Genomic DNA, 72,089 nt, shown 5'->3' on the forward strand with positions numbered 1-72,089 from the left:
TTGGGCATGTGTGGGTTTGGATTGGGCATGTGTGGGTTTGGATTGGGCATGTGTGGGTTTGGATTGGGCATGTGTGAGTTTGGATTGGGCATGTGTGAGTTTGGATTGGGCATGTGTGAGTTTGGATTGGGCATGTGTGGGTTTGGATTGGGCATGTGTGAGTTTGGATTGGGCATGTGTGGGTTTGGATTGGGCATGTGTGGGTTTGGATTGGGCATGTGTGGGTTTGGATTGGGCATGTGTGGGTTTGGATTGGGCATGTGTGGGTTTGGATTGGGCATGTGTGAGTTTGGATTGGGCATGTGTGAGTTTGGATTGGGCATGTGTGAGTTTGGATTGGGCATGTGTGGGTTTGGATTGGGCATGTGTGGGTTTGGATTGGGCATGTGTGGGTTTGGATTGGGCATGTGTGGGTTTGGATTGGGCATGTGTGAGTTTGGATTGGGCATGTGTGGGTTTGGATTGGGCATGTGTGGGTTTGGATTGGGCATGTGTGGGTTTGGATTGGGCATGTGTGGGTTTGGATTGGGCATGTGTGGGTTTGGATTGGGCATGTGTGGGTTTGGATTGGGCATGTGTGGGTTTGGATTGGGCATGTGTGAGTTTGGATTGGGCATGTGTGAGTTTGGATTGGGCATGTGTGAGTTTGGATTGGGCATGTGTGGGTTTGGATTGGGCATGTGTGAGTTTGGATTGGGCATGTGTGGGTTTGGATTGGGCATGTGTGGGTTTGGATTGGGCATGTGTGAGTTTGGATTGGGCATGTGTGGGTTTGGATTGGGCATGTGTGGGTTTGGATTGGGCATGTGTGGGTTTGGATTGGGCATGTGTGGGTTTGGATTGGGCATGTGTGAGTTTGGATTGGGCATGTGTGGGTTTGGATTGGGCATGTGTGAGTTTGGATTGGGCATGTGTGGGTTTGGATTGGGCATGTGTGGGTTTGGATTGGGCATGTGTGAGTTTGGATTGGGCATGTGTGAGTTTGGATTGGGCATGTGTGGGTTTGGATTGGGCATGTGTGGGTTTGGATTGGGCATGTGTGGGTTTGGATTGGGCATGTGTGGGTTTGGATTGGGCATGTGTGGGTTTGGATTGGGCATGTGTGGGTTTGGATTGGGCATGTGTGGGTTTGGATTGGGCATGTGTGAGTTTGGATTGGGCATGTGTGAGTTTGGATTGGGCATGTGTGGGTTTGGATTGGGCATGTGTGAGTTTGGATTGGGCATGTGTGGGTTTGGATTGGGCATGTGTGGGTTTGGATTGGGCATGTGTGAGTTTGGATTGGGCATGTGTGGGTTTGGATTGGGCATGTGTGAGTTTGGATTGGGCATGTGTGGGTTTGGATTGGGCATGTGTGGGTTTGGATTGGGCATGTGTGGGTTTGGATTGGGCATGTGTGGGTTTGGATTGGGCATGTGTGGGTTTGGATTGGGCATGTGTGGGTTTGGATTGGGCATGTGTGGGTTTGGATTGGGCATGTGTGGGTTTGGATTGGGCATGTGTGGGTTTGGATTGGGCATGTGTGAGTTTGGATTGGGCATGTGTGGGTTTGGATTGGGCATGTGTGGGTTTGGATTGGGCATGTGTGGGTTTGGATTGGGCATGTGTGGGTTTGGATTGGGCATGTGTGGGTTTGCATGTAAGATACGAGATGGCTGACAACAGAGCTGTAATGAAACAAAAGCAGAGGGCTGCATTACAAATGGCCCTGGCAGAAATTAATGTTCAAGTAGCAAGAAAGGGATGAAAGGAAAATAAGAGAGTGTGAGAGAGAGAGAAAGAGAGAGACAGAGAGAGAGAGAGAGAGAGAGAGAGAAAGTGAGAGAGAGAAAGTGAGAGAGAGAGTGAGAGAGAAATATATATATAGAGAGAGAGAAAGAGAGAGAGAGAAATATATATATAGAGAGAGAAAGAAAAATAAAAAGAGAGAGAGAGAGAGAGAGAGAGAGTGTGTGTGTGTGGTGAGGGGCAAGAAGTTCCAGCGCATCAATCCTTTCAGCCAGCTGTCCAAGGTGACATTTCATTAGTACAATTTGTCAATAGAGAAATCGTCCGGAGAGAGGAGAGGAGAAGGGAGGGAGTGAGAGGACGAGAAGAAGAGAGGGAGGATATAGAGACAGGGAGAGGTTCGTGTGGAAGTAAAAAAAAAAAAAAAGTGCAGTCTTTTTTCATTAGAACCATCCAGCCTACGGAGTTGACCAACAGCAGGTCAAATGAGAGGAGAGGGAGCCCCTCTCCCATCTTTAAACTCTATTAATCATTAATCCTCTCATCCTCTCGCTTTCCCTGCATGTCTCTTTCGTCCCCACGCCGCCACGTCTCTGCCCAGGTTTTGAATTCCAACCTGCCTTTCCATTGTTTCCTCTTCTTCTAGAGCTGCGTGACGGATGCATTTCAAGGAAAATCAGGGCCATAACGACTCCTGACATTTCCCATATCGTCCGCATCCATTAATGAACAAGTTTACAATAAGTGGGGAGATGGATATGGCAGAATAAGGCTGGACTGAGCTCCGAGATGATTCACTCAGGGGAGTCGGTGGGGTTTTCGGTTGCCACGGCGACTCCTGTCCTCCTCGACCTGTGTAGAACTGGCAGTGAGGACAGGAGTGGGCGGAGGCATGCAGCGATTCTTCTTGGAATGTTCCAGAACACTTGAGTTACAAGAGGGAACAACAACTGCAAGTACAGTGTCTTCAGAAAGCATTCACACCCCTTGATGTTTTCCACATTCTGTTGTGTTACAGCCTGCATTTAAAAATGGATTCAATTTAGATTTTGGCTCACTGACCTACACACAATACCCCCCCATTATGTCAAAATGGAATTCTGTTTTTAGAAATGTTTGTTAAATGAAAGTCTGAAATGTCTTCAGTCAATAAGTATGCCACCCCTTTGTTATGGTAAGCCTAAATAAGTTCATAAGTACATTTGCTTAACAAGCTACATAATAAGATTCATGGTCTCACTCTGTGTGCAATAATAGTGTTTAATATTATTTTTGAATGACTACCTCATCTCTGTACCCCACACATAAGGTCCCTCAGTCGAGCAGTGAATTTCAAACACAGATTCAACCACAAAGACCAGGGAGGTTTTCCAATGTCTCACAAAGAAGAGCACCTTTGGTAGATGGGTACATGGTGAAGTTATTAATTACACTGTGGATGGTGTATCAATACACCCAGTCACTACAAATATACAGGCGTCCTTCTTAACTCAGTTGCCGGAGAGGAAGGAAACCGCTCAGGGATTTCACCATGAGGCCAATGGTGACTTTCAATGGGTGTGATAGGAGAAAACTGAGGATGGATCAACAACATTGTAGTTACTCCACAATACTAACCTAAATGACAGAGTGAAAAGAAGGAAGCCTGTACAGAATAAAATATTCAGAAACATGCATCCTGTTTGCAATGAGGCACTAAAGTAAAACTGCAAACATTTTGAAAATGAAATTAACTTTATGTCCGGAATATAAAGTATTACGTTTGGGGCCAATCCAACACATCACTGAGTACCACTCTTCATATTGTCAAGCAAGGTGGTGGCTGCATCATGTTATGGGTATGCTTGTCATCGGCAAGGACTAAGGAGTTTTTTAGGATAAAAGGAAACAGAATAGAGTTAAGCACAAGCAAAATCATAGAGGATTGTGTCTGCTTTCCAACAGACACTGGGAGACAAATTCACGTTTCAGCAGGACAATAACCTAAAACACAAGGCCAAGTCTACATTGTAGTTGCTTACCAACATGACATTGAATGTTACTGAGTGGCCTAGTTACAGTTTGACTTAAATTGGCTTGGAAATCTATGGCAGGCAAGACTTGAAAAGGGCTGTCTAGCGATGTTCAACAACCAACTTGACAGATCTTGAAGAATAATGTAGAACTATTGTATAATCTATGTGTGCAATGCTCTTAGAGACATACCCAGAAAGACTCACAGCTGTAATCGTTGCCAAAGGTGATTCTAACACACGTTGACTCAGGGGGTGAGAATACTTCTGTAAATGAGATATTTCAGTATTTAATTTTCAATAAATTAGCACGTTTTCACGTTGTCATTATGGGGTATTGTGTGTAAATGGGTGAGAGAAAAACATATATTTAAGAAATGTTGAATTCAGGCTGTGACAAAACTAAATGTGGAAGAAGGCATGGAGTGTGAATACTTGCTGAAGGAACTATACATAACATTTGAGCTCAGCGATATGTTGAGGGAACAAGATGTTGCACAAGGGGTCAACACATATCATATTGTTGATGTGTAAGGATTTTCCTGTGGTGAAGGAGAGGCGGACCAAAATTCAGCGTGGTGGTTATTCATGTTTTTAATAAAGACAACTATACATGAATAGACTAAACAAAACAAGAAAAGTGAAAAACCTAAACAGTCCTATCTGGTGCAAACACAGAGACAGGAACAATCACCCACAAACACACAGTGAAACCCAGGCTACCTAAATAGGGTTCCCAATCAGAGACAATGACTAACACCTGCCTCTGATTGAGAACCCTATCAGGCCAGACATAGAAATAGACAAACAAGACATCCAACATAGAATGCCCACTCAGATCACACCCTGACCAACCAAAACATAGAAACATACAAAGCAAACTGTGGTCAGGGTGTGACGTGATGGTTGTTTATTATGGATGTGCAAGATAATGCCTCTACTGAAACAATGGTAGAACATTCCAAGTAACTTATTTTCTGGAGATGACGATCTTCTTGAATGTTACCCCTTCAAGTAAAGCTTCCCCTTTTACTTTACATATCTGCTATTTTATCACCGTTTAACACATTTCATATTAATCTGAGACATTAGCGTTTCCTATATAATCACATCTTATTCTTTCTGACTTGAGTTATCATTAGTGGTCTAATTGCCTAGGTTTGGCATGAATCCATAACCATCTAGCATGCTCATAAATGGCCACTCTCAGTCTGATTTCATTTCCTAACTTTTCACCCTTAACTGTCCTCAGCAACCCAGAGCCCATTTAGCCCTAATCCCACTTCCTCCTCAATCCAAGCTCAATGGCGTTCAATGGTGCTCTCCATTGACTGCATTTAAAAACCGCTAGTGAGTGCTATGAATCCAGCTAGATGCACTAAACTGCTAGCGTTGTGAATCCATTTAGAGCCACATCAGAGGAGGCAAGAGGGATAAACTGTGGTTCTTTTCCAAGTGTGGGAATGGAATGCCTCACAATGCTGTGTTGAGAAAAGATACTTTTTTCCTGCCTTTCATGTCGCTCCAAGATGGTTCTTTTCTCCACTTGGTGATCATGCCCAATAGGAGCCTCTCATCGCTGAGATCAATGGGAGCCTCTCGCCGCTGAGATCAATGGGAGCCTCTCGCCGCTGAGCTCAATGGGAGCCTCTCGCCGCTGAGACCAATGAGAGCATCTCACTGCTGAGACCAATGGGAGCCTCTCACCGCTGAGACCAATGGGATCCTCTCACTGCTGAGACCAATGGGAGCCTCTCACTGCTGAGACCAATGAGAGCCTCTCATTGCTGAGACCAATGGGAACATCTCCTCGCTGAGATCAGGCCTTTATTACCAGATAAAAATGCCAAACGAAACAGACCCAGCCTTTTGGGCAGTTTTTGTCCTAAATTGATTAAGGTACGGGAAAAGCTGAAAGTCCTTTTGGGGTAATTAGTATTTTTGGGGTAAACAAACACGGCACTCTAACTTGCTATTTTGGAGCGGTCACCACTGTATATTGTGCACATTTTGCATCACTTGACTGTGGCTAAATTATAATTAAATGGTGATGATCAAAATTAGTGTGCAAGATTTTCACCTTCCTGAGTAGAACCCTCACCTTTAAGTATTAATGAACATTGACAATTATGAGGAAAGCAAAAGCTCTTCAATCATGCTTTGTTTATGAGCGATGGAAAGTGTTTGGAGTGGACCCCATAATATTGAGACAAAAAGAAAGAGAGAGAGAGAGAGAGGCAAGTTATTGGTGTTTTTGTGGGTGAGACAGACAGACAGAGAGAGACGGACAGAGAGAGACGGACAGAGAGAGAGACAGACAGAGAGACGGACAGAGAGAGACGGACAGAGAGAGACGGACAGAGCGAGACAGAGAGCGAGACAGAGAGAGAGAGACAGTAAGAAACAGACAGAGAGAGAGAGACAGAGAGACGGACAGAGCGAGACGGACAGAGAGAGACGGACAGAGAGAGACGGACAGAGAGACAGAGAGAGAGAGAGAGAGAGGGAGAGAGAGGCAGGTGATTGGTGTTTGTGTGGGTGAGACAGACAGACAGACAGACAGACAGACAGACAGACAGACAGACAGACAGACAGACAGACAGACAGACAGACAGACAGACAGAGCGAGACAGAGAGCGAGACAGAGAGAGAGAGACAGTAAGAAACAGACAGAGAGAGAGAGACAGAGAGAAACAGAGAGAGACAGACAGAGAGAGAAAGAGACAGACAGAGAGAGACAGAGAGCGAGACAGACAGAGAGAGACAGAGAGACAGACAGACAGAGAGACAGACAAAGAGACAGACAGACAGACAAAGAGACAGACAGAGAGAGAGACAGCACCATAGACCATTTACCATGATTTTCTGAACTTGGAAACAAAATGTAAAAAAGTGTTATATTTTCAATGCAGTTCTGCACGTACATGCTTGACAGAGATCTATTTTAAACAGTGTTGGCACACGGGCTAAATTCTTGATTTTAATCCAATTAGACTATATTTATTTAAAATATGCAAATAATTTGGTTGAGAAGCTAATCAACTAATCAGCACTATGCCACAACGCCACATAACACAAGAAACCATTTAATAACCTAATAATATTACATATCAAATGCAGAATGTCTGTCAAGACTATCATCATTATGTTACAACCATTAAAAAAACAACTGTTATTCTACTTGAAGTAATACATCTTTACCATTAAGATGGGTTTCATGGGTTTCATTGTTATGAAATGTTCCAAGAAACCTCATTGAATGTCACATGCATTGAGTTATCCATGTATTTTATACAGACTGTCACCTTAATTTGATCACCTGTTACAGGATAACTTTCCGGCAACTTGTAGTGTTTAAAAAAAGCTTCTCCACTTTGACATTCCAGACTGCATTTTGTTATGGTGTTATTTACTAATTTAACATGTTGTGGTGTTAGCTACTAATTTAACATGTTGTGGTGTTAGCTGCACTCTGTTATGGTGTTATTTACTAATTTAACATGTTGTGGTGTTAGCTACTAATTTAACATGTTGTGGTGTTAGCTACTAATTTAACATGTTGTGGTGTTAGCTACTAATTTAACATGTTGTGGTGTTATCTACTAATTTAACATGTTGTGGTGTTAGCTACTAATTTAACATGTTGTGGTGTTAGCTACTAATTTAACATGTTGTGGTGTTATCTACTAATTTAACATGTTGTGGTGTTATCTACTAATTTAACATGTTGTGGTGTTATCTACTAATTTAACATGTTCTGGTGTTATCTACTAATTTAACATGTTGTGGTGTTATCTACTAATTTAACATGTTGTGGTGTTAGCTACTAATTTAACATGTTGTGGTGTTATCTACTAATTTAACATGTTGTGGTGTTATCTACTAATTTAACATGTTCTGGTGTTATCTACTAATTTAACATGTTGTGGTGTTATCTACTAATTTAACATGTTGTGGTGTTAGCTACTAATTTAACATTATGGTGTTAGCTACTAATTTAACATGTTGTGGTGTTAGCTACTAATTTAACATGTTGTGGTGTTATCTACTAATTTAACATGTTGTGGTGTTATCTACTAATTTAACATGTTGTGGTGTTAGCTACTAATTTAACATGTTGTGGTGTTAGCTACTAATTTAACATGTTGTGGTGTTATCTACTAATTTAACATGTTGTGGTGTTATCTACTGATTTAACATGTTGTGGTGTTATCTACTGATTTAACATGTTGTGGTGTTAGCTACTCATTTAACATTATGGTGTTATCTACTAATTTAACATGTTGTGGTGTTATCTACTGATTTAACATGTTGTGGTGTTAGCTACTGATTTAACATGTTGTGGTGTTAGCTACTAATTTAACATGTTGTGGTGTTATCTACTAATTTAACATGTTGTGGTGTTATCTACTAATTTAACATGTTGTGGTGTTAGCTACTAATTTAACATGTTGTGGTGTTATCTACTAATTTAACATGTTGTGGTGTTATCTACTAATTTAACATGTTGTGGTGTTATCTACTAATTTAACATGTTGTGGTGTTATCTACTAATTTAACATGTTGTGGTGTTATCTACTAATTTAACATGTTGTGGTGTTATCTACTAATTTAACATGTTGTGGTGTTAGCTACTAATTTAACATGTTGTGGTGTTATCTACTGATTTAACATGTTGTGGTGTTAGCTACTCATTTAACATTATGGTGTTATCTACTAATTTAACATGTTGTGGTGTTAGCTACTGATTTAACATGTTGTGGTGTTAGCTACTCATTTAACATTATGGTGTTAGCTACTAATTTAACATGTTGTGGTGTTAGCTACTGATTTAACATGTTGTGGTGTTAGCTACTCATTTAACATTATGGTGTGTCTACAGCATCTTTCCACATATTATTATTTTTTTTTTTTAATTCTTAATTTGAAATGTTGCAGATGTGAATTAGAGGGGGGGAGACAGATCTGGTGAGAGACAGATTGGAAGGTCCCAGTGTGGGTATCAAACCCATGCCCAAAGGGCCAATGTGTGCTGAGGAGTTGGCAGCACTACCACTGGCGCCGACAAAACACAGTGTATTCATACACAAGCTATGAATTCTGCATTAGTGATGTTTGGTTGTTGTTGTATTGAAGAGGGATTATCGATTGAAAAATCCCATTGTTTGAGAAATCCTTGATGATCCTCGAAACAACACGATCTTTGTCCAGACCAGGAAAAAAAGATGAACTTCAGAGATTTCCTAACAATAATAAATAGTGACTTGTAGCTCTTCCTTCTTTTAAACTGTATCGATGCGCGTGTGAAGCATACCACTCAAACGTACTGAATAGTCTGCAGTTCCTTTTGTTTCAAAAATGTCCTGTAGGTAAAAGTGTTTGTGCCTTTCAGACGGTGTTTTTAGTGATTTCCGACGATGATCCTCAAGGTTTCCTATCCTGTGACTTTCACTCTAGCCGCTGTGTGACCTTTTGAGATACACGTGTGACGCGGTCTAGTGGAGCAATTTACCCATGATGCCGGTGTGATTACAGCGAAACGCCGCTCAACGAAGCCATCCGTATCCATCTCAACCTGACACAAAAGACCCCGATGATCCCAAAGCCTTCTCGAAGGCCCCGAAGATTCACTGTGCATTGCCAAATTATGTCGATTTCATTTTGCTTTTGTGGATTGTCTGGTTATCTGCTCATCTTATTATCTGGTTATCTGTGTCAAAATATATGAGCATGAAAATAATGTCATCCACTTGTGTGGACACGAGTCGTGGTGATCAATTGCAAAATGCCTTAGTCTGTCTGTTAGGCAAATTGCCATTTCAGTTTCCTCAGTTGCAAATTTGGAGAAAATGGCCAGTCTTGGTGAAGCAGAAACCACGGTTTTCTACAACATAACTATCAACTGCCGTATTTACAGGTAACACATTTGTGGCCGTTGTAAAAAAGTGACAGTTGGAAGTTGGAAGTTATTCAGAATAGTACTTACTCGGTGTGTTTTATGTAGAGCAACATTGATATTACAATTGAAGGAGGGAAAATCGGGTTACCGATAAGAGTAAATAACCCTGTCACTTTTCGATGGGTATCAGGGCTGCATTTTGCTGTGACTGGCGTTGTAAAAGCTCACTTTAGTGCTGGTGACAAGGTGTTGCTATGGATACCTGTAAGTGAGCAGCCTTTCAGCATATCCATGTACAGTTCACACAAAGACTGAAATATATTCTTTCCCTTTTTCCACAGAATAACAAAGTCATAGAGACACGGTTGAGAACAACGTTTTTTATTATTACCTTGTCTGCATGATAATACCATACGATTAAAATGACCATAAATGCATGATGTTATCATACCTGCACGATATTGCCATACCATTTTGATATTGTGATACCTCCATGGTGCTTCCATTCCTGCACGATACTCCATTGAATGTATCACAGTACTAAATCAACAACTTTCGATGCACGTATATCTCCCACTATATAAATACAGTTGTTTGATATATCGTACCAGTCCAAAGTTTGGACACACCTACTCATTCCAGGGTTTTTCTTTATTTGTACTATTTTCTACATTGTAGAATAATAGTGAAGACATCTAAACTATGAAATAACAGATATGGAATCATGTAGTAACCCAAAAAGTGTCAAAGAAATCAACATTTATTTTCTATGTTACATTCTTCAAAGTAGCCACCCTTTTCCTTGATGACAGCTTTGAACACTTTTGACATTCTCTCAACCAGCTTCACCTGGAATGCTTTTCCAACCGTCTTGAAGGAGTTCCCATATATGCTGAGCACTTGTTGGCTGCTTTTCCTTCACTCTGCGGTCCAACTCATCCCAAACCATCTCTATTGGGTTGAGGTCGAGTGATTGTGGAGGCCAGGTCATCTGATGCAGCACTCCATCTCCTTCTTGGTCAAATAGCCCTTACAAAGCCTGGAGGTGTTTTGGGTAATTGTCTTGTTGAAAAACAAATGATAGTCCCAATAAGCGCAAACCAGATAGGATGGCTTGTCGCTGCAGAATGCTGTGGTAGCCATGCTGGTTATGTGTGCCTTGAATTCTAAATACATCACCAACAGTGTCACCAGCAAAGCACCCCCACACCATCACACCTCCTCCATGCTTCACGGTGGGTACCACACATGCGGACATCATCCGTTCACCTACTCTGCGTCTCACAAAGCCACGGCGGTTGGAAACAAAAATCTCAAATTTGGACCAGGCCAATGGACCAAAGGATAGATTTCCGCTGGTCTCATGTCCATTGCTTGTGCTTCTTGGCCCAAGCAAGTCTATTCTTCTTGTTGGTGTCCTTTAGTAGTGGTTTCTTAGCAGCAATTCAACCATGAATTGTTCCTAGGCCGTCATTGAAAATAAGAATTTGTTCTTATTTGATTAACGCAGTCTCCTGATTAACGCAGTCTCCTGTGAACAGTTCTGTTCACATTATGGCAAGTTCTGTTCTTGCCATAATATGGACAGTACGGCTCACTTCTGTATACCGCCCACTCACAACACAACTGATTGGCTCAAATGCTTTAAGAAGGAAAGAAATCCCACAAATTAACTTTTAACAAGGCACACCTGTTAATTGATATGTATTCCAGGTGATTACCTCATGAACATGGTTGAGAGAATACCAAGAGTGTACAAAGCTGTCATCAAGGCAAAAGGTGACTACTTTGAAGAATTTCAATTATAAAATATAAAACACTTTTTTTTTGGTTAGTACATTATTCCATATGTGTAATTTCATAGTTTTGATGATCTTAACTATTATTCTACACGTCACGAAAACATTTAGTAAAAACAAAGAAAAACCCTTGAATGAGCAGGTGTGTCCAAACTTTCGACTGCTACTGTACTATATAATCGGAAAACATGTCACTCGACACCCACGTCATAAAGTGAAAGTTCACTTAAAAATAAAGTTTTGTCAGACATTTGTCAGACTTCACACACGTGGTCTAATACGTCACACAGCACTGTATGTAGGTCCACATGTCAAACTCTTTGCCCTCTTTGCTTCAATGTAATAAAGTACTTAAAAACAACATATTACCTTCACATTGTTCATAATCAGGTCAAATGCAAAGTCACAATAAACTATGTTTATGTTTATCACACACCTTCAAATGATTGGCTTTGGCTATTTCACACTTGTTGCTGACAGGTGTGATGATGCTTTAGAAGCCGGAGTTTGCAGGATATATTTGCGGCAAACCGTGCAAATGTATCCTCGAAATACCGGCTTCGAGGGCATTATCACTTTTATACAACGGGTTAACGACATATTCAAATAATGATTGACATATTTTTATTAAAAACTTTATCTTGATACATTTATTAAGACTATTTCATCCTTCCACAAGATATAGTTCTGACACAAATCTAGGGTGGCTACCCTTATCCATTGCTCGCTAGCTAGCCAACTACAGCTAACTTACAGTCACGTCAAACAGGGCAGCCAGAATAACAATGAAGTAGCTCCATTTGCATTTTGTTTAAGCGGTTTTCTATTGACATTTATTTGGACACATCCATAACAATTAGCGAATGATGCACGATTTCTCCTGGTGTAGAAAAAAGGGTATCACTTGTCAGGACACTGTTGTTGAAGAGCTAGTCAACAACACAGCTAACATAATCACTTCACACTGAAGCTAGAAAGACCTCAAACTAGCTTCATTTCATTTGACCTGTTTTCTACTGATAGTTCGATTTATATCTCCATAAAAATTATGTTGATTCATGATGTCGACTGGCTGTGAAAAGCTGCCTGCTCTGTCTGTCTCGTTCCGACTCCCGGCATTATCACTATGGGACAGTCGAAACAATGTTGCAAATGTCGGAGAGACAGACAACAAGGTTTATACAAATCACTGCTGTTGAAAACGAAAGGTTCATTCAAAAAGAAATGTGAGATAACGTCTAGATGCTTTTTATAGCGGAGATCAAGTTTATAAATTGCCTGGCTGGGCTGATGAGACAGTGAATAGAATGCGGTTTTAACCAATCAACGTTCAGGATTAGACCCACCTGTTGTATAAAATCGAGCACACAGACATGCAATATCCTTAGCCAAACATTGGCAGTAGAATGGCCCATACTAAAGAGCTCAGTGACTTTCAATGTGGCATCAAATGTCTGCCTTGCTAGAGCTGCCCTTGTCAACTGTAAGTGCTGTTATTGTGAAGTGTAAACGTCTAGGAGCAACAACGGCTGAGCCGAGAAGTGGTAGGCCACACAAGCTTACATAAATCGACTGTTCGTTGGTATCTTAATGAAACGGTTTTCCATGGCCGAGAAGCTGCACACAAGCATATGATCACCATGCTCAGTGACAAGCATCGGCTGGAGTGGTGTAAAGCTTACCGTCATTGGACTCTGGAGCAATGGGTGAATCACGCTTCACCATCTGGCAGTCTGACGGACAAATCTGGGTTTGGAGGATTTCAGGAGAACGCTACTTGCCCGAATGCATAGTACCAATTGTAAAGTTTGGTGGAGGAAGGAATAATGGTCTTGGGCTATTTTTCATGGTTCGGGCTAGGTCCCTTAGTTCCAGTGAAGGGAAATATTAACACTACAGCATAAAATGACATTCTAGATGATTCTGTGCTTCCAACTGTGTGGCAACAGTTTGGGGAAGGCCTTTTTCTGCTTCAACATGACAATGCCCCCGTGCACAAAGCGAGGTCCATACAGAAATGGTTTGTCGAGATCAGTGTGGAAGAACTTAACTGGCCTGCACAGAGCCCGGACCGCAACCCCATCGGAACCTTTGGGATGAATTGCAACGCTGACTGCGAGCCAGGCCTAATCTCCCAACATCAGTGGCCGACCTCACTAATGCTCTTGTAGCTGAAGGGAAGCAAGTCCCCGCAGCAATGTTCCTGCATCTAGTGGAAAGCCTTCCCAGAAGAGTGGAGGCTGTTATAGCAGCAATGTTCCAACATCTAGTGGAAAGCCTTCCCAGAAGAGTGGAGGCTGTTATAGCAGCAATGTTCCAACATCTAGTGGAAAGCCTTCCCAGAAGAGTGGAGGCTGTTATAGCAGCAAATAGGGGACCCAACTCCATATTAATGCCCATGATTTTGGAATGAGATGTTACTTAAAAATAAAAACAGAAATACCTTATTTACATAAGTATTCAGACCGTTTGCATCATGTTTCCATTGATCATCCTTGAGATGTTTCTACAACTTGATTGGAGTCCACCTATGGTAAAGTCAATTGATTGGACATTATTTGGAAAGGCACACACATGTCTATATAAGGTCCCAGAGCAAAAACCAATCCATGAAGTCAAAGGAACTGTCCGTAGAACTCCGAGACAGGATTGTGTCTGGAGAAGGGTACCAAAACATGTCTGCAGCATTGAAGGCCCCATGAACACAGTGGCTTCCATCATTCTCAAACGGAAGAAGTTTGGAACCTCCAAGACTCTTCCTAGAGCTGGCTGCCCGTCCAAACTGAGCAATCAGGTGAGAAGTGCCTTGGTCAGGCAGGTGACCAAGAACCAGATGGCCACTCTGACAGAGCTCCAGAGATCCTCTGTGGAGATGGGAGAATCTCTGGAGCTCTGCAGCTCTGAAGGACAACCATCTCTGCAGCACTCCACCAATCAGGCCTTTATGGTAGAGTGGCCAGACAGAAGCCACTCCTCAGTAAAAGGCACATGACAGCCCGGCTTGGATTTTGCCAAAAGGCACCTAAAGGACTTAGACTATGAGAAACAAGATTCTCTGATCTGATAAAACCAAGATTGAACTATTTGGCCTGAATGTCAAGCATAGTGGTGGCAGCATCATGCTGTGGGGATGTTTTTCAGCAGCAGGGACTGGGAGACTAGTCAGGATCGAGGGAAAGATGAACGGAGTAAAGTACAGAGAGATCCTTGATGAAAACCTGCTCCAGAGCGCTCAGGTCTTCAGACTGGGGTGAAGATGCACCTTCCAACATGACAACAACCCTAAGCACACAGGCAAGACAACGCAAAAGTGACTTCAGGACAAGTCTCTGAATGTCCTTGAATGGCCTAGCCAGAGCTCGGACTTGAATCCAATTGAACATCTATGGAGAGACCTGACAATAGCTGTGCAGCGACGCTCCCCATCCAACCTGACAGAGTTTGAAAGGATCTGCAGAGAAGAATGGTAGAAACTCCCCAAATACAGGTGTGTCTAGCTTGTATCGTCATACCCAAAAATACTTGTGGCTGTAATCGCTGCCAAAAGTGCTTCAACAAAGTACTGAGTAAAGGGTCTGAATGCTTATGTAAATGTGATATTTCAGTATTCTTTTTTTTTTTTTTTTTTACTATTTTTGCTCTGTCATTATGGGGTATTGTGATGTCATTATGGGGTATTGTGATGTCATTATGGGGTATTGTGATGTCATTATGGGGTATTGTGATGTCATTATGGGGTATTGTGATGTCATTATGGGGTATTGTGATGTCATTATGGGGTATCGTATGCAGATGGATATGGTGAAAAAAAAACAATTTAAGCAATTTTTGAATAAGGCTGTAACGTAACAAAATGAGGAAAAAGTCAAGGGGTCTGAATACTTTCCGAATGCACTGTATGTCCTTGGTCCACCATGTTACCGGTTTACCCTGTCTTTCAGAACAAAATAGTTGTTTAAACAATCATTACTCTCTCTGCTCTGAGCGGTCGAATGTGAGTGGCAGTCTAATTGAATTTCAAATCTGTATTTCATGGGAAAGTGTCCCTGAATCTTATTTCTTAAGTTTTTTTCCTGAGTCCACCCCTATGCGTTAACCCCAGAGAAAGAAGGACGGCACTGTATGTGACACATATATCAAATCGCCTCGGGAGACGAGATGGGGCACTTTACTTTGGAGCTGCAGTTTTCAATGCCATAACCTGCTTTAGGTTTTCCAGAAGCAAACCAAGTGATTACACGGCACGGTGTAACATTCATGTACACAGAAACTCCTCCGAAGAATTACTCGTGATAAATTATAGAGGTTTAACAAAAGAACAAGGATGTTTGGAATACTGTTCAGCATTATCTCCATTTTCTGATCTGACCACGTAATAAACCTGGAAATGGCATAATCCTATAAACTAAATTAAATAAACGAACTCAACTAAATAAGCAAATCACCTTTATTATTATGCGTTGCTGAAGTTCGGACGACTAGATGGAGCTTGGATTTTGTAACATACGTATGGTCATTCTGGGTTCTGTACTTTCTCAGTTTCCAAGTTATAGAAGAACTGCTGAGACGCGCGCACACACACACACGCACACGCACACGCACACGCACGCACGCACACACACACATGAACACACACTCACACACACACACACACATTTTGTTCTAAGTCTCACCTCTTTATTTTGACATTAACATTCAGAAATATGAATTAGCAAATTACCTCTGCCAAGATGTTTCACTTAATGAGCTTGCTGCTCTGTTCTCTTTAGACAATCCCGAATGCTTTGTGTCACATTGTGCCTGGCCACAGCATGGAAATACCAGTGAAGCCTGTGGAATAATCAAGTCATTAAAAAAAACTGAAATGCCAAGCTCACTTACGTGTCCCTAACATCTTTCTTAATGGTATCGTCACACAGAATGAATTTGGTAGATTAGGTATAAACCTTATCAAAGGCAAGCAGAGGGTATTATAAATGTTTATTTTACTCTGATCGCACACAGAGGTTGATTGTGACAGTGAGTGATATTTCCGCACATTTGCCCGGCCTAATTTTAATTACGTTTGAGATGAATAGTGACACACCTGATACACAGCAGTTTAACTTATAAACGGGTGACACTTCAGATGAAATGGATCCACCCAATCAGATTCTCAATGGCAAAGGGACATTTATATATTTCGTACACCTCATAATCAAGGGCATATATTCATTGGATGATACAAAATGTGTTGGCATCATGCGACCAATGATATAAAAATAATGTTCAATTGTAAAAAAATAAAATAAAAAAAAAAACACAAAAACGAATCCTTTCACAAATTATTTTTTGTTTTTATAATGTAGAGTTGCTGCACGCACTTTTTTTCCCGTCCAGCACTAACATATCTGTGTCAGATAATCAACTTAACGTGGTCTTTAATCTGGACCGTGATAAACTGAGTTTGAACAAAATAAACCCACACAGCTCTCCAGGAGTTGTAAAACCTTGACCTTTGCTATGCTTATGATTAATTATAGAGGATTGACTTTTTATAAACAGTTCTGTTCATTGTCTCATTCCACCTGTGCTTGACAGGTGTATATATATATATAAAAAATACCTTTCTAAGATCAAGTTTACCATCTCTCTAAAACGCTGATGGTTTGTTTCACTCCAGAGAGAGAGAGAGAACAAACCCCTGGAACAAACCAGGAACACAATGACAACACAGTCGGTGCAAGACTGTGTGCTGCTTGAAGAGCATACGCAGCTATACGTTTCCACTGCCTCTTAAGTCAAACTAAAAATAAACTGAAATCTCGTCCAGCGAAGGTCAGAATGGATTAGAGAGTGGTGCAGTCCCCTGTGGAAACACGTTGTTTGTTTGTTCCACCCAATGATATAGATATAGAATCAGGAGGAAAAGTGCTTCCCTCAGCAGGCTGAGGCTCCCATCAACGATAATCCAATAGAAGGCCTGATGCGGGGCAGTCCGGACATGGGCAATGTAGAGAAGATTGGAATAGGGTGCACAGTGTACACGGTTTAGAACTGTGTACAGACCGATTATGTTTGTTGTAAAAAAAATCAGTATTGCTTACGTTAAGAGGTCTTAAAGTATACAGGGCCTGGTGACACTGGTTTGACATTAACACGAACACAGAGAAGTTTTCCACCCGATACAATCCATTTAGTAATTTCAGATAGAAAACGCTGCTTGCTTGGTTTCAGTCAATATATATTTCAATTCCACAAGGATGAAAGGTGAATGGAAGTATTGTTCCCTTTTAAATGGAATGACCATGATGCAGCTTTAAACCAGAAATCACTGTTCCCTGTGTAGTGCTGGGACTGAGATCGCTGTCTGGTGCAGAAAAGGAATTGATGTTCCCTGTGTGGTGCTGGAACTGAGATCGTTAGCTGGTGCTGAAAATGAATTGGCTGAATGGGAGATCTGCACTGAATGGATGAATGGCTGAGTGGGTGAATGGCTGAGTGGGTGAATGGATGAATGGATGAATGGATGAATGGATGAATGGCTGAGTGGGTGAATGGCTGAGTGGGTGAATGGCTGAATGGGCGAATGGCTGAGTGGGTGAATGGATGAATGGATGAATGGGTGAATGGATGAATGGGTGAGTGGCTGAGTGGGTAAATGGATGAATGGATGAATGGGTGAAAGGGTGAATTGATGAATGGGTGAGTGGGTGAATGGATGAATGGATGAATGGGTGAATGGATGAATGGGTGAATGGACGAATGGGTGAATGGGTGAGTGGGTGAATGGGTGAATGGATGAATGGGTGAATGGGTGAATGGATTAATGGATGAATGGATTAATGGGTGAATAGGTGAATGGATGAATGGATGAATGGGTGAATGGGCGAATGGGTGAATGGGTGAATGGATGAATGGATGAATGGGTGAATGGATGAATGGATGAATGGGTGAATGGATGAATGGACGAATGGGTGAATGGATGAATGGGTGAATGGACGAATGGGTATAAGCAAAGCCAGATCCAAACCTGACAATTCCAAATTCACTTACATGAAACAAGAATATTTTGATCAGTTCAATGCCTCTATTTACAAATGTATTTTTCCCTCTGCGTGACTATCTCCATGTGTTGTACATTCCACATGATACCGTGACTATCTCCATGTGTTGTACATTCCACATGATACCGTGACTATCTCCATGTGTTGTACATTCCACATGATACCGTGACTATCTCCATGTGTTGCACATTCCACATGATACCGTGACTATCTCCATGTGTTGCACATTCCACATGATACCGTGACTATCTCCATGTGTTGTACATTCCACATGATACCGTGACTATCTCCATGTGTTGCACATTCCACATGATACCGTGACTATCTCCATGTGTTGCACATTCCACATGATACCGTGACTATCTCCATGTGTTGCACATTCCACATGATACCGTGACTATCTCCATGTGTTGCACATTCCACATGATACCGTGACTATCTCCATGTGTTGCACATTCCACATGATACCGTGACTATCTCCATGTGTTGCACATTCCACATGATACCGTGACTATCTCCATGTGTTGCACATTCCACATGATACCGTGACTATCTCCATGTGTTGCGCATTCCACATGATACCGTGACTATCTCCATGTGTTGCACATTCCACATGATACCGTGACTATCTCCATGTGTTGCACATTCCACATGATACCGTGACTATCTCCATGTGTTGCACATTCCACATGATACCGTGACTATCTCCATGTGTTGTACATTCCACATGATACCGTGACTATCTCCATGTGTTGTACATTCCACATGATACCGTGACTATCTCCATGTGTTGTACATTCCACATGATACCGTGACTATCTCCATGTGTTGCACATTCCACATGATACCGTGACTATCTCCATGTGTTGTACATTCCACATGATACCGTGACTATCTCCATGTGTTGTACATTCCACATGATACCGTGACTATCTCCATGTGTTGCACATTCCACATGATACCGTGACTATCTCCATGTGTTGTACATTCCACATGATACCGTGACTATCTCCATGTGTTGTACATTCCACATGATACCGTGACTATCTCCATGTGTTGTACATTCCACATGATACCGTGACTATCTCCATGTGTTGCACATTCCACATGATACCGTGACTATCTCCATGTGTTGTACATTCCACATGATACCGTGACTATCTCCATGTGTTGCACATTCCACATGATACCGTGACTATCTCCATGTGTTGCGCATTCCACATGATACCGTGACTATCTCCATGTGTTGCACATTCCACATGATACCGTGACTATCTCCATGTGTTGCACATTCCACATGATACCGTGACTATCTCCATGTGTTGCACATTCCACATGATACCGTGACTATCTCCATGTGTTGTACATTCCACATGATACCGTGACTATCTCCATGTGTTGTACATTCCACATGATACCGTGACTATCTCCATGTGTTGTACATTCCACATGATACCGTGACTATCTCCATGTGTTGCACATTCCACATGATACCGTGACTATCTCCATGTGTTGTACATTCCACATGATACCGTGACTATCTCCATGTGTTGTACATTCCACATGATACCGTGACTATCTCCATGTGTTGCACATTCCACATGATACCGTGACTATCTCCATGTGTTGTACATTCCACATGATACCGTGACTATCTCCATGTGTTGTACATTCCACATGATACCGTGACTATCTCCATGTGTTGTACATTCCACATGATACCGTGACTATCTCCATGTGTTGCACATTCCACATGATACCGTGACTATCTCCATGTGTTGTACATTCCACATGATACCGTGACTATCTCCATGTGTTGCACATTCCACATAATGACAGTCGAAGCATCCCTGCATATTTATGTTCACATTGACACTATTTAGCCATTTAGCAGCTGAGACATTTTCTTTGTGGGAGGAATGCTAATGTTTAATTGATTTATGTACTCAGTGAAAATCAGTAGGTGTCCTGAATCAAAACACTGCTGCATAATTTATAGTCGTTATATTCCTGATTACTTACTGGCTGTTATACGGTTGCTTCTGTAAGCCTGGTTGTACTGGACGATCAAATCTGAAATGAACATGGACGCCCCAATGGATTTACATGAGCATTTGAGTAATTTAGCAAATACTCGTATTCCCAGCCAATCACTGCTATCAGAGACGACAACAATAAGAAGCACAGACCAACTTAAATTACTTTTGGATACTTCTAAACTATGGTCAAATGAACCTGGTCTACCATTCATGATGCTGGTGAAATGGAGAGAGAAACATTTGAGAGAAGAGGAGAGTTATCATTTATAATGATATTTGTTTTGTCCCTCCGGTGGGCATAATTCATTGAACACCACAGAAACAAGTGAAGGGGCAGCAGCTGGGCATTAATTGTGATGTGCTGTAATTGTAGATATGTCAAATCAAATCAAATCAAATGTTATTAGCCACATGTGCCATATACAACCTTACAGTGAAATGCTTACTTACGAGCCCCTAACCGACAATGCAGTTAAAAAAAAAAAAACAGCAGCTCAAGCCTTTAGCTCGGTGTCGGATGTTGCCTGTAATCCATGGCTTCTGGTTGGGGTATGTACGTGCGGTCACTGTGGGGATGACGTCATCGATGCACTTATTGATAAAGCCAGTGACTGATATGGTGTACTCCTCAATGCCATCGGAGGAATCCTGGAACATGTTCCAGTCTGTGATAACAAAACAGTCCTGTAGCTTAACATCTGCTTCATCTGACCACTTTTTTATTGATCTAGTCACTGATGCTTCCTGCTTTAATTGTTGCTTGTAAGCGGGAATCAGGAGGATGTGTGTTAGCCATTGATTTGGTTGAAGCGAGTGCTACTGGTCGACTTGCCTTTGCTAGTATGGAAATAGCCACTGAATTCCTTTTAGAGCAGCTACTGTAAATCAGATCTTCTGTCATGATTAACCATAACAATGTCAAGAGTTCAGTGACTCAGTCAAGCAGGAAAAGGCCTCATTATAGATAAAGAATCATATAGCCAAGTATGCAGATATTTCTGGCATAAAATAGCATAATTTCTGGTCGTGAGTAGCTTTTTCAGCATAACTAATTACAGTGAAAGGGCATGCTACAGAAACCATAGAGTGCTGTATTTGTCATCAAATGATCCTGTTGCGGTGTTATACTTTGTTCACATAGTATGTATGATTTATGACCCACTTTTGGTTTGTTACTAGTGCAAGTCTCCATCTGAACTGTAGTCTTGTGCACAGTCCCAAAACACTTGTGCAGATCTGAAAGGTGTAAGCAATGTGGCAAACATTCCACCTAGCCAATCAGAGGGAAAGGTGAAGCTACTATCCAGTCCTTTCAGATCAATTTTTATTTAACTAGGCAAGCCAGTTAAGAACAAATTCTTATTTAAAATGACTGCTTAGGAGAGCAGTGGGTTAAACGGCCTTGTACAGGGGTAGAATGACAGATTTCTACCTTGTCAGCTCAGGGATTCGATCTAGCAACCTTTCAGTTATTGTCCCAACGCTCTAACCACTAGGCTACCTGCCACCCCTCTACACAAGTGCGTTAGGATAGGGTGTTGGGGTCTTTCGTGTTGATTTGAAATCAGGCACAGGAAATGAAGGCTTTTGTTGAAGGCTTCCAGGAGCACTTGTTTAGATCTAATAGCTCCATCTTTGAATACATAACAAATGTGTTTCAGGAAGGTAATGTTTCGACTCCCTTGGTTAGTGAAACATTTAGAACGGACAGTTTGGGTGTATCTGTCTCTACTGGTTGAACAAAGCAGAGTCTGTTAAACAACATTTGTGAGCTGGCAAATCTGGAGAAAAACACCACAAATGGAGGAACGTTCAATGTTTTTACGCTGTTTAGGCAACAAGTGATAATCATAACTGCTAAGGTTTTCTTCCGTCGAAAGAGGAGGACCAAAATGCAGCGTGGTCATCTTGATACATCTTTAATAAAGATAATACCGAACAATTACAAAAACGTAACGTGAAAAACCGAAACAGCCCTATCTGGTGCAAACAGAGACAGGAACAATCACCCACGAAACACTCAAAGAATATGGCTGCCTAAATATGGTTCCCAATCAGAGACAACGATAAACACCTGCCTCTGATTGAGAACCACTCTAGGCAACCATAGACAACTCTACAATGCCACAATCCCATAACCTAAGAAACCCCAAGACAAAACACACCACATAAATAACCCATGTCACACCCTGGCCAAAATAATAAAGAAAAACACAAAATACTAAGACCAGGGCATGACAATAACCTTGTTTCTTCCACACAGGCTTGTTCTAATAATACAAATATGCCATTTAGCAGACACTTCTATCCAAACCGACCTAAAGTCATGCATACATTCTCATTTGTGTGGCCCAAGCAGGAATTAAACCAATGACCCGTGGCATTGCAAGAGCCATACTTTACCAACTGAGCCACACAGGACAACAACAACGTGATAAAAACCTGTCAACCACCTGTGTGTAATCTGTCGTGAATGGCTATACAGATTGTATGCATTTGTAAACACAGTTGTAAGACTTGCTATAAACATTCATAACAACATTATACCTTTATAATCAGACTATAGGTATCACATTTGGCTGGCAGAGCAGATGCATTATACACAGGAAGTTCATGACTACATTCAATTTGCATATCAACATGGATTTGCATATCAACATGGATTTGCATATCAAAATGGATTAATAAACCTTAGCAAAACTAACTGCAATCCCCTTCTATCATTAAATGCTCAGACTTTGACAAAAAAAAAAACTCCTCAAACTGTCAATCAGTCTACACTATCGAGTAAGAAAGAATTTCACTAGCTCAGGACTGCCATACACAATGACAGCAATGTTTGTGCATTGTGTTTGGCAGTCCCTGACTTTTAGTTGTACCTGTATCCAACAAGTGAAGACTTGAAGATTTGTCTGAAAACTCCTCCAGCTAAGAGTAAACACTCTAGCCAAGCAAAAACTCTCTAGTTAAGCTAAAACTCCCTCTAGCTAAGCTAAAACACTAAAACTCTCTCTAGCTAAGCTAAAACTCCCTCTAGCTAAGCGAAAACTCTCTAGCTAAGATAAAACTCCCTCGAGCTAAGCTAAAACTCCCTCGAGCTAAGCTAAAACACCTTCTAGCTAAGCTAAAACTCTCTCTAGCTAAGATAAAACTCCCTCTAGCTGAGCTAAAAAAAACTGTCTGTATCTAAGCTAAAACTCCCTCAAGCTAAGCTAAAACTCTCTCTAGCTAAGCTAAAACTTAAGCATTTGAATTATTCTACATGTCTCCCGTCTGTTTTCATTTAGCTATGCATAAGCCCTTTGGTCCTCTTGTGACCTGACTCCGGCCCTGCTTACCCCATCCATAATAGAAATCAATGCTTCTGAGTCACTAAACAATTACTGCCAGCTCTTTAAAAATGCAAGTCTTAAAAAAAGATGGCTGCCTTAGATGGCTGATTAAGTTGCAATTTGTCTTGAACATCCTATCGATTGCATTACTTAATGTGCACAGATCCCTTTTGTGGTCCCCACCGTGCCCAATCAAAGGCTCTGATTGCTCCTCCTGTCCAATCCGATCCCACTGGGGCACACGTGGTGACAATCTGATGAGCGGGAGGGATGACTGCCCTTTATTCCACTTCTTGGTGACCTTTTAAAAAAAAGTTTTTGTAACATTGGTGTGAGTGCTCTTAGTAATGGAGAGAGAGACAAGGCTGTTGCTAAGGTTTTCAGCTCCGTTGTTAAAGATGTACGTATTGAATTGAACGATTGTGAGGGGGTGGATTTTAAGAACCACAACATTCATCTACAAGACTATTAAAGTACATTATGAAGGACATTTTCTGAACTGTTTATGTAAAAAAAAAATACTCCTGTAATAAAGTAGCTTGAATACAAGTTCATAGCAAGTTCCTTTAATTGTAGGCACATACATGATTTGATCGCATTCATGGCCTCTCCACTTCAAAACAACCGACCCAGGCTTCTTTAGATGGTAATTTGCACTCCTGTTTCTACGGACAATGGAGACTCTCGCAACTCACTTAAATACACTTCCTCTTTCATCCCCCACTTACCGTAATGGCTGACGAGGCATTGATCGTGGCCTTGCTGTCTGTCATCCACTGTGAGTCCCAAGTACTGATGAGGCCGGACGGATAGGGGCCAGATGCGTGATGAGCCGGACCAATGGGGGCCTCTCATGTGATGAGCCGGACCGAAGGGGGCCTCTCGTGTGATGAGCCGGACCGATGGGGGGCCTCTTGCGTGTCATGAAGTGACAGCAGCACATGACCTTTACGAGGTTTGGGCCACAATTTGCGGAAGATTAGTCGACCCGAAAAATGTAAATGAAGCGCAGAAAGGGCAAGCAAATCAATTTCTCTTTAGATATTAATAGTCTGAGGGAAAGCACTGGAATGGAAAATAAAACAGTTACATTTACACGGATTAAGTTTTAAAAAAAATAGAAAAATAATAGACTGGACTGAAAGACAGTGAGTTGTGACCTTCTTAGGTTGATTGATGGTATAGAGTATCAAATCAAATCAAATGTATTTATATAGCCCTTCGTACATCAGCTGATATCTCAAAGTGCTGTACAGAAACCCAGCCTAAAACCCCAAACAGCAAGCAATGCAGGTGTAGAAGCACGGTGGCTAGGAAAAACTCCCTAGAAAGGCCAAAACCTAGGAAGAAACCTAGAGAGGAACCAGGCTATGTGGGATGGCCAGTCCTCTTCTGGCTGTGCCGGGTGGAGATTATAACAGAACATGGCCAAGATGTTCAAATGTTCATAACTGACCAGCATGGTCGAATAATAATAAGGCAGAACAGTTGAAACTGGAGCAGCAGCACGGCCAGGTGGACTGGGGACAGCAAGGAGTATTGTTTTAAAGGTATTCTTACCTTTGATTCTAGGTCACATTTGTGTGCACTTCACAGCAGGTAGACTAAATTATTGTAGCTTGATATTGTTGCAAGATGGCGCTGACAGAAATAGTCACTTCGCTTTGGGTCCTTAGGAAACTATGCAGTATTTTGTTTTATTTCTGTATTATTTATTACATTGTTAGCCCAGAAAATCTTAAGCCTCATCCATGTATCTATATCTAAGATTCACTACTTTATCTGCTCTCATGGTATTGAAGGTCAACCAAAAGTGTTTTCTTCCCAAAAAACTTAAACGGGGTGAATACATCATAGAAAGTGTTGGGTCAGAGGGATCAGTTTAGTGTGAGATGAGTTCCCACGATGAGATTTCCCTTCTGAAGGGGGTCAAGGTTGGATGGTAATCCAATCAAGCCTATTCACTGTGCAGTCGCTGTCATATGAGGTCACAGTGCTCTTGGATGCTACGAGGGTAAACACCTAGAAATTGTCCTTGAAAAACCTCCTTCGCTGAAGAGACAGGAAAAGAAAGTAAATGAGTTATATAAAAAAAATGTCCTATGTGGATACGCCTCAAATTTACTTTAAATTCATTTGGACTTTGAGCTGACATTTATAGGTTCAACGTATCGCATAAACAACATGACCAAAACCAATCTTTTTTGTCAAACACAAAACCAAAACAAATCTTTCTCAAACACGACTGAACTAAATGACTATCGTCCTGTAGCACTCACTTCTGTCATCATGAAGTGCTTTGAGAGGATCATATCACCTCCACCTTACCTGTCACTCTAGACCCACTTCAATTTGCTAACCTCCCCAATAAATCCACAAAAGATGCAATCTCCATCCCTCTGCATACTGCCTTATCCCATCTGGACAAGAGGATTAACCGATGTAAGAATGCTGTTCTTTGACTATAGCTTTGCGTTCAACACCATAGTACCCTCCAAGCTCATCATCAAGCTTGAGACCCTGGGTCTGAACCCCGCCCTGTGCACCTGGGTCCTGTACTTCCTGACGGGCTGCCCCCAGGTGGTGAAAGTAGGAAACAACATCTCCACTTCGCTCATCCTCACCACTGGAGCCCCCAAGAGTGCATGCTCAGCCCCCTCCTGTACTCTCTGTTCACCCATGACTGTGTGGCCAAGCACGCCTCCAAGTCAATCATCAAGTTTGCAGACGACACAACAGTAGTAGAGCATCCTGTCAGGCTGTATCACCGCCTGGTATGGCAACTACACCGCCCGTAACTGCAGGGCTCTCCAGAGTGTGGTGCAGTCTGCCTAACGAATGCACCGGGGCTTACTATCTGCCTTCTAGAACACCTACAGCACCCGATGTCACAGGAAAGCCAAAAAGATAATCAAGGACAACCACCACCCGAGCCACTGTCTGTTCACCACACTATCATCCAGAAGGCGAGGTCAGTACAGGTGCATCAAAGCTGGGACCTAGAGACTGAAAAACAGCTTCTATCTCAAGACCATCAGACTGTTAAATAGCCATCACTAGCACATTAGATGCTGCTGCCTATATACATAGACTGGAAATCACTGCCCACTATAATAAATGGAACACTAGTCACTTTAATAATGTTTACACATCTTGCATTACTCATGTATACTGTATACTGAATTCTATACTATTCTACTGTATTGAATCCCAATCTTTCTCAAACACATGACCAAAACCAATCTTTCTCAAACATATGACCGAAGCCAGTCTTTCTTAATGTATTATAGTCTCAGCAAAGAGCCTCCCAATGCACAGTAAGAATTGGCCTTGTGGTGTCAATGCTATGATATGTAAATTGCATTGGCTACTTGTCAGTGAAAAAGTCTTGGGTGGCAGGGTCACCTAATTGGTTTCAAAATAAATGTGGCGAGAGAAGGAGGATCATGTCAATTCATGATGTCCAGACTCCACCTACTAAAGATCATAGGATCAGGGTCCACTGTGACTAAGACATTTACTGGGAACATCATGATCCACTGTGACTAAGACATTTACTGGGAACATCATGGTCCACTGTGACCAAGACATTTACTGGGAACACCGTGGTCCACTGTGACTAAGACATTTACTGGGAACATCATGGTCCACTGTGACTAAGACATTTACTGGGAACATCATGGTCCACTGTGACTAAGACATTTACTGGGAACATCATGGTCCACTGTGACTAAGACATTTACTGGGAACATCAGGTCCACTGTGACTAAGACATTTACTGGGAACATCATGGTCCACTGTGACTAAGACATTTACTGGGAACATCATAGTCCACTGTGACTAAGACATTTACTGGGAACATCATGGTCCACTGTGACTAAGACATTTACTGGGAACACCATGGTCCACTGTGACTAAGACATTTACTGGGAACATCATGGTCCACTGTGACTAAGACATTTACTGGGAACACCATGGTCCACTGTGACTAAGACATTTACTGGGAACATCAAGGTCCACTGTGACTAAGACATTTACTGGGAACATCATGGTCCACTGTGACTAAGACATTTACTGGGAACATCAAGGTCCATTGTGACTAAGACATTTACTGGGAACATTTATTTTTTATTTGACCTTTATTTATACAGGTTTTTCTCATTGAGATAACATCTCTTTTCCACGAGAGACCTGGTCCAATAGCAGCAGGGGGAACAACGTTTCAGACAAAACAACGTACATATACTAACACAACATTAAACAAAACTATGAAGACGCATACAGTACAACCAAAACATTTTACGATAAAAACACAAAAGTCTTGACCAAAAACAGCTGTCCTGAAGACAATTACACTCTTCTATGATATATACATCGATCAAGTGTTTAAACTCCACCAACAAAACTAGATCATCACATTTTAAAATGTTCAGGAGAGAATTCCAGGACCACGGAGCTAAGTAACTATAACTATTTCTACCCTGACCTGTTCTAATTTTTGCTACTGTTAGAAGCAAATGAGAATGGGACCCTAATTTATATTTATTTACCGACCTGACTGAAAAAGAACAGAGATAAATTGGCATTTTACCCAACATGGCCTTATAAATCAGTGTATACCAGTGTTTAAGCCTACAACATGGCCTTATAAATCAGTGTATACCAGTGTTTAAGCCTACAACATGGCCTTATAAATCAGTGTATACCAGTGTTTAAGCCTACAATATGGCCTTATAAATCAGTGTATACCAGTGTTTAAGCCTACAACATGGCCTTATAAATCAGTGTATACCAGTGTTTAAGCCTACAACATGGCCTTATAAATCAGTGTATACCAGTGTTTAAGCCTACAACATGGCCTTATAAATCAGTGTATACCAGTGTTTAAGCCTACAACATGGCCTTATAAATCAGTGTATACCAGTGTTTAAGCCTACAACATGGCCTTATAAATCAGTGTATACCAGTGTTTAAGCCTACGCAAGGTCAATGACGACCAGCCAACAGCGCTGTAGAGATCACAATGATGTGTTAGACGTTTTTGATTTGCAATGAACCTGAGAGCTGCATGATACACTGAATCTAGCGCACTTCAGGGTAGTGGTTGAGGCCTGCATAGCTGAAAATAGGTTTTTTATTACCGGCATAAGGCTTGTTTTTATTTTGTCATATATATGTCATAACATCACTAGAATCTAAAACCGGCAGTAATGTCCATCGTACCAGCTCCTTCCTGGCCTCAACAGAAAAACAAGCCTTATGCCGGTAATAAAAACCTATTCTCAGCCTGAGCTTCCTTATCAAGTTCTCTACATGCACAGTGAAGCTCAGCTCATCATCCACCCACACACCCAAATATGTGTAGACTTTAACTTGCTCTATAGTGTGTCCAGCCAATGCAGCAGTGACATGATTAGTAACATACCTGGCATTTGGAAAATACCATTGCATTTTGTTTTGCCATGCATTTTACAGACAGATCACATATTACTGTATTGATATTATGTTGGGGTTCAAAAACGTTAGATATTGATGTCATAAAAGTATTATTGTGCATCATTCTTTTTGGGGTGACAGGGTAGCCTAGTGGTTAGAGCATTGGACTAGTAACCAGAAGGTTGCAAGTTCAAACCCCCGAGCTGACAAGGTACGAATCTGTCATTCTGCCCCTGAACAGGCAGTTAACCAACCCACTGTTCCTAGACCAGTTAACCCACTGTTCCTAGGCAGTTAACCCACTGTTCCTAGGCCAGTTAACCCATTGAAAATAAGAATTTGTTCTTAACGGACTTGCCTGGTTAAATAAGTAAAATTCAAAATGTCACATTAGATTGTGTAAAACCTTTGTCCATTTCTTTTAAACACGTTTCCTATTTCTGTGGTCAACCGTGCCCTTTCCCGTTGCTTGTGTTGGAGAGATAAAGACGTGCAGATAGAGATGGGCACATGAATAGAAAATGGCGAGTTTGTCATCGGGAGACATTTCAACCTTTTTGAAGTATTAAAAGACAGCCGCAAACATGTTTGAGCGTGCTGCTGAATGACTTTTGCCTGCTGGATGTCCTTGACGGGATGCCGTGGCCGTGTAATCGGTCGCCGACAGGATGGCTCCCCGGTTACTACGCTTTCCGCATCATAAATCCCTATAGATATATCATCTTGATGATAGAGATAGGGACAAGACAGCGGCGTAGGAAATCATGTGAGCAGCACCGTCCTGTCAGACCCGCCACGTATTCTGAAGGGGTTCAACCCGATTTTATACAGGTGATGTGGATTATGATATGATGCTGCATATTCAGTCAATACGACTGTAGCATTGACCAAACTTTAACCCACGGATTCACGATAGAACTACAGACAGCATTAAACAGTTTAAAATCCAATTGGAATTTAGAAACATTCTGGGAGTTCAATTCTAATATGTATAGCAAGGGGTGAGAGAAATTGCACTGGGACAGATTACTCCTGATTGAAAAGAAGGATGATTATAAAAATACAAAATATATTTAGTTTTAAAGGGAAAATACAAACGTGCCCCGTATTGAAACGTAGTGCCTGTTATGAGGATGTTCAATTTACTGTGCATGGGAAGGTACAGTACTTTCCATGCCTTTGGTGGGCTACCAGGTCCCTCAGCCAGCAGGAGAGCTCCCGTGTGTTGCTCAACATCCTCCTCCAGCACTCCTGCTGTTCTGACTTGAAAACCCCCCTTCGTTCTGCCTGATAACATGCGATCAATCACTCTCTCTGTCAGTGTGAACAACATTGATCCAAGGGGTTAGATACAGAAAGCCTTTTAAGGAGAATATTAGAGGTATCTGAACCCATTTGAGTCACTGCTTAGCCTTTTATATTACTGGATGTCTATGAGCACGAGTCAATGTTCTTGCCTTATTTAAGTGCTTCTAGATCGGTAATATACAGATCTGGTCCTGGAGAGATTGTTGGATTTGTACGATTTTGTTTCAGCCCAGCCCACAAGTTTTAAATAATACATTAATCGCAGTCTTCAGTCTGGACCATGATTTGTTCAATTAGGTGTTCGTGCTGAGTGGGAACAAAAGCCTGCACACCGATGAGTTCTCCGGGACCGGAGTTTGAAACCCCATGACACACTGCCAAATCAGACAATGGAGCTCTTTGAAACTTATATCAATAAACTTTCAGCTACTGTTTGCGAAATGAAATGATGAAAAAGTACCCAAATGTTTGATCTCAGACAAGTCATTAGAATGTTAAAAGAACAATAGCTGTGACAAGAGGACAGCGTTAAAGTGCCCGATACTCAGAGCTAATGGTTCTGTCACTTCCTAATTGTGCTGTCAGCCACCATTACCAAGGAACGGTAGCCATCTTGTTTCTCTCTTATGCTTTAGCCTCAACTTAGAGGCACTTAGCAGTGGATTCTTATCGTGACACTTCAAATCTCTATCAAATGTTTTTTTTTTATATATAATTTCCTGGAAATACAAAAAATATCTAACAGATGTCTTCCTGCTTGATTTCAATATTTTGAATGTCAAACATTTTGTCAGTTTGCAAAGTAACAAGTGATGATATTGATATTGTTTCTTTGAAGGTACCTTGTGTGTCAGTTATAAAACAAGCTTATTAATCAGAATGACAGATACGTAATATGGACGGCTGACTCTTGTCCTCACTAAAGGCATTGAAAAATTGTAGACTAGACTGTGACCAGTGGTCACCAAGGCAAATGCAATTAGTTAATGCAATCACATATGTTATGTATTTAATGTCATTCATTTAAATGTTTAATTAACTTAATGTGTGTGTGTGTGTGTGTGTGTGTGTGTGTGTGTGTGTGTGTGTGTGTGTGTGTGTGTGTGTGTGTGTGTGTGTGTGTGTGTGTGTGTGTGTGCGTGCATTCACACACGCAGGATATAACACATAACATATGTAAAGAGTTTGGAGAAATGATAATTAAAATAGTTTATTAGAGATACAAGTGAGTGTACAGGGCCTTTGGAAAGCATTACAGTGTCTGCGTTACAGCCTTATTCTACAATGTATTAACAACAACAAAAATCCTCAGCAGGCTACACACAATATTCCATAATGTCAAAGCGAAAGCAGGTTTTTAGACATTTTTGCAAATGTATTAAATGTAAAAAAACAGAAATATCTTATCTACATAAGTATTCAGACCCTTTGCTTTGAAACTCGAAATTGAGCTCAGGTGCATCCTGTTTCCATTGATCATACTTGAGATATTTCTACAACTTGATTGGAGTCCACCTGTGGTAAAGTCAATTGATTGGACATGATTTGGAAAGGCACACACCTGTCTATATAAGGTCCCACAGTTGACAGTGCATGTCAGAGCAAAAACCAAGCCATGAGGTCGAAGGAATTGTTCTTAGAGCTCCGAGACAAGATTGTGTTGAGGCAAAGATCCGGGGAAGGGTACCAAAACATACCTGCAGCGTTGAAAGTCCCCAAGAACACAGTGATCTCCATCCTTCTTAAATGGAAGAAGTTTGTAACCACCAAGACTCGTGCTCGAGCTGGCTGCCTGGCCAAACTGAGCAATCAGGGAGAAGGGCCTTGTTCCGGAAGATGACCAAGAACATGATGGTCACTCTGACAGAGCTCCAGAGTTCCTCTGTGGAGATGGGAGAACCTTCCAGAAGGACAACCATCTCTGTACCACTCCACCAATCAGGCCTTTATGGTAGAGTGGCCAGACGGAAGCCACTCCTCAGTAAACGGAGCATGACAGCCCGCTTCGAGTTTGCCAAAAGACCATGAGAAACAATATTCTCTATTCTGATGAAACCAAGATTGAACGCTTTGAATTCTGAATGCCAAGTGGCACGTCTGGATGAAATCTGGCACCATCCCTGTGGTGAAGCATGGTGGTGGCAGCATCCCTGCGGTGAAGCATGGTGGTGGCAGCATCCCTGCGGTGAAGCATGGTGGTGGCAGCATCCCTGCGTGAAGCATGGTGGTGGCAGCATCCCTGCGGTGAAGCATGGTGGTGGCAGCATCCCTGCGGTGAAGCATGGTGGTGGCAGCATCCCTGAGGTGAAGCATGGTGGTGGCAGCATTCCTGCGGTGAAGCATGGTGGTGGCAGTATTCCTGCGGTGAAGCATGGTGGTGGCAGCATCATGCTGTTGGAATGCTTTTCAGCGGCAGGGACTTGGAGATTAGACGGAGTACAGAGAGATCCTTGATGAAAACCTGCTCCAGAGTGCTCAGAGCATCAGACTGGTGCAAAGGTTCACCTTCCAACAGGACAACAACCCTAAGAACACAGCCAAGACATGCAGGAGTGGCTTCGGGACCAGTCTGGATGTCCTTGAGTGGCCCAGCCAGAGCTTGGACCCGTTCAAACATCTCTGGAGAGGCCTGAAAATAGCTGTGCAGCAATGCTCCCCATCCAACCTTTTATTTTTATTTTTTATTTTACCTTTATTTAACCAGGTAGGCAAGTTGAGAACACCTTCATTTAACCAGGTGGGCAAGTTGAGAACACCTTTATTTAACCAGGTAGGCAAGTTGAGAACACCTTTATTTAACCAGGTAGGCAAGTTGAGAACACCTTTATTTAACCAGGTAGGCAAGTTGAGAACAAGTTCTCATTTACAATTGCGATCTGGCCAAGATAAAGCAAAGCAGTTCGACACATACAACGACACAGAGTTACACATGGAGTAAAACAAACATACAGTCAATAATACAGTATAAACAAGTCTATATACGATGTGAGCAAATGAGGTGAGATAAGGGAGGTAAAGGCAAAAAGGCCATGGTAGCAAAGTAAATACAATATAGCAAGTAAAACACTGGAATGGTAGTTTTGCAATGGAAGAATGTGCAAAGTAGAAATAAAAAATAATGGGGTGCAAAGGAGCTAAATAAATAAATTAATTAAATACAGTAGGGAAAGAGGTAGTTGTTTGGGCTAAATTATAGGTGGACTATGTACAGGTGCAGTAATCTGTGAACTGCTCTGACAGTTGGTGATTAAAGCTAGTGAGGGAGATAAGTGTTTCCAGTTTCAGAGATTTTTGTAGTTCGTTCCAGTCATTGGCAGCAGAGAACTGGAAGGAGAGGCGGCCAAAGAAATAATTGGTTTTGGGGGTGACTAGAGAGATATACCTGCTGGAGCGTGTGCTGCAGGTGGGAGATGCAATGGTGACCAGCGAGCTGAGATAAGGGGGGACTTTACCTAGCAGGGTCTCGTAGATGACATGGAGCCAGTGGGTATGGTGACGAGTATGAAGCGAGGGCCAGCCAACGAGAGCGTACAGGTCGCAATGGTGGGTAGTATATGGGGCTTTGGTGACAAAACGGATTGCACTGTGATAGACTGCATCCAATTTGTTGAGTAGGGTATTGGAGGCTATTTTGTAAATGACATCGCCAAAGTCGAGGATTGGTAGGATGGTCAGTTTTACAAGGGTATGTTTGGCAGCATGAGTGAAGGATGCTTTGTTGCGAAATAGGAAGCCAATTCTAGATTTAACTTTGGATTGGAGATGTTTGATATGGGTCTGGAAGGAGAGTTTACAGTCTAACCAGACACCTAAGTATTTGTAGTTGTCCACGTATTCTAAGTCAGAGCCGTCCAGAGTAGTAATGTTGGACAGGCGGGTAGGTACAGGTAGCGATCGGTTGAAGAGCATGCATTTAGTTTTACTTGTATTTAAGAGCAATTGGAGGCCACGGAAGGAGAGTTGTATGGCATTGAAGCTTGCCTGGAGGGTTGTTAACACAGTGTCCAAAGAAGGGCCAGAAGTATACAGAATGGTGTCGTCTGCGTAGAGGTGGATCAGAGACTCACCAGCAGCAAGAGCGACCTCATTGATGTATACAGAGAAGAGAGTCGGTCCAAGAATTGAACCCTGTGGCACCCCCATAGAGACTGCCAGAGGTCCTGACAGAGCTTGAGAGGATCCGCAGAGAAGGACAGGAGAAACTCCCCAAATATAGGTGTGCCAAGCTTGTAGCGTCATACCCAAGAAGACTTAAGGTTGTAATCGCTGCCAAAGATGCTTCAACAAAGTACTGAGTAAAGGGTCTGAATACTTTCCGAATACACTGTTTATCACACTGCAATTTAGTTGATGTGTATTGGAGACATGCAAGTATGTTGTAAATGAGAAACGGTGGAAAGACACAGAAATGAATTAGCCGTAGACTTTTGAGAAACACAAGACTCAGCTATTATTTATCTGCCTTTGCTTAGAAGGTAACATAGGGGTACCAAACAAAACTTCCAGACCACTAAAATCTCACAACATCTCACAACATCAGTTGAATTCATGAGTTGTTTTACAGTAGCCTTGTAGATGTACAAAAACCCTTTCCTAAGACTGAACACAGCGCCACGACTTTGATTTATACAAAGGCATTACTTTATTGAGACCTGTTCTCTGGTAAAGCATTCTTCTTCGTTGCTTTTTTTGGTATCAGCAGAATCATCAGACTCAACTGTCTCCCAAAGCCCCGAAACTGATTGATAAACCAACTTTTACACTAGACAACGCATCAAACCAATTAAACATGATGCAACTTGGTGTTGTGAGCTCGGCACCAAGTACAGTTATAGCCACATCAAAGCTCTAGTAAATAGATTCCTCCCATAAAATCCTGGCGAATCAAACTTGGCTGTTGTCGTTTGTCAGCCTGCTGAGATGCATACGCTCTTATTCCTCTCGGTAATTTCAGACGACATAAGTGGGGATGCTATCGCTTTTGTGTCACTGGCTCAGCCCTGGAACATTGGCTTATTGGTTATACTTGAATTATTCATTTGAACCGCGTGGCCGCTTGGCTATGTCAAGGACTGCATAACGGAATGGCTGAAGGGGGTGCATGAACGGGGAAATTATCTATACAGTTTCCCATGACTACCCTGTGGCTGTTGTCACAGTAAGATATGCTATATTGTCTACTGCTCCCATATTAGGGTTTAACAAAAGCTACTTCTGGATTTGAGCTTATATCTACAGACATATACATGTATATACACCACTGGGGGTTGGAGGCACATTCATTGGGGAGGACGGGCTCGTGGTAATGGCTGGAGCGGAGTATGTGGAATGGTATCAAATTTTCAGTTTCTATTCTGTTTACTCCGTCCCAGACATTATTATGAGCCATCCTCCCCTCAGCAGCCTCCACTGATATACATTATTATGAGCCATCCTCCCTTCAGCAGCCTCCACTGATATACATTATTATGAGCCATCCTCCCTTCAGCAGCCTCCACTGATATACATTATTATGAGCCATCCTCCCTTCAGCAGCCTCCACTGATATACATTATTATGAGCCATACTCCCCTCAGCAGCCTCCACTGATATACATTATTATGAGCCATCCTCCCTTCAGCAGCCTCCACTGATATACATTATTATGAGCCATCCTCCCCTCAGCAGCCTCCACTGATATACATTATTATGAGCCATCCTCCCTTCAGCAGCCTCCACTGATATACATTATTATGAGCCATCCTCCCCTCAGCAGCCTCCACTGATATACATTATAATGAGCCATCCTCCCCTCAGCAGCCTCCACTGATATACATTATTATGAGCCATCCTCCCCTCAGAGCAGCCTCCACTGATATACATTATTATGAGCCATCCTCCCCTCAGCAGCCTCCACTGATATACATTATTATGAGCCATCCTCCCCTCAGCAGCCTCCACTGATATACATTATTATGAGCCATCCTCCCCTCAGAGCAGCCTCCACTGATATACATTATTATGAGCCATCCTCCCCTCAGCAGCCTCCACTGATATACATTATTATGAGCCATCCTCCCCTCAGCAGCCTCCACTGATATACATTATTATGAGCCATCCTCCCCTCAGAGCAGCCTCCACTGATATACATTATTATGAGCCATCCTCCCTTCAGCAGCCTCCACTGATATACATTATTATGAGCCATCCTCCCCTCAGCAGCCTCCACTGATATACATTATTATGAGCCATCCTCCCTTCAGCAGCCTCCACTGATATACATTATTATGAGCCATCCTCCCCTCAGCAGCCTCCACTGATATACATTATAATGAGCCATCCTCCCCTCAGCAGCCTCCACTGATATACATTATTATGAGCCATCCTCCCCTCAGAGCAGCCTCCACTGATATACATTATTATGAGCCATCCTCCCCTCAGCAGCCTCCACTGATATACATTATTATGAGCCATCCTCCCCTCAGCAGCCTCCACTGATATACATTATTATGAGCCGTCCTCCCCTCAGAGCATTCTCCACTGATATACATTATTATGAGCCATCCTCCCCTCAGCAGCCTCCACTGATATACATTATAATGAGCCATCCTCCCCTCAGCAGCCTCCACTGATATACATTATTATGAGCCATCCTCCCCTCAGAGCAGCCTCCACTGATATACATTATTATGAGCCATCCTCCCCTCAGCAGCCTCCACTGATATACATTATAATGAGCCATCCTCCCCTCAGCAGCCTCCACTGATATACATTATTATGAGCCATCCTCCCCTCAGAGCAGCCTCCACTGATATACATTATTATGAGCCGTCCTCCCCTCAGAGCAGCCTCCACTGATATACATTATTATGAGCCATCCTCCCCTCAGCAGCCTCCACTGATATACATTATTGCTGTACATCATCAACACACAGAACTATATGTAAACGTGCCGACACACCATGTTTTTTTTTCATGAGTGTATTCAGTCATATCTTTATGTGTGGGTGGGAACGGCTCTTAGAAAGCCTGTCAGAACGGTGTATCAACATATCCTTGTTTTCCCCGAGAAAGATTCACACGGCACAGAACTGCAATGTGCCAATCTCTCTTTTACCTTTTCGGCTACACAGACCACTTTCCATCTTCACCACACAGCAAACTTGTGAGTTAAGGACTTTTTCCTCTACATGTTAAGACTGTTGATGAATAGCCCACGTCCTTAAGCATACCAATGATACCACTAAATAAAACGTTATAGCCCGAGTGCCTATGATTCATGTCTTGATTCCAGCAGTTACATTAAACACCCATTGATCGTACCCGAGGGCCCCCCCCCCTAATCCTTTTGCTAAAAAAATAAATAAACGGAATAAAATTCCCTCAGCAGAGATTTCTGCTCTCCGAGAGGCCAGGAAGCGCACACCAAATCAATACGCGCTATTGGCTGTAAAATAACCTTTTGATGACCAGCGAGAAAACGCCACTTGGACCATTTCTCACTCCTCTATTGATCTATTCTCCTTCCTGTTTCCTTCCTGATTCCTTTGTTTTCTTTCCCCCCCCTGTAGAACGTCCTTGAAAAGCCTCTCTTTTAGGGCTTATAGCATATATGAAGGTACTATGAGTTAACTGTAGTCTAAGATGTGTGTGTCTTTAAAATGTTTTGGTGTCTTTGTACCAAAGAGGGAGGGAGACCTATCCTGCTGTGCTTGGTCAACCGAGGAGCCATTGCTTAGGCCCATTTAGCCATTCACTTCTGTCCAGATAACGTTTCCTCCCACAAAACTGCTACTTCGGATAAGGGTAAGTAATGGAGAATATGCTATTGCTGCTCAACTGCTAGCAAATTGGTCTCAAACAGAGAAAAGTAAAGGGACTGTTATCTTACAAAAGAGGTTGTTGGAGATAAGGACACAAGGAGATCATACAGTGGGCAAACAGACCATGCGAGTAGAACACAGAGAGTCGTCTCTGATCAGTGATGACTATGCTTATGCATTTAACACACCCCCACCCCCCCATGAATGTTTTGACTATAGTTTTTTTTTTTTTTTTGTCTTTAGAATTGTTCAATGGTAAATGATTCAAATCTACTGCAAATGCTTCAACTGAACACATCATCCCCCATTGACCAAAAGTGAATCATTATTTTGCGAGATCTAAACATTTTATATTGTGGTGTACGGCTGTATTTGGGTGAAGGCCATCCACTTTTCGTCCCTTTTGTTGAAGTCGATGATACTTAGTATTCCCTAGGAGGGACTGGACTCGGGACGTGTCTACCAGACTGTCATTATGATCAAATGTCCCTTGAATTTCCCTGTTAGCTCCCGCATTCAAATTTCTTAACCTGCAATCCCTGGTTGCTCAATATATTTAATGAAATATGTTAATAGATCTCTGTTTCCACCGGAGTAAGCAGCCTTGTTGCAAACTCAGCTTTCTCTGTGGACTTTGGTGCCAAATAAGATTTGTGCCCCATACACAGCGAGCATTTACTGTGCCCATGTCCGGGCATAATCTACACTGACGCGAAGGACTGTCACTAATTTGTTAGGCCATTAGGTTAAGGGTAAAGTTATGGAGGAGATCTAACAATAAAGCCTCAGAGAGATACACTGATGAAGTTGTGGATGGATTGTTTTGGGGGAATTTTCTGAATTCAGCTTTCTGCATCGAAAGGTGACTATATACTAAAATCTCTGCTTCAGTTTTCACATAAATTTACATGTATTTTTCTGAGCAAAAAATAATAATAGTAGTAATAATAATAATAATAATAATAATAATAATAACAACAATAATAACAATAATAATAATAACAATAATAATAATAATACAAATAATAACAATAATAATAATAACAATAACAACAATAATAATACAAATAATAACAACAATAATAATAACAATAACAACAATAATAATAATAACAATAACAACAATAATAACAATAACAAGTGAGAATAATAATAATAATAATAATAATAATAACAATAATAACCATTATAATAACAACAATAATAATAATGATTAAATTATAACAATACCTTGTAATGATTTATCTTTCCATCAACATACACAACTCGCACAAAATGCAAAGTTTTTTTTTTTTTTTTTTAAATGTCCCCACAACATTTTTTTTCTAGGGGTTCAGAATGCATCACCTGGGGAACAATCCCACCCTTACTCACTGTATTTCAAAAAGGATTCCTGATAGATGACTACTGTTGTAATCTTCAGGACTGGACGAATAGAGGGAAGAACCGTTTCTTACAAAGACGGGCAAATGAGGGGGAGGAGGAAGCGGAAAATTACTCAATCACTTGAATGAACCATACATATGCCCTCTACTTATGTCACAGTCAGTATCAGAGATCGATCCACATGGGTGTCACATCTTTACATGGAACCTCGGGTCAGGCTCGACGCTCAAATGCTGAGTACTGGTAAAGTTCCTGTAATGGAAGGTTTGTGTGTGTGTGTGTGTGTGTGTGTGTGTGTGTGGAAATGAGATGTGGAAATGAGATGTGGAAATGTTGTGGCACGTTTCCTGGTCCTCCATGTCTTTCTCTTGGCTGAGACCACACTGCAGCAGCTGCTACTAGTCAACACCATCAGTCTTTCCATAATGAGACCAGGGGGAGGTAGGAAGGTTCGGGGGTGGCTTGGTAGCGCCTCTCAGAGTTGAAGCGAAAGCCTGCAGTGACCCAGGCTGTCCAGATGGGCACATGGTGATGGGAAGACGCTTCAGGTGAACCATAGGGGAACCATCCTCACTAATGCACTTACTGTAAGGCCAAACTAGAAATGTTCACTTTTAAGAAACATTTTGTCTAGTCTAGTCTAGTCTAGTCTAGTCTAGTCAAGTCAATGTCTAGTCTCACGCTCTAGCCTCACGCTTTAGTCTAGTCTCTCGCTCTAGTTTCATGCTCTAGGATCACGCTCTAGGCTCACGCTCTAGTCTCACGCTCTGGGCTCACGCTCTAGGCTCACACTCTAGTCTAGTCTCACACTCTAGGCTCAGGCTCTAGTCTCATGTACTAGGCTCATGCACTAGTCTAGTCTCACGCTCTAGTCTCACGCTCTAGTCTAGCCTCACGCTCTAGTCTAGCCTCACGCTCTAGTCTAGCCTCACGCTCTAGTCTAGCCTCACGCTCTAGTCTAGCCTCACACTCTAGTCTAGCCTCACACTCTAGTCTAGCCTCACACTCTAGTCTAGCCTCACACTCTAGTCTAGCCTCACACTCTAGTCTAGCCGCACACTCTAGTCTAGTCGCACACTCTCGGCTCACTCTCTAGGCTCATACTGGGGGCAGCAGGTAGCCTTGGGGGTTGGGCCAGTAACCAAAAGGATGCTGGATCAAATCCCTGAGCTGACAAGGTAAAACTCTGTCGTTCTGCCCATGAGCAAGGCAGTTAACCCACTGTTCCCAGGGCACTGTGGATGCCAAAGTGCAGAAGACACATTTCAGTTAAATACATTCAGTTGGACAACTGACTGGGTATCCCCCCTTTCCCTGCTCTAGTCTATATACGTTAGTAAGGAGGCCATTTTCTAGCTTGTAACCTTTTTTTTATTGAATGACAGTACTATGCCTGTTGTCATAAATTATCATCTAATATCGTTTGACCAGCATCTTATCTGTGCAAAGCAAATTCATAGGTTCCTGATTTAAAGTGTGGCCATTTTGACAATGTACCAGCCCCTTGTACCAGCGCGATGATTTCATACCCTATTTCTCAACAACACCAAAAACACTTTTCCAAAGGAAGACGATGCCAAAAAAAGGCTGCAGACAGTTCTTGTGAATCAGCTTAAAGAACACTAACAGTTTCTGAGGTCTAAGAACCCGAGGGGAAAAAAAAAAAAAAAAAAGGCAATTAAGCTAATGCATTGTGGGTGTCATAAGGTTGGAGATATTTCAAGAGCGGAGCAATTTACTGCCTGGAAAAGGAGGAGCGCGCTTGCATAAAACATCCCCCCTTGCTCCAGATTTATTATGCTTTTAGTTGTGTTATATGTGATACAATTAGCAGGAGGTGCCAATAAGGCACATGCTCAAGGACATGGTCATCGCCGGGCCATCTGTCATTAATTGCATTGTCCTTTATGTGGCAGGCCCGGGGGGAAACATTTTGCCGTCGCACTTACTGGACAGACACATGACACCATGGACATGGACATGCACTTCTGGGAATGTATTTTTAAAGACCAAAAATGATGATAATGTCCTAGTGCTCTATAGCTGGTAACATAACACTCATGGAGCTAACGTTGACATTTTGGTAACAGTAAATATTGGTCTACACAGACTAGTGAACTGTGTGGCAGGGCCAAGGATATCTGACGGTGACCAATTATTCCAGAATGAGCTCTGTTGTGATAAAAATAAATTGCATAAAAAGTGCTATCACTGTGAGTCTGTGAAAAGGTCTATCTCTGTGAAAAGGGCTATCACTGTGAGTCTGTGAAAAAGGCTATCACTGTGAGTCTGTGAAAAAGGCTATCACTGTGAGTCTGTGAAAAAGGCTATCACTGTGAATCTGTGAAAAGGCTATCGCTGTGAGTCTGTGAAAAGGCCATCACTTTGAGTCTGTGAAAAGGAAAAGGCCATCAATTTGAGTCTGTGAAAAGGCTATCACTGTGAAAAGGCTATCACTGTGAGTCTGTGAAAAGGCTATCACTTTGAGTCTGTACAAAGGATATCACTGTGAGTCTGTGAAAAGGCTAGCACTGTGAGTCTGTGAAAAGGGCAATCACTGTGAGTCTGTGAAAAGGCAATCACTGTGAGTCTGTGAAAAGGCAATCACTGTGAGTCTCTGAAAAGGCAATTACTGTGAGTCTCTGAAAAGGCCATCCCTTTGAGTCTGTGAAAAGGCTATCACTATGAAAAGGCTATCACTGTGAGTCTGTGAAAAGGCTATCACTGTGAGTCTGTGAAAAGGCTATCACTGTGAGTCTGTGAAAAGGCTATCACTGTGTGTCTATGAAAAGGTTAGCACCATCCCAATTAAGATATAATCACTGAGTCTGCCAGAAGAACCACCAGGCTAAGTTTCTCTTTGCAGTGAAACATAAAACATTGAATTTAGTCAAACTAGCATGTCTAAATCTATTTAAATGACCGTACAGCAGCTCCTCAGATTCTATTCAATACTGCCTTAGTGGAGTGGGTCATCTTCATTATTGAGCAAATGGGGGGAGAACTGCAGAGGGCAGCAATGACATGCAGAAGCCCCTGAGTACCACAGAACCCATTCTGATGAACGGGGAGGTGAGAGCGGAGTGCTAGCCATCGAGTCTACTGTACATAGTGGCATGCAGCAATTACAGTTAGACCAGTGTCCTTAGCAGTGATTAATCCTTAGCAGTGATTAAAGTTAGACTAGTCTCCTTAGCAGTGATTAAAGTTAGACCAGCCTCCTTAGCAGTAATTAAAGTTAGACTAGTCTCCTTAGCAGTAATTAAAGTTAGACTAGCCTCCTTAGCAGTGATTAAAGTTAGACCAGTCTCCTTAGCAGTAATTACAGATAGACTAGTCTCCTTAGCAGTGATTACAGATAGACTAGTCTCTTTAGAAGTGATTAAAGTTAGACTAGTCTCCTTAGCAGTGATTAAAGTTAGACCAGTCTCCTTAGCAGTGATTAAAGTTAGACCAGCCTCCTTAGCAGTGATTACAGTTAGATTAGTCTCCTTAGCAGTTAGATTAGTCTCCTTAGCAGTGATTACATTGGGACTAGTCTCCTTAGAAGTGATTACAGTTAGACCAGTATCCTTAGCAGTGATTACAGTTAGACTAGTCTCCTTAGCAGTTAGATTAGTCTCCTTAGCAGTGATTACATTGGGACTAGTCTCCTTAGAAGTGATTACAGTTAGACCAGTATCCTTAGCTGTGATTACAGTTAGACTAGTCTCCTTAGCAGTTAGATTAGTCTCCTTAGCAGTGATTGCAGTTAGACCAGTCTCGTTAGCAATGATTATAGTTAGGCCAGTCTCCTTAGCAGTGATTACACTTAGACTAGTCTCCTTAGCAGTGATTACAGTTAGGCCAGTCTCCTTAGCAGTGATTACAGTTAGTCCAGTCTCATTAGAAGTGATAACCGTTAGACTAGTCTCCTTAGCAGTGATTACAGTTAGGCCAGTCTCCTTAGCAGTGATTAAAGTTAGGCCAGTCTCCTTAGCAGTGATTACAGTTAGTCCAGTCTCATTAGAAGTGATAACATTTAGACTAGTCTCCTTAGCTGTTAGATTAGTTTTCATAGCAGTGATTACATTTGGACTAGTCTCCTTAGCATTGATTACAGTTAGACTATTTTCCTTAGCAGTGATTACAGTTATACCAGTCTCCTTAGCAGTGATTACAGTTAGACTAGTGTCCTTAGCAGTGAGATTAGTGTTCTTAGAAGTGATTACAGATAGACTAGTATCCTTAGAAGTGATTACAGTTAGACTAGTCTCCTTAGCAATTATTGCAGTTAGACCAGTCTCCTTAGCAGTGATTACAGTTAGACCAGTCTCCTTAGCAACGAGTACAGTTAGACAAACCTCCTTAGCAGTGATTACAGTTAGACTAGTGTCCTTAGCAGTGAGATTAGTGTTCTTAGAAGTGATTACAGATAGACTAGTCTCGTTAGAAGTGATTACAGTTAGACTAGTCTCCTTAGCAATTATTGCAGTTAGACCAGTCTCCTTAGCAGTGATTACAGTTAGACCAGTCTCCTTAGCAACGAGTACAGTTAGACAAACCTCCTTAGCAGTGATTACAGTTAGACTAGTCTCCTTAGCAGTGATTACAGTTAGACCAGTCTCCTTAGCAACGAGTACAGTTAGACTAGCCTCCTTAGCAGTGATTACAGTTAGACTAGTCTCCTTAGCAGTGATTACAGTTAGACAAGTCTCCTTAGCAGTGATTACAGTTATAGTAGTCTCCTTAGCAGTGAGATTAGTGTCCTTAGCAGTGATTACAGTTAGATTAGTCTCCTTAGCAGTGAGATTAGTGTCCTTAGCAGTGATTACAGTTAGACTAGTCTCCTTAGAAGTGATTACACTTAGACTAGTCTCCTTAGCAGTTAGATTAGTCTCCTTAACAATTATTGCAGTTAGACCAGTCTCCTTAGCAGTGATTACAGTTAGACCAGTCTCCTTTGCAACGAGTACAGTTAGACTAGCCTCCTTAGCAGTGATTACAGTTAGAGCAGTCTCCTTAGCAACGAGTACAGTTAGACTAGGCTCCTTAGCAGTGATTACAGTTAGACTAGTCTCCTTAGCAGTGATTACAGTTAGACCAGGCTCCTTAGCAGTGATTACAGTTAGATTAGTCTCCTTAGCAGTTAGATTAGTCTCCTTAGCAGTGATTACATTGGGACTAGTCTCCTTAGAAGTGATTACAGTTAGACCAGTATCCTTAGCAGTGATTACAGTTAGACTAGTTCCTTAGCAGTTAGATTAGTCTCCTTAGCAGTGATTACATTGGGACTAGTCTCCTTAGAAGTGATTACAGTTAGACCAGTATCCTTAGCTGTGATTACAGTTAGACTAGTCTCCTTAGCAGTTAGATTAGTCTCCTTAGCAGTGATTGCAGTTAGACCAGTCTCGTTAGCAATGATTATAGTTAGGCCAGTCTCCTTAGCAGTGATTACAGTTAGGCCAGTCTCCTTAGCAGTGATTACAGTTAGGCCAGTCTCCTTAGCAGTGATTAAAGTTAGGCCAGTCTCCTTAGCAGTGATTACAGATAGACTAGTCTCCTTAGAAGTGATTACAGTTAGACTAGTCTCCTTAGCAATTATTGCAGTTAGACCAGTCTCCTTAGCAGTGATTACAGTTAGACCAGTCTCCTTAGCAACGAGTACAGTTAGACAAACCTCCTTAGCAGTGATTACAGTTAGACTAGTCTCCTTAGCAGTGATTACATTTGGACTAGTCTCCTTAGCATTGATTACAGTTAGACTATTTTCCTTAGCAGTGATTACAGTTATACCAGTCTCCTTATCAGTGATTACAGTTAGACTAGTGTCCTTAGCAGTGAGATTAGTGTTCTTAGAAGTGATTACAGATAGACTAGTCTCCTTAGAAGTGATTACAGTTAGACTAGTCTCCTTAGCAATTATTGCAGTTAGACCAGTCTCCTTAGCAGTGATTACAGTTAGACCAGTCTCCTTAGCAACGAGTACAGTTAGACAAACCTCCTTAGCAGTGATTACAGTTAGACTAGTCTCCTTAGCAGTGATTACAGTTAGACCAGTCTCCTTAGCAACGAGTACAGTTAGAGTAGTCTCCTTAGCAGTGAGATTAGTGTCCTTAGCAGTGATTACAGTTAGACTAGTCTCCTTAGAAGTGATTACACTTAGACTAGTCTCCTTAGCAGTTAGATTAGACTCCTTAACATTTATTGCAGTTAGACCAGTCTCCTTAGCAGTGATTACAGTTAGACCAGTCTCCTTTGCAACGAGTACAGTTAGACTAGCCTCCTTAGCAGTGATTACAGTTAGAGCAGTCTCCTTAGCAACGAGTACAGTTAGACTAGGCTCCTTAGCAGTGATTACAGTTAGACTAGTCTCCTTAGCAGTGATTACAGTTAGACCAGGCTCCTTAGCAGTGATTACAGTTAGACTAGTCACCTTAGCAGTTAGACTAGTGTCCTTAGCAGTGAGATTAGTGTCCTTAGCAGTGATTACAGTTAGACTAGTGTCCGTAGCAGTAAGATTAGTGTCCTTAGCAGTGATTACAGTTAGACCAGTCTCCTTAGCAAAGATTACAGTTAGACTAGTGTCGTTAGCAGTTAGACTAGTGTCCTTAGCAGCAAGATTAGTGTCCTTAGCAGTGATTACAGTTAGACTAGTTTCCTTAGCAGTAACTACAGTTAGACTAGTCTCCTTATTAGTTAGACTAGTGTCCTTAGCAGCAAGATTAGTGTCCTTAGCAGTGATTACACTTAGGCTAGTCTCCTTAGCAGTTAGACTAGCATCCTTAGCAGTGATTACAGGTAGACAGGTCTCCTTAGCAGTTAGATTAGTCTCCTTAGCAGTGATTACAGTTATACCAGTCTCCTTAGCAGTGATTACAGTTATACCAGTCTCCTTAGCAGTGATTACACTTAGACTAGTCTCCTTAGCAGTTAAACTAGTGTCCTTAGCAGTGATTACAGTTAGACTAGTGTCCTTAGCAGTGATTACAGTTAGACTAGTGTCCTTAGCAGTGATTACAGTTAGACTAGTGTCCTTAGCAGTGATTACAGTTAGACTAGTGTCCTTAGCAGTGATTACAGTTAGACTAGTGTCCTTGGCAGTGATTACTGTTAGACTAGTGTCCTTAGCAGTGATTACAGTTAAACTAGTGTCCTTAGCAGTAATTACAGTTAAACTAGTGTCCTTAGCAGTGATTACAGTTAGACTAGTGTCCTTAGCTCAGATTCGGAGGAGCACACCCAGCTAGCTACTGCTCTCTCACTGTGACACATGTAAACACCAATGTAAGGGATATCATTTCATCGTGAACAATAAATAATACTATCCTACTCCAAATATCCTATGAGCTTCACAAATAAGGAAATGTAACCAAACAATACACAATACTTAAATATTGACGCTTAGTCTTTCCAGTATGTGGACATCCCAGTGTGACCTACAGGATATTCATCAGGATATTCATCAGGATATTCATCAGGATATTCATCAGACTTCTCGTGGACATGAAGGTTTAAATATTGAGAGTTAGACTAGTCTCCTTAGCAGTTAGATTAGTCTCCTTAGCAGTTAGACTAGTCTCCTTAGCAGTTAGACTAGTCTCCTTAGCAGTTAGACTAGTCTCCTTAGCAGTTAGATTAGTCTCCTTAGCAGTTAGATTAGTCTCCTTAGCAGTTAGATTAGTCTCCTTAGCTGTGATTGCAGTTAGACCAGTTTCATTAGCAGTGATAATAGTTAGGCCAGTCTCCTTAACAGTGATTACAGTTAGACTAGTCTCCTTAGTCTTCCTTCTCGTGGACATGAAGGTTTACATATTGAGACTAAGGAAGAGTTGTTTGCTTTCATCTACCATGCAACAGAAAATTGCAAGGTCTAAAAAGAGAAATCATTGTTAAACTAAATAAGCATTCCTCACCAGCTGACTTGAAAACCATGAAAAACACTCTGTGTCTGCATAGATCTTTGCTTATTTATCAGGACAAATGAAACAGGCTTACGTTGTTTTTTTTTTTTTTAAACTCAGTTTTCAGCCTAATGCCTCTACACACACGGTACACGTTTAGTAAGCAGCACCATTTGAAAAACATCTAGACGTACTTCTCTCAAATGTGTGGGCAAATCCGATTTTGAGACGTGTGACTAACTTTGCAAGGGCAGTCCGTCACTGTTTAAGAAAAGAAGTGAAACTCAGAAAAGAAGAAGAGAACATTTAAAGGAACTTTCAGTACTAGAACTCCCCTCTCTCCCGGTGTGTCAGTGATGTTTTCAAGCTTAATGGGATTTGATCTAAATTTAGAGGGATCATGTTTCGCTCATGGAGCAAGGTATTTAAAATTGAAATGGAGATACCTAGGCAAATTGCTACTTTGCATAGCTTTCTGACAATGTGTCATTACACGACGAACTCATGCCTGCCAGGAGAGGTGCGGGGGGGAGGGGGGGGGGGGGGTCTATTTTGGGGATGAGAGCAGAGCAAGGCTCAAGCCCCATCACCACCCTCGTGTAAATAGTAAGCTGGCACCCCGTCATAGCATTGAACGACAGGTGGGGAGACAAGTTTCTGACACGAGCGTTCATACGCGCAAAAAAAACAGAGCCTCCATCATGTCAGTGCCTGGCAGCATTTTTTCCGGTGATGGTTTTAGTTGACAGGCTGAAAAAATATGCAAATGATCATTTCCGTTCCCTATTTTGGCATCATAAAAGCCAATAGCTGACAGAGTACAAGTTGATAGACTAGTTGAATAGTCTGTCATTCTCACGATGAAGGATGTACATGTGTGGCCTGTTTAGTTTAGGTTTTTTTGGAGTTGACATTGTCTGATTGACAGGTCCTCCCTCACTCATGAATTGGCTTTGTAAGGAAACAGGAAACAAAAGCAGGCCAAATCTTACAGCATGTTTGGGTTTATGGAGAAGAAAAAAAAACTCGCACTCATCATAATGTCAAGAAAAATAGACAGTGAAGGGCAATGCACAGTGCACACACAGCGATGCAAGCTGGCGTTGACACAGAGACGTTATTAAGCGTCCACTAATAAGACAAAGGGATGAATCATTATCTTTTGTACCTTGAAAAAGACACTCCGATTCTAGAAATGAACAGGACACAATGAAGAGTTTACTGCGATCCTTTAATCGAGAATCTGAGTTTAATAAATGTGTAAATTGGGGCATCTGAGACAGCTTGGGACGTGTTAATATTTGGATATGACTCGTAAAAAACGGAAGAATAGGCAGGAAAATGGCTTACTGATGGGCTAGGGAATAGCAGGCAAAGATCCATCCACCATCTGTGCCATTCTGCATATTACTATCATTTTATCACATTATGATGAGGGTTTTGTGAATTCAGGCTTTGGCAGACTTCACAGGAAACAACAAACATGTTTTATAGCTGCCATCTTGGTGAGCGACTAGAGCAAAGGCTAAACTAAGAACATACTGAGCCTTTTTTTGCGGATTGGAACAGCTCCCGTAAGTGACAACCTGGTGATTAGGACCAAATGCAAAGGGAGCTATCGGTCTTTAAAGCTGCTACTGAAGTGACTGCAGAGATTTTACATATGAGTTCATGGAAAGATTTTGGTAGTATGAAAAACAGCTACCCCAAAAACTCAAACTCACAAATTCCATTCAACACAATGGATCTCATTCAACTCTATAAGTGAATCTATTGAATCTCAGCAGGTGAATCTGTTGACTCTCAGTAGGTGAATCTGTTGACTCTCAGTGGGTGAATGTATTGAATCTCAATGAGTAAATCTATTGACTCGCAATGGGTGAATCTATTGACTCGCAATGGGTGAATCTATTGACTCGCAATGGGTGAATGCATTGAATCTCAGCGGGTAAATCCATTGAATCTCAGTGGATGAATGCATTGAATTTCAGTGGGTTAATGTATTGAATCTCAGTAGGTGAATCTGTTTACTCTTAGTGGGTAAATCTATTGAATCTCAATGGGTGAATCTATTGACTCAATGGGTGAATCTGTTGACTCTCAATGGGTGAATCTGTTGACTCTCAATGGGTGAATCTGTTGACTCTCAATGAGTGAATGTATTGAATCTCAGTGGGCTAATGTATTGAATCTCAGTGGGCTAATGTATTGAATCTCAGTGGGCTAATGTATTGAATCTCAGTTGGGGAATGTATTGAATCTCAGTGGGCTAATGTATTGAATCTCAGTGGGCTAATGTATTGAATCTCAGTGGGCTAATGTATTGAATCTCAGTGGGCTAATGTATTGAATCTCAGTGGGCTAATGTATTGAATCTCAGTGGGCTAATGTATTGAATCTCAGTGGGCTAATGTATTGAATCTCAGTGGGCTAATGTATTGAATCTCAGTGGGCTAATGTATTGAATCTCAGTTGGGGAATGTATTGAATCTCAGTGGGCTAATGTATTGAATCTCAGTGGGCTAATGTATTGAATCTCAGTGGGCTAATGTATTGAATCTCAGTGGGCTAATGTATTGAATCTCAGTTGGGGAATGTATTGAATCCCAGTGGGCTCACATGTAGAGAGCATTTGGTTGTATCCTGTATTGGCTCTGTCTATGTCACGTTTTTTGTTTGCTAAACAGTTGTATGTTATATACAGTGCATTCGGAAAGAATTCAGACCCCTTGACTTTTTACACATTTTGTTACTGTACAGACTAGTTCTAAAATGTATTTAAAAAAATGTTTTACTCATCAATCAACACACAACAGGTACTCAGATGGCTATCCGGACTATTTGAATTGTGTCCCACCACTCCCCCCCAAACCCCTCTTTTACGCTGCTGCTACTCTCTGTTTATTATCTATGCATAGTCACTTTAACTATACATATTACCTCAATTAGCCCGACTAATCGGTGCCCGCGCACACTGGCTACCCAGACTATTTGCATTGTGTCCCCCCACCCCTCAATCCCTCTTTTACGCTGCTGCTACTCTCTGTTTATTATCTATGCATAGTCACTTTAACTATACCTACATGTACTTATTACCCCAATTAGCCCGACTAACCGGTGTCCCTGCACATTGACTCTGTACCGGTACCACCTGTATACAGTCTCGCTAATGTTATTTTCACTGTCATTTTACTGTTTTTTTTATTTCTTTACTCATCTATTGTTTACCTAATACCTATTTTTTTACTTAAAACTTGTTGTTGGTTAGGGTTTGTAAGTAAGCATTTCACTGTGAGGTCTACTACACCTGTTGTATTCAGCATTTCACTGTAAGGTCTACTACACCTGTTGTATTCAGCATTTCACTGTAAGGTCTACTACACCTGTTGTATTCAGCATTTCACTGTAAGGTCGACTACACCTGTTGTATTCAGCATTTCACTGTAAGGTCTACTACACCTGTTGTATTCAGCATTTCACTGTAAGGTCTACTACACCTGTTGTATTCAGCATTTCACTGTAAGGTCTACTACACCTGTTGTATTCAGCATTTCACTGTAAGGTCTACTACACCTGTTGTATTCAGCATTTCACTGTAAGGTCGACTACACCTGTTGTATTCAGCATTTCACTGTAAGGTCTACTACACCTGTTGTATTCAGCATTTCACTGTAAGGTCTACTACACCTGTTGTATTCAGCATTTCACTGTAAGGTCGACTACACCTGTTGTATTCAGCATTTCACTGTGAGGTCTACTACACCTGTTGTATTCAGCATTTCACTGTAAGGTCTACTACACCTGTTGTATTCAGCATTTCACTGTGAGGTCTACTACACCTGTTGTATTCAGCATTTCACTGTAAGGTCTACTACACCTGTTGTATTCAGCATTTCACTGTAAGGTCTACTACACCTGTTGTATTCAGCATTTCACTGTGAGGTCTACTACACCTGTTGTATTCAGCATTTCACTGTAAGTTCTACTACACCTGTTGTATTCAGCATTTCACTGTAAGGTCTACTACACCTGTTGTATTCAGCATTTCACTGTGAGGTCTACTACACCTGTTGTATTCGGCATTTCACTGTGAGGTCTACTACACCTGTTGTATTCAGCATTTCACTGTAAGGTCTCCTACACCTGTTGTATTCAGCATTTCACTGTGAGGTCTACTACACCTGTTGTATTCAGCATTTCACTGTGAGGTCTACTACACCTGTTGTATTCAGCATTTCACTGCTGCTCCATTATTAGGTCTCATACACCTGTTGTATTCAGCATTTCACTGTAAGGTCTACTACACCTGTTGTATTCGGCATTTCACTGTAAGGTCGACTACACCTGTTGTATTCAGCATTTCACTGTAAGGTCTACTACACCTGTTGTATTCAGCATTTCACTGTAAGGTCTACTACACCTGTTGTATTCAGCATTTCACTGTAAGGTCTACTACACCTGTTGTATTCAGCATTTCACTGTAAGGTCGACTACACCTGTTGTATTCAGCATTTCACTGTGAGGTCTACTACACCTGTTGTATTCGGCATTTCACTGTAAGGTCTACTACACCTGTTGTATTCAGCATTTCACTGTGAGGTCTACTACACCTGTTGTATTCGGCATTTCACTGTGAGGTCTACTACACCTGTTGTATTCGGCATTTCACTGTGAGGTCTACTACACCTGTTGTATTCAGCATTTCACTGTAAGGTCTCCTACACCTGTTGTATTCAGCATTTCACTGTAAGGTCTCCTACACCTGTTGTATTCAGCATTTCACTGTAAGGTCTACTACACCTGTTGTACTCAGCATTTCACTGTAAGGTCTACTACACCTGTTGTATTCAGCATTGCACTGTAAGGTCTACTACACCTGTTGTATTCAGCATTTCACTGTAAGGTCTACTACACCTGTTGTATTCAGCATTTCACTGTAAGGTCTACTACACCTGTTGTATTCAGCATTTCACTGTAAGGTCTACTACAGCTGTTGTATTCAGCATTTCACTGTGAGGTCTACTACACCTGTTGTATTCAGCATTTCACTGTAAGTTCTACTACACCTGTTGTATTCAGCATTTCACTGTAAGGTCTACTACACCTGTTGTATTCAACATTTCACTGTAAGGTCTACTACACCTGTTGTATTCAGCATTTCACTGCTGCTCCATTATTAGGTCTCATACACCTGTTGTATTCAGCATTTCACTGTAAGGTCTACTACACCTGTTGTATTCGGCATTTCACTGTGAGGTCTACTACACCTGTTGTATTCAGCATTTCACTGTAAGGTCTACTACACCTGTTCTATTCAGCATTTCACTGTAAGGTCTACTACACCTGTTGTATTCAGCATTTCACTGTAAGGTCTACTACACCTGTTGTATTCAGCATTTCACTGTAAGTTCTACTACACCTGTTGTATTCAGCATTTCACTGTAAGGTCTACTACACCTGTTGTATTCAACATTTCACTGTAAGGTCTACTACACCTGTTGTATTCAGCATTTCACTGCTGCTCCATTATTAGGTCTCATACACCTGTTGTATTCAGCATTTCACTGTAAGGTCTACTACACCTGTTGTATTCGGCATTTCACTGTGAGGTCTACTACACCTGTTGTATTCAGCATTTCACTGTAAGGTCTACTACACCTGTTGTATTCAGCATTTCACTGTGAGGTCTACTACACCTGTTGTATTCAGCATTTCACTGTAAGGTCTACTACACCTGTTGTATTCAGCATTTCACTGTGAGGTCTACTACACCTGTTGTATTCGGCATTTCACTGTGAGGTCTACTACACCTGTTGTATTCGGCATTTCACTGTGAGGTCTACTACACCTGTTGTATTCAGCATTTCACTGTAAGGTCTCCTACACCTGTTGTATTCAGCATTTCACTGTAAGGTCTCCTACACCTGTTGTATTCAGCATTTCACTGTAAGGTCTACTACACCTGTTGTACTCAGCATTTCACTGTAAGGTCTACTACACCTGTTGTATTCAGCATTGCACTGTAAGGTCTACTACACCTGTTGTATTCAGCATTTCACTGTAAGGTCTACTACACCTGTTGTATTCAGCATTTCACTGTAAGGTCTACTACACCTGTTGTATTCAGCATTTCACTGTAAGGTCTACTACACCTGTTGTATTCAGCATTTCACTGTAAGGTCTACTACACCTGTTGTATTCAGCATTTCACTGTAAGGTCTACTACACCTGTTGTATTCAGCATTTCACTGTAAGTTCTACTATACCTGTTGTATTCGGCGCACGTGACAAATACACTTTGATTTGATATGATTTGAGCAGCCCATAATGACAAAGACAAAAACTGTTAAAAAATGTAAACTGAAATATCACATTTACATAAGTGTACTGTCCCTTTACTCAGGACTTTGTTGAAGCACCTTTGGCAGCGATTACAGCCTTGAGTATGACGCTACAAGCTTGGCACATCTGTATTTGGGGAGTTTCTACCATTCTTCTCTGCAGATCCTCTCCAGGTCTGTCAGGTTGGACGGGGAGAGTCGATGCACAGATATTTTCAGGTCTCTCCAGAGATGTTTGATTGGGTTCAAGTCCAGTCTCTGGCTGGGCAACTCAAGGACATTCAGAGACTTGTCCCAAAGCCACTTCTGCATTTTCTTGGCTGTGAGCTTAGGGTCGTTGTCCTATTGGAAGGTGAACATTCGTTGCAGTCTGAGGTCCTGAGCGCTCTGGATCAGGTTTTCATCAAGTATCTCTCAGTACTTTGCTCCGTTCATCTTTCCTTGATCATGACTAGTCTCCCAGTTCCTGCTGCTGAAAAATATCCCCACAGCATGATGCTGCCACCACCATGCTTCACCGTAGGGATGGTGCCAGGTTTCCACCAGACGTGATGCTTGGCATTCAGGCCAAGGAGTTCAATCTTGGTTTCAGTAGACCTTAGAATCTTGTTTCTCATAGTCAGAGTATTTAGGTGCCTTTTGGCAAACTCCATGCAGGCTGTCATATGCCTTTTACTGATGAGTGACTTCTGTCTGGCCATTCTACCATAAAGGCCTGATTGGTGGAGTGCTGCAGAGATGATTGTCCTTCTGGAACATTCTCCTATCTCCACAGAGGAACTCTGGAGCTCTGTCAGAGTGACCATCGGGTTCTTGACCAAGGCCCTTCTCCCCGATTGCTGTTTGGCTGGGCAGCCAGTTCTAGGAAGAGTCTTTGTGATTCCAAACTTCTTCCATTTAAGGCCTTTCCAAATCATGTTCAATCAATTGACTTTACCACAGGTGGACCAAACAGGTTGTAGAACAATTTTCAAGTATGATCAATGGAAACAGGATGTACCTGAGCCTAATTTTGAGTCTCATAGCAAAGGGGCTGAATACTTATGTAAATAAGGTATTTCTGTTTTTAATTTTTAATACATTTGCAAACATTTCAAAAAATTGGTTTTCACTTTGTCATTATGGGGATCTTGTGTGTAAATTGATGAGGATATATATATATATATATTTGTATCCATTTTACAATAAGGTTGTAACGTAACAAGAAGAGGTCTGGATACTTTCCGAATGCACATTATGTATCAGTTACATTGTACTCCCTCTACACAGGAGTAAAAAATACTAATTTACTTTTAAAAAGTAGGCTGGTTGAGGAATTTAAAATACCTTTTATAATGCAATGATGTGAGAGAGATTAGAATCAAAAACAATCCAGCAGATAATTATTGTTCTGCAAAGAGCACTGAACTGGGAGCTGTCATTGCACATTTGGTACACATGTGTTACTATGTAGTTACACTGATGGTCAGTGAAGTAACCTTCATGTCATCTGATTACAAAAGAAAACCTGTATCTGTAATCAGTTACGTTTCCAACTAAAAATATTGTAATCAGATTACAGATGACAGAAAACTAGATTATTACTTATTCTTTTTAAAGTCAGAAAGGATGTTTGCGGTGAACAAAATACACAATGACACCTTTCTGTTTTGTCAATGACATTCAATTCAGCATTGAAAACAGGCGCAAGTTTTAGGTTCCACCTGGATGAGTACGAGAAAATGATGACACACCAACGCAATTGATGGATTCGTTTTTTGTTTTTTTTTCACTTCTCATGCCTCCTATGGGGAAAATAATCCAAAAGTAACGGAAAGTAATCAGATTGGGTAATCTAAAAGTAACATTAACAATGAACATTGTGGACAGGTAACTAGTAACTGTAATGGATTACATTTAGAAAGTAACCTACCCCAGCCCTGCTGATGGTTGTAGCCAATATGCAGTTTGTGTCACAAGTAAGGCTAAATACATACCGCTAACCTTTGGGCAGGAAGACGATGAGAGAAGTACTTTAGTTACAAATCCAATATTTTAGTTTCACAGTTTTATTATGTTTCTGTACCCAGTCACCCTGAACAGGCATGCACCAAAGGGCAATTTTAAGGACTGTGTTTCACTTTACACTTAAAAAATATCTGGTGTAATGTGCAATTATGGTCAATGTTTATGAACAACCATGAAGGAAACTCAGTCTACCGTCAAAGGAAGGCCATTATGTAATAAAGGTTAATATCCATGAAGAGAAAATGGGGCTGTACAATCATTAAGAAGAAAGGACTGGACCTTCTATCAAATACAGACAGAGCAGACCTGTACATAGACTTTTATTAACAATACTCTTCTTTCTAATGTTAAAGCAACATTTTGCATAATTGGACCTTCAAATATAAAACAAAGCACACGTCTGACTCTATTCAACTGCTATGCAGTCATTTTGGTAACATTTTATAATAGGTGTTGTCATACGTGGTCTGCCACTGCGAGGGCGATCAGCTGTCCGTCCTGTCTCCCTGTAGCGCTGTCTTAGGCGTCTCCCAGTACGGATATTGCAATTTATCGCCCTGGCCACATTTGCAGTCCTCATGCGTCCTTGCAGCATGCCTAAGGCACATTCGTGCAGGTGAGCAGGGACCCTGGGCATCTTTCTTTGGGTGTTTTTCAGAGTCAGTAGAAAGGCCTCTTTAGTGTCCTAAGTGTTCATAACTATGACCTTAATTGCCTACTGTCTGTAAGCTGTCAGTGTCTTAATGACTGTTCCACAGGTGCATGTTCATTAAATGTTTATCGTTCATTGAACAAGCATGGGAAACAGTGTTTTAACACTTTACAATGAAGCTCTGTGAAGTTATTTGGATTTTTACGAATTATTATCTAAAAAGGGTCATTTCTTTTTTTGCTGAGTTTATACATAAAGTTGAAGTCGGAAGTTTACATACACTTAGGTTGGCGTCATTAAAACTAGTTTTTCAAGCACTCCACAAATTTCTTGTTAACAAACTATAGTTTTGGCAAGTCGGTTAGGACATCTACTTTGTACAAGATACAAGTAATTTTTCCAACAATTGATTACAAACAGATCATTTCACTATAAACTTAGCAAAAAAAAGAAACGTCCTCTCAAGGTCAACTACGTATATTTTCAGCAAACTTAACGTGTAAATATTTGATTGAACACAAGATTCAACAACTGAGACATAAACTGAACAAATTCAACAGACGTGTGACTAACAGAAATGGAATAATGTGTCCCTGAACAAAGGGGGGGGGGGGGGGTCAAAATCAGAAGTAACAGTCAGCACCTGGTGTGGCCACCAGCTGCATTAAGTACTGCAGTGCAGTCCCTTGGCGTTTTTCCTATTTTGTTGCATTACAACCTGTAATTTGAATGGATTTTTATATGGATTTCATGTCCAAATAGGTGAAGTGAAATGTAAAAAATTACTAGTTTAAAATATATTAAATACGATTTTAACAGAAAAGTAAAGTGGTGCGTGTATATCTTTCCCTACTTTGCTATGAAGCCCTTAAATCAGATCTGGTGCAACCATTTACCTTCAGAAGTCACATAATTAGTTAAATAAAGTCCACCTGTGTGCAATCTAAGTGTCACATGAGCTGTCACATGATCTCAGTATATATACACCTGTTCTGAAAGGCCCCAGTGTCTGCAATACGACTAAGCAAGGGGCACCACCAAGCAAGTGGGACAATGAAGATCAAGGAGCTCTCCAAACAGGTCAGGGACAAAGTTGTGGAGAAATACAGATCAGGGTTGGGTTATAAAAAAATATCTGAAACAAAGAGACCAAAGATAACCCTGAAGGAGCTGCAAAGCTCCACAGCGGAGATTGGAGTATCTGTCCATAGGACCACTTTAAGCCGTACATTCCACAGAGCAGGGCTTTACGGAAGAGTGGCCAGAAAAAAGCCATTGCTTAAAGAAAAAAACAAGCAAACACGTTTGGTGTTCACCAAAAGGCATGTGGGTGCCTCCCCAAACATATGGAAGAAGGTACTCTGGTCGGATGAGCCACAAATGAGCTTCTTTGCCATCAAGGAAAACGCTATGTCTGGCGCAACCCCCCGAGAACATCATCCCCACGGTGAAGCATGGTGGTGGCAGCATCATGCTGTGGGGATGTTTTTCAATTGCAGTGACTGGGAAACTGGTCAGAATTGAAGGAATGATGGATGGGGCTAAATAGAGGGAAATTCTTGAGGGAAACCTGTTTCAGTCTTTCAGAGATTTGAGACTGGGACAGAGGTTCACCTTCCAGCAGGACAATGACCATATGCATACTGCTAAAGCAACAATCGAGTGGTTTAAGGAGAAACGTTTAAATGGAGAAACATTTAAATGTCTTGGAATGGTCTAGTCAAAGCCCAGACCTCAATCCAATTGAGAATCTGTGGTATGACTTAAAGATTGCTGTATACCGGCGGAACACATCCAACTTGAAGGAGATGGAGCAGTTTTGCCTTGAAGAATGGGCAACAATCCCAGTGGCTAGATGTGCCAAGCTTATAGAGACATAGCCCAAGAGACTTGCAGCTGTAATTGCTGCTAAAGGTGGCTCTACAAAATATTGACTTGATTGATTGATATTTACACTCAAGTTTTCTGTTGTTTTGTAATTTTTCTTGTTTGTTTCACAATAAAAAATATTTTGCATCATCAAAGTGGTAGGCATGTTGTGCAAATCAAATGATACAAACAATCAATTTTAATTGCTGGTTGTGAGGGAACAAAATAGGACAAATGCCTACCACTTTGATGGGGGGGGGGGGTGAATACTTTCGCAAGCCACTGTACATTACAGATACTGAGAACAAAAACTCTGTTTTGTTCACTCGGATGCTTTCTCCTGTGAGTTACATTCAGCCTATTGCGAATTGAAGGAAAATTATGAAACACAGATTGACGAAAGATAAATAATTTTTATTTAAAAAAATAAATAATTCTGGGTACATCTTTTGGATCCATGGGTACATGGGTACATCTTGGCATCCATGAATACACATTACTGTTTATATATGTTTATATTATTATTGTTATTTACAAACAGGTTGCCCACCAAGTAAAGTATAAATAGTGCTTTACTTTAGATCACGGACTTCAAAAACACTTCATTAGTAATGAATTAAATATATTAAACATCTTATAAATGATCTAATGCGTGATTAATACATCATTTAAATAACATTAGCTTACTTACATTTAGAAAAGGGAAGTAAATGATTAATAAATGGTGAACAAACTGTGTATAAATGCCTTATAAATGACACTCAAGCCAGAGCTCATAACTCCTGACTCATACACAGCAAAATCAACGTTAGTACAAAGTGTTATCGGCCTTTTCATTTGGTAAAGGACATTTCATTTTTTATTATATATATATATTTTTTTTAACTCAGTGCTCAATACAACCCCATGGCATCTATCGAAACTTAAAAATCGACAGTCGGTACAATTTCAGGGGCAAAATATGACACTCAAGCCAGAGCTCATAACTCCTGACTCATACACAGCAAAAAAAAATCAATAACGCCAGATGTCATTTTTTCTCTCCATCCTCTTCAAAACAGATATATAAAAAAAAACAGATCCTCAAAAGGTTAATGCCTGTTCTCTGGGACCATGTAAGCTGTACAGCCTGGGGACACGGGATCTGATGGAGAAACAGGGATGGAGTGCATACGGTCAGGAACCCTCTCTGGCATTTCAGGGTGCATCCCAACTGGCACCTTTCTCAAAAGTAGTGCACTTTAATAAAGGGTGCCATTTGGGATGCAGTAACGGTGCGCTGACATTACTCAGCTTTGCGAGGAGGAGGTATCTAGTACCCACCGGTCATGAAGTGCCAACCCCTTATTCTATAGAGGGTATTAGAGGTATAGTGGCTCTTAATGTTTCTGACGTGGGTATAATGGTTACGGTGATGCAATTCAAGATCTTGGAATAGATTTGGTGTGAGATAAGCTATGTCTTACATAATTTATTTTATTTAACTAGGCAAATCAGTTAAGAACAAATTCTTATTTACAATGATTGCCTACCCCGGGCGACACTGGGCCAATTGTGTGCAGCCCTATGGGACTCCCAATCACAGCCATGTGACACAGTCTGGATTCGAACCAGGGTGTCTGTAGTGACACCTCTAGCACTGAGATGCAGTGCCTTAGACCACTGTGATACAGCCTGGAATTGAACCTGTGTGTCTGTAGTGACACCTCTAGCACTGAGATGCAGTGCCTTAGACCACTGCGTTACAGCCTGGAATTGAACCTGTGTGTCTGTAGTGACACCTCTAGCACTGAGATGCAGTGCCTTAGACCACTGCGTTACAGCCTGGAATTGAACCTGTGTGTCTGTAGTGACACCTCTAGCACTGAGATGCAGTGCCTTAGACCGCTGTGCCACACTTGATCATACTCATGGATACTATTTTAAATTGTTAGCTACAAAGGAATCTAGTTTAAGATCATATGGGATTGTAGTGTATCAAGTAGGTAGGGTGAAGGTGTGTGTATATGTGTTATTGTCTACAGTGCACGCTGTGTCTGTAGACAATAACACCTTCACACATGTTGTGTCTGTGTGTTTGTGTGTTTAAAGTACATCAGTGGTATCTGTGAGCCCCAGTCCATCTCCTTCGCAGAACACTGTAAAGGTAAATAGCTACCTGTTTCAGCTCAATGTTCCCAGTTATCGTAGCTACTGTACGCCTTCACGTCAACAAACATGTCGCTTTATCAGAAGAGCTTTGCATAACGTATTTAGTTTTTTGCCGATTACATAATGGTGTTGCATCCCACACTCTTTCTGATTACAGTACGAGACCACCTACTCGTCGACAAGCTTTTGAGAATCTACAGTGATTTCAAAGAACAAGAGCTCCGTTCCTTCGACGTGAAATAGGTGATTAGCTTGAGGTCAGTCAGGTAGGTCTGCCTCCCATCAGCATTATCTTCTACCCCCCCCCCCAGAGCTAGGGCTCTGAGGACGAACACAGACAGACAGAGGTGACCTGGCAGAGGTGACCTATAGCCTCTATACCTTCCACAGAAAGATGACTATTTTATCATGTTTACTGGACCTGAAAATAATGCAGCTTGTACAGAACTATACCGAACTATCTGCCAACAAAAAAAAAGCTACTGTATTGTGTCCCACCAATCCCCAAAATAGGTAAAGATATTTCAGTGTCACCTCGTATCTCTCAACATTGAATTTCTGCATTTGTAAAAAGCTTGCTTTAAAAACATTTTGAATTGATAACCTGCAGAAAATATACAAATTATATAAGTCATTTTTTTTTTTTATCCGTAAATGGTTTGAATCCATGCGTATTTCTTACCGACAATGTTTGTTAAGTTGGCAAAGGACCTCAGTTTAAAAACACTGTTTTAAGGTGAATCTAAACTTGTTCATACATTAAGTTAAATATTTTCCTTGAACAACAATTTACTCGTGATTTCGGTGTAATACGACCAGTCGTATGTATCAGCGATCCCTTGGTCCAGTAAAGTCAAAAATAGATTAGGGACTACCCGCACGGGAAAGGTCACAGCTAAAGGTTACGCTATTGTCATCAGACTCTGAACAAGCCTCGTAACTATCACCCCTAAATATTCAAGACATGACAAATACAAAACACCAAATACCTTACAGTGTTTGACCTACTGCCTCGACAATCATGTGCTGAGTGTATTGAAGTTCTGTCAAGTATGTCGCGGCTGTTTGAAGGAGAGGACCAAGGTGCAGCGTGGTGAGCGTACATGATCTTTTAATGATCAAAAGGACGCCGACAAAACAATAAACACTACAAAAAAAAACAAAAAAAACGTGAAGCTCAAAGGCAAAGTGCCATAAAGAAAGTCAACTTCCCACCAAGACAGGTGGGGAAAAGGGTACCTAAGTATGGTTCCCAATCAGAGACAACGACAGACAGCTGTCCCTGATGGAGAACCACACCCGGCCAAACACAAAGAAATAGAGAAGATAGAATACCCACCCCAACTCACGCCCTGACCAAACCAAAATAGAGACATAAAAAGGATCTCCAAGATCAGGGCGTGACAAATTATTTACATTTTGCTCGCATAGTGTATGAAATCCATGATTCAGTTTTGACAAAGTACTGTGCGGTAGCCTACCTGAGATATGACAATAAGGCTCAGGTTAATTATGTATTATAATATTATAACGCATCATAATTATACTAATTGTGGGGTGGCAGGTAGCCTAGCGGTTAGAGTGTTGGACTAGTAACCAAAAGGTTGCTGGTTTGAATACCTTATCCGACAATGTGAAAAATCTGTCAATGTGCCCTTGAGCAATTTCCTCCAGGGGTGCCTTACTACCACAGCTGACGCTGTGAAACAACACACCTATCCTGCGTATGTCAAAATAACACATCTATTTTTTTAAATAATTATGTTTAGTGCCCTCTTTTCCTGTATTTTCTGTCATGGGGCCTTGGTGCATGTCTTGAGGAATAATTGCAGGTATATAGCAACATGCATTATTTGACCAAGGCAAATCTCATACATTAATGAGGTCCTCTACAACTATTGCCAAGTTTTGTTTTAGGTTTTTTCTCTTGTTCGGGTCAGTCTGATAAATTGGTACAAATGGTGTGTTGCTGGGCCAAGTCCTTGGCGAGGAAGAAGCATAACTTGATTGCCTTGGTAATGATCTGCATTAGGTCCATTATTGGAAACTATAAAACTCAGCAGTGAATGGACTCAATCTTGTTAATATCGATTTCCTTAATGTTAAAAGCACTCTGGAAGATATCTAAAGGATATATAGCCCTGATGTCCTCTCTGCTTGGCCTGGCAGAGAGAGAGAGAGAGAGAGAGAGAAAGAGAGCAAGAGAGCAAGAGAGAGAGAGAGAGAGAGAAAGAGAGCAAGAGAGAGAGAGAGAGAGAGAGAAAGAGAGAGAAAGAGAAAGAGAAAGAGAAAGAGAGAGAGAGAGAGAGAGAGAGAGAGAGAGAGAGAGAAAGAGAGAGAGAGAGAGAGAGAGAGAGAGAGAGAGAGAGAGAAAGAGAGAGAGAAAGAGAGAGAGAGAGAGAGAGAGAGAGAGAGAGCGAGAGAGAGAGAGAGAGAGAGAGCGAGAGAGAGAGAGAGAGAGCGAGAGAGAGAGAGAAAGAGAGAGAGAGAGAGAGAGAGAGAGAGAGCGAGAGAGAGAGAGAGAGAGCGAGAGAGAGAAAGAGAGAGAGCGAGAGAGAGAAAGAGAGAGAGAGAGAGAGAGAGAGAGAGAGAGAGAGAGAGAGAGAGAGAGAGAGAGAGAGAGAGAGAGAGAGCGAGAGAGAGAAAGAGAGAGAGAGAGAGAGAGAGACAGAGAGAGAGAGAGATGTTCTGAAGCACTGCACCAAAGAGAATGCATATCTAATGTCTCGGACGTCAGCAGATCACTTTTGAAAAAATTGTTCTGAAATAAAGGACCTGCTGCTGTACCGGGTCTTCTCTGTTCCTCCCCATAATATTGTCTCTGTCTCCAGCCTTATTGATTTTGGATTAGAACCTTTTCATGTTTTCCGCCCTGGAACATTCGGCCGCTTAACGTTGCAGCCAACTTGGTCATTGAGCTCAAAGGCTTTTTCGTTGTTGTTGTTTGTTGGGAAAATTCCAAACTACAAGTTGAAATACCAAACAGGAATACTTCTGAATGTTCTGACAGTGTGTCAAGGGAAGATTGGTCATTGTTGTGTGTGTGCGTGTGTGCTGTGGGAGGGAGGGAGGGAGGGGGTATACCATCCATCACATTATTGCATTGTCATGGTTGACGGGAGGGCCTGTTGCTGGGCGGAGCTTTAAAAGCTTTGAGATCGATGCCAAAGCAGCCACAGCCATTAGATTGGCTAATGTTTCTCCAATCAGGTCACGAGGTTTCATATGTGAGTATTAGCATACTGTACTTCACCACCTAGGATTGGGATCAACTCACACAAGTGATTTATCTCATGTGCATTGAAGCATTAAAATATTTTGTAGCGTGCAATACAATTTGTTTATGTTTAATGCTGCTGGAATAGTTTAACCTTATGTGAGAGTAACGATCAAGCTTCAAATATTGTTCTCTCAACTACAATGAAGAGAGACTGTCATCAGTGATGATATGGGGGAGTGAGTGACTCATACCGTACTGCAGGTAATTCACACTGTTATACGGACATAGATAATTTAAGCCAACGGTAAACATGTCAATTAGCATTCATTAGCAGCCAGTAACAGCGTCTCACGTCAACAATTACTCAATGCGCGCTGAAAATGACAGGGTAGTTTGACAGGGTAGATGACAGGGTAGATTGACAGGGTAGATGACAGGGTAGAATGACAGGGTAGTTTGACAGGGCAGAATGACAGGGTAGTTTGACAGGGTAGATTGACAGGGTAGCATGACAGGGTAGTTTGACTGGATAAAATGACAGGGTAGAATGACAGGGTAGATTGACAGGGTAGCATGACAGGGTAGTTTGACTGGATAAAATGACAGGGTAGATTGACAGGGTAATGTGACATGGTAAAATGACAGGGTAGATTGACACAATAGAATGACAGGGTAGAATGACACGATAGAATGACACGATAGCATGACAGGGTAGTTTGACAGGGTAAAATTACATGGTAGAATGACAGGGTAGAATGACAGGGTAGTATGACACAATAGAATGACAGAGTAAATTGACAGGGTAGGAAGACAGGGTAAATTGACAAGGTAGGATGACAGGGTTAGATTGACAGGGTAGGAAGATAGGGTAGGATGACAGGGTAGAATGACAGGGTAAAATGACATGGTAGGATGACAGGGTAGAATGAGAGGGCTAGATTGACACGGTAGAGTGACAGGGTATAATGACATGGTAGAGGACATAACAGGGTAGAAAGACAGGGTAGGATGACAGGGTAGAATGACATGGTAGGCGGCATGACAGGGTAGGAGGCAGGATAGCATGACAGGGTAGTTTTTGGGCCCATCCACCATCCCTCCTTTCTGCGACTGATGACTTCATTTATCTCTCCCTGGCCTGTCTTCTGCATTTTCCTCTGTTGCTATGAAAACAAACACCCTGCAAAATAGAAGAACCGTACCCTGAAAGGATTTATTTCATCTTAAGGGGAGGTTTGGGTTCGCCCTCCCAGTCCCCGTCCCTCCCCTGTGGCATTTTCCAACATGACATTCTGTGGCATTTCTAGTTAAATATTGCTGATATTCCTGCAGTAGAATTAGAAGCATGTCTAAAAGGAACATTAGCATTACATTCTGTCTCTCTCTCTCTCTCTCTCTCTCTCTCTCTCTCTCTCTCTCTCTCTCTCTCAATGCAGCAGGATGCATGCAGGTTTACATGTGTTCCTACTAAGTGAAGCCACTGGCGTCTCCTGAAGTGATGGGAAGTACAGGTCTTTGAATGTAGGAGGGATTACCTAGAATTCTCGACAGAATATGCCAGAGAGAGAGACATCTGTAATGCTGCATTGGGAAAGGATGGTGCCTATGGTGCGATTTGAATGGAGGAATTTAGAATCAGACTTAATTTGGATAGTATGATCAGCAGACTATCCGGACTATCAACAAACCAGGGGTTGGAACTGAAAAACAATGTAACTGGGAATCAAACTGGCACGCCCATACACCAATATTTCATAATAATGACTTGCGATCTGAAGGGCGGCATTTTACATCCCCCCAATGGTCCAAATGTGGAATCCGTACTCCGATTATCATGGACAGTAACAGTTGGAGAACATTCCAAGATTTGAAAGACACGTTACCAGGACATATCTTTTTTCTATGTTTACAACTAAAGTCATCTATACTGGCCTCTGGAGTCCCTTAGTAAACCCAACTACTGAACCATCCAATGATTGGATTTATAAATAAATTATCTGGTGCTCCCGAAAGAACACATCTCTATAATATATAAACAACTGACTAGCTAGCCATTAAAAAAGCATGGTCTACAAATTGAATTAAATCTGAACAACCCTTTAACTGGAAAAGAATATGGGGAAATTATAACCTTGGGATCCCGTAATACGAACCATCAATTTATACATTAAAAGTTTGTTCACAGACTTTATTTAACACCAAGGAAACCTTTCACGATGAAATTGTTTCCAACTCCCGTCTGTCCCCTAAATCAGGTAGCCTCCATATGATGTGGGAGTGCCCCGCAGTTAAATGGTTCTGGGGCAAAGTTACAAAAAAAAGTGCATGAATTTTCAATTTTCAATGCTTTGCATCTATTATGTTACTTAACGATGATAGGTCCTTGAATCTCTCAATGAATCAGAGAAGGCGAGCACTACTGCAAAAAAAGATGTTGGCTCTTAGATGGCAATCACCTTAGATGGCAAACTCCCTCCCAAATCGCCAGTGGATACAGTTACTACGAAACATAATAATATAACAAGGTCTCCCGCCTGTCCAGAGCCGCCAGGGCCTCCCGCCTGTCCAGAGCCGCCAGGGCCTCCCGCCTGTCCAGAGCCGCCAGGGCCTCCCGCCTGTCCAGAGCCGCCAGGGTCACCCGCCTGTCCAGAGCCGCCAGGGTCTCCCGCCTGTCCAGAGCCGCCAGGGCCTCCCGCCTGTCCAGAGCCGCCAGGGTCTCCCGCCTGTCCAGAGCCGCCAGGGCCTCCCGCCTGCAAGGAGCCGCCAGAGCCGGCAGTCTGCAAGGAGCCGCCAGTCAGCCAGGACCCGCCAGAACCGTCAGTCCTGATCTACCCCTCAATCCGGAGCTGCCCCTCAGTCCCGAGCTGCCTCTCAGTCCCGAGCTGCCCCTCAGTCCCGAGCTGCCTCTCAGTCCCGAGCTGCCCCTCAGTCCCGAGCTGCCCCTCCGTCCAGTAGGGCCATTTAGTAGGGTTACCAATCCTAGGTCTGCGGCGAGGGTCGCCATTCCTAGGAGGAGACTAAAGCGGACAAAGACTATGTTGGAGTGTGGTCCACGTCCTGCGCCAGAGCCGCCACCGTGGACAGATGCCCACCCAGACCCTCCCCTATAGGTTCAGGTTTTGCGGCCGGAGGAGCACCATTCATTCTCGCTGTCGATAGTTGTTATATTATTATGTTTTGTAGTAACTGTATCCACTGGCGATTTGGGCGGGAGTGAGGTGATTGCCATCTAAGAGCCAACATCTTTTTTTTGCTCGTCAAGAAACCGATATACTTGACTGTCAAGAATAACCTCCGCTAAATCCCGACATTTACAATTAAACAATCCATAAAGCCCAACATATTGTAACGGCTTTCTTCTGTGGACGAAGGATCGGACCAAAGCGCAGCGTAGTTAGTGTTCAACATGTTTAATAAAGACCATAAACGTGAACACTACAAAATACCAAAACAACAAAACAGGCTACCTAAATATGGTTCCCAATCAGAGACAATGACTAACACCTGCCTCTGATTGAGAACCATATCAGGCCAAACATAGAAACGAGAAAACTAGACACACAACATAGAATGCCCACTCAGCTCACGTCCTGACCAACACTAAAACAAAGAAAACACAAAAGAACTATGGTCAGAACGTGACACATATACAATTAACCAATCCATAAAGCCCAACACATACAATTGAACAGTCCATAAAGCCCAACACATACAATTAAACAATCCATGAAGCCCAACACATACAATTAAACAATCCATGAAGCCCAACACATACAATTATACAATATCAATCAATCAATCAATCAAATATATTTATAAAGCTCTTTTTACATCAGCCGATGTCACAAAGTGCTATACAGAAACCCAGCCTAAAACGTCAAACAGCAAGTAATGCAGATATAGAAGCACGGTGGCTAAGAAAAACTCCCTAGAAAGGCAGGAACCTAGGAAGAAACCTAGAGAGGAACCCGGCTGTGCCGGGTTGAGATTATAACAGTACATGGCCAAGAAACAGTGTTTATTGTATACACCTATACTGATTACACCTATACTGTATACACCTATACTGTATGCACCTATTGTAATCTGTTTAACTGTCTGTTTTTTTTTTGAGCATGTCAAATTCGTGATGGTAAATGCCCATTGAAACATATTGCAAATGCACAGTGAATTTGAAATATGATTCATTAGTGAAAAAACATCAGTTAATCTGTTTTACTCTCTTTGCTTCCAGGCCCACGGGGAAGGGGTGGTATGGGAAGGTTTTTTTTCTCCGGTTACCGGGTGGGGGAGTGGAAGGGGGGGTGATTGACAACCCTAGTTGTTAGGGGTAGGTGGGAAAGGGGTGAGAACCTGGTTTGCAGGAGTTTGTGGAGGGATGGGTTGGATGGAGAAGTGTTGGCTGGATGGGGTTGGGAAATGGGATGGGATGTTTGGGGGTGGAGACATGTTGGCAGGGGTGGGGTTGGGGGAATGGGATGGGGTGAGATGTTGGGGGTGGAGACATCACCATCATAGCCATCACCATCACCATCATCATCACATCACCACCACCATCATCATCAGCAGCAGCAGCATCATCATCATCATCATCATCACCATCACCATCATCACCATCACCACCACCATCATCATCAGCAGCAGCAGCATCATCATCATCATCATCATCACCATCACCATCATCACCATCACCATCATCATCATCATCAGCAGCAGCAGCAGCAGCATCATCACCATCATCACCATCACCATCATCATCATCATCATCATCAACAGCAGCAGCATCAAATCAAATCAAATCAAATTTATTTATATAGCCCTTCGTACATCAGCTGATATCTCAAAGTGCTGTACAGAAACCCAGCCTAAAACCCCAAACAGCAAGCAATGCAGGTGTAGAAGCACGGTGGCTAGGAAAAACTCCCTAGAAAGGCCAAAACCTAGGAAGAAACCTAGAGAGGAACCAGGCTATGTGGGGTGGCCAGTCCTCTTCTGGCTGTGCCGGGTGGAGATTATGACAAAACATGGTCAAGATGTTCAAATGTTCATAAATGACCAACATGGTCAAATAATAATAATAAGGCAGAATAGTTGAAACTGGAGCAGCAGCACAGTCAGGTGGACTGGGGACAGCAAGGAGTCATCATGTCAGGTAGTCCTGGGGCACGGTCCTAGGGCTCAGGTCCTCCGAGAGAGAGAAAGAGAGAAGGAGAGAATTAGAGAACGCACACTTAGATTCACACAGGACACCAAATAGGACAGGAGAAGTACTCCAGATATAACAAACTGACCCTAGCCCCCCGACACATAAACTACTGCAGCATAAATACTGGAGGCTGAGACAGGAGGGGTCAGGAGACACTGTGGCCCACTCCGAGGACACCCCCGGACAGGGCCAAACAGGAAGGATATAACCCCACCCACTTTGCCAAAGCACAGCCCCCACACCACTAGAGGGATATCTTCAACCACCAACTTACCATCCTGAGACAAGGCTGAGTATAGCCCACAAAGACCTCCGCCACGGCGCCAACCCAGACAGGATGACCACACCAGTGACTCAACCCACTCAGGTGACGCACCCCCTCCAGGGACGGCATGAGAGAGCCCCAGTAAAGCCAGTGACTCAGCCCCTGTAATAGGGTTAGAGGCAGAGAATCCCAGTGGAAAGAGGGGAACCGGCCAGGCAAAGACAGCAAGGGCGGTTCGTTGCTCCAGAGCCTTTCCGTTCACCCTCCCACTCCTGGGCCAGACTACACTCAATCATATGACCCACTGAAGAGATGAGTCTTCAGTAGAGACTTAAAGGTTGAGACCGAGTTTGCGTCTCTGACATGGGTAGGCAGACCGTTCCATAAAAATGGAGCTCTATAGGAGAAAGCCCTGCCTCCAGCTGTTTGCTTAAAAATTCTAGGGACAATTAGGAGGCCTGCGTCTTGTGACCGTAGCGTACGTGTAGGTATGTACGGCAGGGCCAAATCAGAGAGATAGGTAGGAGCAAGCCCATGTAATGCTTTGTAGGTTAGCAGTAAAACCTTGAAATCAGCCCTTGCTTTGACAGGAAGCCAGTGTCAGCAGCAGCATCATCATCACCATCATCACCATCACATCATCATCACATCATCATCACCATCATCACCATCACATCATCATCACCATCATCACCACCAGCAGCATCAGCATCAGTAGTCAATTTAAGCTACAAATCTTTCGCAATCAACATAGCTTCAGGTTGTATAATTTAACCGGTTATTCATTAGGGTCCTTTTGGTGTTTCTCTGACCAGACAAGATCCTTTAAGTGCTTTGTATTGATTGATTGGCTCTGTAAACCTATTCCTTCTGTGGTGCTAGTACTGATAGCTCAACCCCTCCATTTCTCTATGTATCATCACTTTTTATCAGATTTTGTTTAGTGGGCATTTTGTGATTCTCAATGTCCTGTTTGTCTTAGTTTTATCCTAGTTTCTGTCCTGTTTTGTTTAAAAATATATATATATAAAATGAAGATAAAATCCTACAAAATAAAAAGTGATTTCGCAAACTGCTCTTCCTCTTTCCACAGTCTATTTTAAAAATGTGAGTGAGGTCAATCTACTATCTGTGTGTAACTGTGAGTGTTAGAACAGGTCAATCTACTCTCTGTGTTTAACTGTGAGTGCTAGAACAGGTCAATCTACTATCTGTGTGTAACTGTGAGTGTTAGAACAGGTCAATCTACTATCTGTGTGTAACTGTGAGTCCTAGAACAGGTCAATCTACTCTCTGACCTGTTCTAGGACTCACAGTTAAACACAATCTACTCTCTGTGTGTAACTGTGAGTGCTAGAACAGGTCATTCTACTCTCTGTGTTTAACTGTGAGTGCTAGAACAGGTCAATCTACTCTCTGTGTTTAACTGTGAGTGCTAGAACAGGTCAATCTACTCTCTGTGTAACTGTGAGTGTTAGAACAGGTCAATCTACTCTCTGTGTGTAACTGTGAGTGCTAGAACAGGTCAATCTACTCTCTGTGTAACTGTGAGTCCTAGAACAGGTCAATCTACTCTCTGTGTTTAACTGTGAGTGTTAGAACAGGTCAATCTACTCTATGTGTTTAACTGTGAGTGCTAGAACAGGTCAATCTACTCTCTGTGAGTGAGGTCAATCTACTCTCTGTGAGTGAGGTCAATCTACTCTCTGTGAGTGAGGTCAATCTACTCTCTGTGTGTGAGGTCAATCTACTCTCTGTGTGTGAGGTCAATCTACTCTCTGTGAGTGAGGTCAATCTACTCTCTGTGTGTGAGGTCAATCTACTCTCTGTGTTTAACTGTGAGTGCTAGGACAGGTCAATCTACTCTCTGTGTTTAACTGTGAGTGCTAGAACAGGTCAATCTACTCTATGTGTTTAACTGCATCAGCGTGGAGTGTACTGCAGTGTTTTTTCTCTGTCCAAACTACAGTGAACGATGTCAGATAGCAGAATGGATTTATAAGGGTATTGCTTCCTGACAGAGCCTTGTCTTTGAATCCTGTCTGAGTCACATGGTGTAAAATAGTGTTAATTCTCCCCCCCCCCCCCCCCCCCCCAAAAGGTAATCATAGACATTTAAAAAGGTAAAACCGTCCCGAAACGTGGCTATGCCAGGCCTTCAGGTCGTAATCTTCATTTTTTATTCACCAGAGACAATCATATAGTTCTATTTCTTTTATATGGATGATGTTAATAATGTTGAATATTTGACCTATACATTTAAGTGTTTTTTGATGGATGACTTCTCAGCACTTATCCATGTAAATGAATCCCCAGAATCCCCAGAATCCACTTCAGTGACTCACACTTCCCTTTCCCTGTCCGTTGAACAGAGATGACTTTCTGGAACCTTCCTTGCCTGGTTTGCCATATATTAATTTTTGTCCTTGAAAGGCCCCGCTTGGCTGCTTGAGCTGATTCATGTCCTGCCTCCCTCCTCCCTACACGTCATCACAACACTCATCATCGAGAATCTCCCTGTAAATAATCCATGATAAATACGCAACATCTGTAAATCTTTGTCATTAGAGCTCTCGGATTTCATTTGGAGCTTCCCGCGTTCCCGTTTTGAGAAAGATCAGAGCTTATATGGAGGTGATGAAGAAACAACATATTACATGGAAGTCAAAGGACCCACAAGACAAACTTTCAGGATTTAAAAAAAAATG

This window comes from Oncorhynchus mykiss, chromosome 21 (assembly GCF_057628025.1).
Source record: "Oncorhynchus mykiss isolate SJ-2025 chromosome 21, ASM5762802v1, whole genome shotgun sequence".
Lineage (NCBI taxonomy): Eukaryota > Metazoa > Chordata > Actinopteri > Salmoniformes > Salmonidae > Oncorhynchus > Oncorhynchus mykiss.